At 46.6% G+C, this 72,089-nt stretch overlaps 1 protein-coding gene across 1 annotated transcript; it reads left to right on the top strand.

The window, feature by feature from the left end:
- The first annotated feature begins 20,087 nt into the window (after positions 1 to 20,087).
- BARX2 (BARX homeobox 2) lies at positions 20,088 to 58,661 on the top strand. The gene is made up of 4 exons (XM_077249396.1): positions 20,088 to 20,470; positions 52,443 to 52,749; positions 54,148 to 54,232; positions 56,338 to 58,661. The coding sequence occupies exons 1-4, from the start codon at positions 20,287 to 20,289 to the stop codon at positions 56,611 to 56,613; spliced, it is 852 nt and encodes a 283-aa protein (XP_077105511.1). The 5' UTR covers positions 20,088 to 20,286; the 3' UTR covers positions 56,614 to 58,661.
- The last annotated feature ends 13,428 nt before the right edge of the window (positions 58,662 to 72,089 follow it).

Here is a 72,089-nt window from a genome sequence, read left to right as displayed (position 1 = left end):
GATGGTTTGGGTTCCCTCTGGTATTGGCGCCCTGGACACGCATAACCCCAGACGCACAGCTCTCTTCTTTACTTTGGGCCACCGTTTCCACCAGGATTTGACGAAACGTAAGAGCCGGATCTGCCCGGACCCGTTCTGACAGTGCTCGCCTCAAGGATGTGCTGTGCGGTCCCAGAATGAATTGCTCCCGGAGTTTCCAGTCTTTAGAGCCCATGCCGCCAAATCCATCTGCCTCCTTTCTCTGCACCTCCGGTAACACTTCTTGCAGTGCTGTTGCATACTGAGAAATTCCTTCTTCTTCCCGCTGTGGCCTAGAGAAAAATTTGGCGCGAAGGTGTCTGGCGCAGTCTCGCCGTAGATCTGTTCCAGGAACTTCACTAGCTCCTTCAGGGTACTGCGGGTGAGTTCTGGTTGTAGGCAGACGTTTCTACGGGCTTCTCCCTCTAGGGAGGTTAAAGCAATGTCCGCTTCAAGGTCTGGGCTGATGTTATAAATCTTCAGGATGCTTTGCAGCCGGGACACCCCGTCGGACAGTGGCATATTATTGCCGTCAAACTTTGGTAGCACACTAAATATAGTGCCCATAGGGAGTGTCCTTGCAGGGGTTCCACCAATGCCCACAGCATCTCCATTAACATTAGCATTCCCGCCGTTGCTGTCTGCTGCCTCCATCTTGGTGACAGTACCCTGCTCGCAGAGCCACTTGAAGCGATGGCCGGAGGACCACCACGGTGCAGGAAGACTACCGTACACAAGATGAGGTGCAAACAACAAAGGGTAGATTTATTGGAAGGCAAGGAATGAAGTGGATGAGGAAGGTGCAAACAGGGGTATGCAATGGCAAAAAATAATTTACAAGAGTTATATTCTTTAGCTTGTCCGCAAAATAGCACGGTGCTCCAACTATTACAGAATCAACATACGTCACGCAAGTAAGTGCAAACAATAAACAAATAATGATGCTACTCTACGTATAACCTCCCAGGCCGTTACTAAGCAGGCCACACGGCTCCCGTGTACTGACTATTGAAGCCAACACTAGGCCCTAACATGTGCACAAAACAGGAACAAACTCACGGTGATGTTGGGGAATCAGATCCAGTCCCGCGAGGCCCCCAAGAGTCTAGTACGGTGGTGGGCACGGCTTTCTGCCAGCTCCATGAAACGTGGTCTTCTCCTTGCTTCTGGGTCCTGGAGGTGCTCCTGAAACCTGAAAACTGTATCTTCGTGGCTTCTCAAACTCACACAGGACAGCCACTCTTGCTGCACCCGGAAAAGTCTGTCAAATTTCACAAGTCCACTCCGTTACAGGCTGTGGGTCCTCTCTTGCAGAAAACAGCACAAAGTTCTCTCTGCGGCAGCTTCAGCTCACACAGGCTGTTCAGTCTCCACCCCTGCCATCTGCACAGTCCAGCTCATTCACACAATCTATTGCAGGGGAGAAACAGAACATTCCATCACACCAGACAAGGGGGTGCAGTCTCATAAAGTGACAGCATGTTCCTTACTGTCCATAACCGCACCACCCTCTTACACCTTCATCAGTGGATGCACACCTAGTAGGCCACATCGCCGCTATCGCCCCTTACACCATCACTAACACTGGGCCGTGTGGGGCAGATAGGGGGCACATGCTTCCTACATCAGCGGACGCACACCTAGGAGGCCACATTGCCGCTAACACTGGGAATGCCGAGTTACTCTCTTATTTCTTTGGGGTCTTGGTAGCTGGAGACTTTTGTACAATCCAACCTGACGACTGTGCACAGTGGCTCGTACTCTTCTCCCATAAGCTTCTCCTCAGCCTGATATGGCGGCATTATATGCACACACGGTAATGGATAATGCGGTGCACATAATTCGGGGGTGTGCAGGTCAGGAATGCAATGTCACACGGGTGATGCGGCCTCTATGGACTCGTTCACATTTGGTTAGTTGAAGCTCTTGTTGTGTTTAGCTCGGAATCTCATGTGAGCCACAATCTGGCGGATTTACATGGTGTGCTCCACCTGATACTTTGTATTCTCCCATTAGGATCAGGATTCTGCCCGACTGACAAAACCACTGCCAAGTGTGCATTACCGGAGAGCAGAGTTACAGCATGAGCCCCTCTAAGCACAGAGCCCCCTGGCACCTGGAGGAGAGAGTCTGTAGAAGAACATTACCCCACTGTGAAGTCTTCTCACATCCTTAACATGCCTTCTCCTGTGGCCGGGCCTCAGGCAGGAATATCTGCACGCTCCCAGTGAGCGCCCATGTGCTGAGGAGATGATTCCTGCTGCAGCCATCAGCGCACAAGAGGTGATCCCGACTCACCTGCTGCACAACATCCATCATCAGATCAACGGACAATGCAGACAGGCCTGGGAATCTGCGCAACACAGCATCGATATAGGACTGCAAATTATTATTATTATTTATTTATATAGCACCATTAATTCCATGGTGCTGTACATGAGAAAGGGTTACATACAGAGTTACAGATATAGTTTATAGTAAACACGTTTACAGTGACACACTGGTACAGAGGGGAGAGGACCCTGTCCTTGCAGACTTACATTCTATGGGATAGTGGGGAAGAGACAGAAGGTAGGGGGCGAGGCGAATCTAGAAGAAACCACAATGCACTTACATGGGGCTGCAAATCTAGCAGAAACCACAATGCACGTACATGGGGCTGCAAATCCAAACTAAACCACAATGCACTTACATGGGGCTGCAAATCTAGATGAAACCACAATGCAGTTACATGAGGCTGCAAATCTAGAAGAAACCACAACGCACTTACATGGGGCTGCAAATCCAAACTAAACCACAATACACTTACATGGGGCTGCAAATCTAGAAGAAACCACAATGCACTTACAATGGGGGAAATAAGTATTGGAGCCCGTGCTGATTTTGTAAGTTTGCCCACTGACAAAGACATGGACAGTCTATAATTTTAAGGGTAGGTAAATTTTAACATTGAGAGGTGGAATATCAAAAAGAAAATCACATTGTATAAATTATATACTTTTATTTGCATTTTGCAGTGAGAAATAAGTATTTGATCCCCTACCAACCATTAAGAGTTCTGGCTCCTTCAGACTAGTTAGAGGCGCCTAATCAACTTGTTACCTGCATTAGACTGCTGTCTTACATAGTCACCTTTATAAAAGACTCCTGTCCACAGACTCAATCCGTCAGGCTCTAACCTCTACAACATGGGCAAGACCAAAGAGCTTTATAAGGATGTCAGGGACAAGATCATAGACCTGTACAAAGCTGGAATGGGCTACAAATCCATAAGTAAGACGCTGGGTGTCGCAGGTCCGGCGCCTCCCATCTTCATGCGATGACTTCCTCTTCCTTGCTTCCTGTCGCGGCTCCGGCGCAGGCATTCTTCTCTGTCCTGTTGAGGGCAGAGTAAAGTACTGCAGTGCGCAGGTTCTGGGTGTTATGATCCTGGTGGTAGGATCTCAAACTGACCTGACAAATATACCCTGAGTATATAGGACAAGTTCTGGGGATGTGGGAGCTATACTGACCGCAATCCTGATCCTATCCAAACACACTAAAGGCAGCCGTGGAACGTTACCTGAAAACCTAGACGTCTCGTCACAGCCTGAGAAACTGACTACCCCTAGAGAGAAAGCGAAGACCTCACTTGCCTCAGAGAAATGTACCCCAAAGTTTTAGATAGCCCCCCACAAATAATAACGGTGAGTCAAGGGGAAAACACAAACGTAGAGATGAAACAGATTTAGCAAATGAGGCCCGCTAATACTAGATAGGCAGAAAATAGATAGGTGTCTGTGTGGTCAGTACAAAAACTATCAAAAGTAAACCACGCAGAGAATACAAGAACCCCCACACCGACTCACGATGTGAGGGGCGCACTCTGCACCCCAGAACTAACCAGCAAGCAAAAAATCACATAAAAGCAAGCTGGGCAGAACTCATAATATAATGAGAAACGTTTTCAAGGAAATAATGAGAAACTGAACAAGCAAACTTAGCTTCTCATAGCAGGAGACTGGTCACAAGGAATATTCAGGAGAGCACAGGATCAGGACTGAATACACCGACAGCAGGCGACAAGTAAAGGTCCAGGTGAGTTAAATAGGCCCAGCCTAGCAGGAGATGAAACAGCTGAGCCCAGCCAAGACCAGCCATATCGCTAAAGGCCACCAGAGGGAGCCCAAGACCAAACTCACACAGTACCACTCATGACCACAGAAGAGAGCCCGAGAACGGAATTCACAACATCTGGGCCTCTCTGACCTTTCCCGGCGTCTGCGCACTGCAGTACTTTGCTGTGCCCTCAACAGGACAGAGAATTACGCCTGCGCCGGAGCCACGCGACGGCCTCAAAATCTTCATAATTTAGAGATGATCTGCAAAGAGAAGTGGAGCAAAATTCCTCCTGACGTGCACAAACCTCATCATCAACTATAAAAAAAGTCTGACTGCTGAGCTTGCCAACAAGGGTTTTACCACCAAGTATTAAGTCTTGTTTGCCAGATGGATCAAAAACTTATTTCTCACAGCAAAATGCAAATACATTTATATAATTTATACAATGTGATTTTCTGGATTTTATTTTTGATATTCTATCTCTCAATGTTAAAACTAAACCTACCCTTAAAATTATAGACTGTTCATGTCTTTGTCAGTGGGCAAACTTTCAAAATCAGCAAGAGATCAAATACTTATTTCCCCCACTGTACATGAAGCTGCAAATCTAAAATAAACCATAATCATACTGCACAGCCCTTTACAGACATCATTACGGTCCACATCGGGGCTCACAATCTACATCTCCTGTCAGTCTTTGGAGAGTGGAAGGAAACCGGAGGAAAAAAACATGCAAACACATGGAGAACATACAAACACCTTGTAGATGTTGTCCTTGGTGGGATTTCAACCCAGGACCCCAGAGCTGCAAGACTGTAGTGCTAACCACTGAGCCACCATACAGAGCTAACCACTGAGCCACCATACAGAGCTAACCACTAAACCACCATACAGAGCTAACCACTAAACCACCATACAGAGCTAACCACTGAGCCACCATACAGAGCTAATCACTTAGCCACCATACAGAGCTAACCACTGAGCCACCGTACAGTCCTAACCACTGAGCCACCATATAGTACTAACCACTGAGCCACCGTACAGAGCTAACCACTGAGGCACCATACAGCGCTAACCACTGAGCCACCGTAGAGTGCTAACCACTGAGCCACCATACAGTGCTAACCACTGAGCCACCGTACAGAGCTAACCACTGAGCCACCGTACAGAGCTAACCACTGAGCCACCATACAGAGCTAACCACTGAGCCACCATACAGTGCTAACCACTGAGTCACCGTACAGTGCTAACAACTGAGCCACCGTGCAGAGCTAGCCACTGAGTCACCGTACAGTGCTAACCACTGAGCCACCATACAGAGATAACCACTGAGCCATCGTACAGAGCTAATCACTGAGCCACTGTACAGAGCTAATCACTGAGCCACCGTACAGCGCTAACCACTGAGCCACCATACACAGCTAACCACTGAGCCACCATACAGTGCTAACCACTGAGTCACCATGCAGAGCTAATCACTGAGCCAACGTACAGAGCTAACCACTGAGCTACTGTACAGAGCTAACCACTGAGCCACGATACAGAGCTAATCACTGAGCCACCGTACAGAGCTAATCACTGAGCCATCGTACAGAGCTAACCACTGAGCTACCGTACAGAGCTAATCACTGAGCCACCGTACAGAGCTAACCACTGAGCCACCGTACAGAGCTAACCACTGAGCCACCATACAGTGCTAACCACTGAGTCACCATACAGTGAACAGCAGCCTGGGAACTTTTTCCCACGCTCCAGGTCATATGAGGACAACCAGCAGGGGGCGCATCACCGCGACTGAAGGTAACTATAGGTCATTGACCTACATTTCCTTCATTCCCCGGGGCTTACAAGCACGAGCACAGCTGCATTAGCAGGGCTCCTGCTTGTAAAATATTTTAACCCCTTCAGATGGATTACCTCGTGGGACGTGACAGGTCATCTGAAGGTATGTATATTGTTGGTTTATTATTTTTCCAAGCGAGGGTCTTCACATGGATTGAGAGAGCAATAAAATATTAAAACAACCTGTGTGTTTATTTCATTAAAATACTTTGTAATAATGTGTGTGTGTTTCTTTAACCCTTTCATACAATTGGATTAATAATAGATAGGTGACATAATTGACGCCTCTCCATTATTAATCTGGCTTAATGTCACCTTACAATAGCAAGGTGACATTAACCCTTCATTACCCCATATCCCACCGCTACACGGGAGTGGGAAGAGAGTGTCCAAGTGCCAGAATAGGCGCATCTTCCAGATGTGCCTTTTCTGGGATGGCTGGGGGCAGATGTTTTTAGCCACGGGGGGGCCAAAAACCATGGACCCTCTTCTGGCTATTAATATCTGCCCTCAGTCACTGGCTTTACCACTCTGGCGGAGAAAATTGCGCGGGAGCCCACGCCAATTTTTTCCGCGATTTAACCCTTAAATTTAATAGCTACAGCGCCGAAATTTTGCACATACACACTACTAACATTAGTATTGTGGAATATGCAAAAAAAGGGGATATGAGATGGTTTACTGTATGTAAACCATGTCTCATATCATGTCGGGTTTGGGAAGGAGAAATGAAAAGCCGGCAATTGAATTAGCGGCTTTAATGCTATCTAGCGCTGCATTAAATATAAATATACATATACCACATATCACTGACATATATATATGTATATATACCTATTCTATGTGTATATATCTACTCTATTCTAACCTGTCAGTGTGATTTTACTGTACACCGCGCTGAATTACCTGCTTTTCAAAGGACACCGGTGCGTAAAAATCGGACAGAACTCGCATGGTGCGAGTGCTGTGCGATTTTTTTCTCGCACCCATTGACTTGCATTGGCGAGTCTCGTCCGAGAATCGCAGCAATACGCAGCATGCTGCGATTTTTTTCTCAGCCGATCCAGATTTTTCTCAGTCCGATTTCGGCTGAGAAAAAAATCGCAAATGAAAAGACACCTATTGAATAACATTGGTCCGAGTGCAATCTGATTTTTTATCGGATTGCACTCGTCCGTTTTCCTCACAAGTGGAAATGAGCCCTTAAACCAATGTCTGGTGCCCGGTTTATTAGTTCCTAGAAAGTGGTGAAGATTTGTGCAATAATTTGCCAGAATTATAAATGTTAAATAAATATGTATAAATATAATCACATCTATATATATAATTGTCTAAGGGTTTTTCTGTCTGTCTGTCTGTCCTGGAAATCCCGCGTCTCTGATTGGTCGAGGCCGCCAGGCCTCGACCAATCAGCGACAGGCACAGCATGGCGACGATGATGTAATAAAGGTTGCCTCGACCAATCAGAGACGGGCACAGTCTGCCGCGAATTCGCCTCGACCAATCAGCGACGGGCACAGTATCGACGTAGATGTCATAATGGTTGCCATGGCGACGATGATGTCATAAAGGTTGCCTCGACCAATCAGCGATGGGCACAGTCTGCCGCGAATTCTGGAATCATCATTGTCCATATACTACGGGGACATGCATATTCTAGAATACCCGATGCATTAGAATCGGGCCACAGTCTAGTAAATATATAAATACTAGACTGTGGCCCGATCAGAGACACGGGATTTCCAGGACAGACAGACAGACAGACAGAAAAACCCTTAGACAATTATATATATAGATGTATAAATATATCACATAAATATATAAATATGTATAAATAATCACATAAATATATAAATATGTATAAATAAATGGATACATGTTTTATCCATTGGTAAGAAGTCCCAGGTTATCACCACCTACTTTCATCACCACTTTTAAAAAGTGACAAAACGCAAGAAAAGTGTCAGGATTCCTCTGCTCGGAGTGTCTGGGACTCGGTGCTGGACGGCTCTGTCACCCTATCCTGTGCTGGGACGTGATGAGCTGTCGGTGCTTTGATTGACAGCTCGGTTGACCCTAGAGACAGGAAGGAACAGAGATTTCCACAGGTGCTCCCTGTTCTTGGTAATTGCCCTGCTATTTAGGTGAGCTGTCTGGCCCAGATCACTGCCAGGCAAAAGCTTGTACTAAGCTTGTGCTCCCTGGTGTGTGTTCGCCTGATCCCTGTGCTGTAGGTTCTGATCTGCTGATGCTGACATTTGGACCGTATTCTGACTACCCGCTTGTTATTGCCCCTTTGCTTATCTGCTATTTCTCTGGTATTCTGACCCTGACATGTGACCTGACTTACGATTTTGTATCTTCCCTCGGTTTACTACGTGCTCTTTTGCTACTGATCCCAGAATGTCTATCTTTGCTGACTCACGGCCTGTCCATAGGTTGTTACTAGTGTCACAAAAAGTCTCAAATTTTAGTGCAAATGAAATTTCCAATAATATGACTTTTTAGACTACAACAGTGGCACATATTCCTTAAAGGGGATGTCCGCCTTACGAGTCACGACCTCGTATCAGACTGGTGGGGGATTGACCTATATTTTCAGCTCCAGGGATCGGTGACAACACAGCGCCATACACTGCGCAGTGGCTGCTGCTGAGAACTGCACCTCAGCTCTGTATGTAAGAGCGCAGCTGGTTTTACCCCACATGTCCCTTTCCAGTTAGTGTAGTCAGTCTGTGGGACGCTCGAGCACTAGCGGCAGTAATGGCCGGCTCTGTACCCGCGTGTATGGATGGCCGGGGGCTCCTCACCACAAATGGGACTGTGGCTAATAAATGCTCCAGTGAGAGAGACTGTACGACTGGTGGAGAAAAGAAGAACTTGACAGAGCAGAGACTTTTTTTCAACCTTTATAACTATGTTTTTAGCCTTTTCTTGGCTCCATCAGTTTTCTGACAGTTGGGTGACAAGTAATATGGTGGCCACCAGAGCAGGCACAGAGCCTGGCAGACGTATCGCCGCCCAATCATCAGTGTATCGTCCTGGCAATGCTGGTGTCGGGCACAGATGGCGCCGTACCCTGCTGCCCGTGGAGAGGACACAGACTCTGGGCCGGGCAGAGCTGGACCCGCACACGTCAGTGATTATACAAGCCTGTGATTATACATCATCCTGTGCACTGTATGCCGTCATTATGAGGTCATGGTGGGTAATTAATGCCGGCATTTCCCTTCTCTGTTGTTACATTACTTTTTAGATGTGACAAATGGTAAATCACCATGTTGGATAAGTAGAGAGCTGCGGTGCCGTGTGAACATGACCCTGGCACAGGCGCCATAGAACCCTGGGGCTGACCTAGAACCGAACCGTCCATGTCAGGTCCGAGCCGGAGAGAGAAATCCGCTGCCAGCGCCCGAGGGCTGAACTCTCCACCAGCCATTCTCCAATGCCTCCCTACACGGGGGGAAGATGTTACTGCGCTGCCGATTTTACAAGTTTTCCCCCCTACAAAGAATGGAGAGGTCTGTAATGTTATCGTAGGCACACTTCACCTGTGAGAGACAGAATCTAACAGTAAAATCACATTGTAGGATTGTTACATCATTAGTGTTTTATTACATGAAATATTTGATCACCGACCAACCAGCGAGAATTCTGCCTCTCACAGACCTGTCAGCTTTTCTTTAGAAGCCTCCTACTCTGCACTCATTACCTGGATTAATTGCTTCTGTGTGAACTCGTTACCTGTATAAAGGACACCTGTCCTCACACTCAATCACACTCCAACCTCTCCACCATGGCCAAGGCCAAAGATCTGCCTAAGGACACCAGGGACATAATTCTAGATCTGCAAAATCAGCAATGTATCAAATACTTATTTACCCCAGTGTACATGCACGCTCAGTATGGCAGAGCGTGCATGTGTTTTCAGTGGTGAAGATCAAGTATGCCATTATCAGACCCGTCTGCTGACCGCTTATGTGTCACACCAAACATTGTGGCTAAAGTTTGGCCCATCCAATCCTTCACCTGACATCATCTATCGGGTCCTTGTGGACATTAATGGATGAGGCCGTTCTTACAAGTGACAGGCAGCGGCCAGAGATCATGAAAGAGAACGGTGGCCGTCCATTCATTGTCACAATATTTTCTGACTGCCGACCGATGGCGCTTTATATGATAGGTCTGCCATGCACGGCCGGTCATTTTAGTGGCTGGTTATTATAGTGGCAGAAGTGGCCGGTCATTATAGTGGCAGAAGTGGCCGGTCATTATAGTGGCAGAAGTGGCCGGTCGTTATAGTGGCACTGTGGCAGAAGTAGCCGGTCATTATAGTGGCACTGTGGCAGAAGTGGCAGGTCGTTATAGTGGCAGAAGTGGACTGTCGTTATAGTGGCACTGTGGCAGAAGTGGCCGGTCGTTATAGTGGCAGTAGTGGCCACTCGCAGCAGATCAGACCGCGGCCATTGTTTTATTACTTGCCATACTGGGCCGTGGTGATAAATGCACCGACCATCACTGGTCCGGCGCCGTGAATGGAGCAGGTCTCCGTCATGTACAGGAGGATTTCCCGGTGATTTGGGATCAGATCGGGGGTTCTGGATAAATCGCCAGTGCCCCCTAATAAATCTGTAATAAGCTGCGGTCATGACGCTGGTAATGAGGGGCGAGGGCCGCCGTGAGGTAATCCGCGTACACCGGCTCTAATTAGGCTGCCGTCACACGATCAGGATTCGGTCAGTATTTTACATCAGTATTTGTAGCCAAAACCAGGAGTAGAACAATTAGAGGAAAAGTATAATAGAAACATATGCACCACTTCTGCATTTATCACCCACTCCTGGATTTGGCTTACAAATACTGAAGTAAAATACTGACCAAATACTGAGAGTGTGACAGCAGCCTTACAAATACTGAGGTAAAATACTGACCAAATACTGAGCGTGTGACGGCAGCCTTACAAATACTGAGGTAAAATACTGACCAAATACTGAGCGTGTGACGGCAGCCTTATACAGAGACACCGGGATCATCCAGAGATGTCGCTCTCGGTGCAGATCACTGTTCTTACATCCAGATGAGAAAAAAATGAAGTTTCCGACCAGAATTGATTATTTCTTCTAATGAAGTCGTTTGTAGAAGGGTATGTGTCCACGTTCAGGATTGCATCAGGATTTGGTCAGGATTTTTCATCAGTATTTGTAAGCCAAAACCAGGAGTGGAACAATTAGAGGAAAAGTATAATAGAAACATATGCTCCACTTCTGCATTTATCACCCACTCCTGGTTTTGGCTTACAAATACTGATGAGAAAATCCTGACCAAATCCTGATACAATCCTGAACGTGGACACATACCCGAAGAGGCCGAATCCCCGACAACGCTGCTTGTACCGGAGAACAGGGCGATGACGGCCGCGTCCTCACTGCTTTGGGCTTCATCGTCTCCGCAGTTCATGACACAGTGATGGGGCTGTGAGGCCGGGAGCAGCGGCCCCGCGTGGCGGCATGTTACACCCGACTTCAGGGCCTCTGATGTGTGTCCATGAACCAGCGGCCTCCAGTTCTCATCCAGTCTCCGCTACACCCGCAGCCTCCTCACACACAACCTGCAGTCCCCGGGGGCGGATTGTTTACTGACTGACACATGTGTTTCACCCGGAGGTTAAGAGACCCCACAGATAGAGCAGGGCCCCTAATGCCGCCAGCTGCCCACCTCATTCACTGTTCATTAAACCTGTAAAAGCAAACAAGAACTCTCATCTTCCTCCACTCTCCGGGCGCAAACAATGAGACTGACAGATACAATATGTGCTAAGAGCATAAACACAACATGCAAAATACCACTAATGAGAGGTGGTGAGGAGAGCTGGGAGACACCGAGAGCAGGCTGTATGCGCAGAAGAGCGCAGAGCAAACCGAGCGCTGCTCCAGCCCCTACATACGCCATAGCCCCCAACTCCAGCCCCAGCCTGAGAGGGCTCGGCCCCTGAGCACAGCCCCAGCCTGAGAGGGCTCGGCCCCTGAGCACAGCCCCAGCCTGAGAGGGCTCGGCCCAGAAGCTGAATACATTCCCCCAGGCCCTGATTATGGCTGAGCCTTCACAGGCTGGTGCTATAGTCATTAAGCACAGCCCTTATTATGTCACTATAACCCCAGCTCCTGAGCCTGTACTGTCTTACTGCAGGAAGCTTTGGGTTAAACATCACTCTCACTGATTTATTGCTGGTTAGGAAATATTTAAAACATAAAATCACAAATGTGTATAAAATCCTGCTAGAAGCTTTTCTGTCAGCTCTTATTTTTTTTTTAAACTGAAACTGTCTCATTATGTAAAATGTTAATATTTCTAAAACTAAATGACTGTGCTAAATCTGAAGCCGCCCAATCGCAGAAATCCCGTTATAAAACATTGGGAGCTGTATGTAAGTTCCCATATAAGTCATCTGGGAGGAGTCCAAATCAGGAGCAGTCCTGCAATGCGCCAACCCCTCCAACAATGACTGACAGCTCCCTGGTCAGTGTGGGCCACCAGTAACCTCCACCAGAGAGATGTGACTGGTCAGCAGCTTCTCTTACTGGATGGTTACTGCTTTTCTTGCAGTTGGTCTATGGCACTGGATGATGACACCGTAGAGGGGTCTTATGTGGACCCCTGATGACTTCTACTATGGGGTCAGTAGCGCTGTGCGACGCACGTTGTAGATGATGGTGCAGAGCGCCGCTGTGGCTGCAGGTGATGTGATCAGACTCCACTCTGTCGCCTCCGTGATTTCCGAGTCGTTCATCTTTTTCGATTGCTGCGATGATTCTGGAGCGATGATTCTGGAGCGGATCGCCAATGTTCAGCTCCAGTTACATCTCGGTGATAGTAGTACGAACGTCGTGTGCACAGCTAATGTAGTGGTGCCTGGGTAGGTTCCCAAACCATAATGACAATATAAACAAGACCCAGCACTCAACTTAGCGGTGAAGGAATATAAAGGATTTTATTCATCCCAGTGTAAGCCAAACGTTTCGGTCCCTAACCGGGACCTTTATCAATGACTGTAAAAGTATGTACAAACATATACAATAAATAAAAGTCAATAATAAACAATGGGTGACAACAAAACAAAGTATTTACAAAATGTATTCAGCAAAATGTATCTGGTATACGCTAGTAGAAGGATACGGTGGTTTACAAACAAAGGCATACGGACATAATCATAAATAGGAAGATATACTATACTGGGCAAAAAAACCACATGATTAGTGAACATACCATATGTGAGGAGTAGCGTGATGATAGATGGCTGTGTTTAGCCTATGGAGAGGATAGCAGTGATGTTGTTTATGAGAGGCCAGAATAAGAGGCCAACAGAAGGAGTGGAGGAGAAAGCTATAAGAACTGGGACTTACCAAAAGTAAATGCCTCGGGGAGGAATAGAATGAAGACTGGACTAAACCTGTGTGGAAGATACTGCGAGGATTTAGAAAATATCCAGCTTATGGATATAGGCGCTATACCGCAGAGGACTGTGTAGCGCCAGTGGGATGGAAAATGGTAAGGCCGAGATAATGGGGATTTACCTGAGTCCTGATGGCCGCGGCATCCACCGCTGTGCTGGAGGTACGTGGGAATGTGCTCAAGTTTAAATAACAGAGCACAGAGTCTCGGCCGCTGGGTAGTTCCGGTTCCTAGTAAGGGAAACCGGGCGTATTGCGCAGAAGCGGACATGTCGTAAAGGGGCGAGGTTAGGTGATGCGTGTCACCATTGGGACAAAAACAATATGGATGTGCGTTCCACCCGGTATGGTGGAAAAATGAGGCATGCGCAGTAATGTGGAGGGGGCTATGTGGGTATGTGTGAATGACAGGGCAGTATGGAGTGTGCTCTCTAGCTGCAGGGGGATGAGAGGCACGGGCAGAGGTGGTTTTAGGAATCTGTAAAGAAGACATGGTACTTAGCTCTGGATGAAAAGGAAAATAGTGCAAAATAATAAGGTGTGCATATCCGGTAGGTTATGGTGCGATGATATAGGTGAAGCACTAGGAGACTCAGAAGATGTGCAGCACGTGCTGGTCTATATTCGTGCTTAGCGGTGTCCAAAGATCAGTAGAGACGACTCTAAGGGATGAGAGAAATGGTGTTAATAGATGGAAACAACAAAAGCGTATACATTAAATAAATGCCATTAAATCATAGTCCTTATTGAGACCCCTGGGTGAGAGGGTATCTAGTGTGTGGATCCAGAACGCCTCTCTTTTCTTTAACAGTATGGACCTATTACCGCTTCTCCTTGGGGGGGGGACTGAGTCGATAACTTGAAACCTGAGTTGAGAGACCGAGTGTCCATGTGTATGGAAATGATGAGGAATCGGTAATAATAGGTTTTTACATCGGATAGTGGATTTATGTTTTGAAATCCTATCTCGGACCGGCTGGGTGGTTTCACCGATATAAAGGAGGCCACAAGGGCATTTAATCATATAAACCACAAAAGATGAATCGCAGGTGAAAAAATCCCTGATTTGGAAGGTTTTGCCGGACCGGGGATGCTGGAATGTGCCTCCCTTCTGTACATTATTGCACTGAGCACAGTGCAAGCAAGGGAAGGTACCAGTTTTAGGTTTGGATAGGAAGCGCTGTTTTTGTGGTAAATTATGGCCCATATCGGCCCTAATGAGGCGGTCTCTGAGGTTGGGCGGTCTCTTAAAGCAGGGTAAGAAAGGTTCCCTAAACTCTGGTACCTCAGGATGTGCTGTAGACAGGAGGTGCCAGTGTTTTCTAATAGATTTATGTAAAATGTATGAGGCCGGGTGGAACAAGTGAACAAAGGGGATCCGTTTACCCTTGTTCACTGTGGGGGAACCAGGAGGGGGGTCTCTGGAATGGTCAAGTACTGACGGGGGATATCCCCTTCTCCTAAATTTAGATTCCATCTCTAGGAGGCGCTGTTCCCTCAGTGGGCCAGCAGGGACTATACGTTTAACCCTCTGAAATTGAGATTTGGGAATCGAGTGCTTCACCGGAGGAGGGTGAAAACTCTCATAGTGAAGGATGCTGTTCCTGTCTGTGGGCTTGACATAGATGTCCGTGCTGAGAGTGCCATTTGCATCCTTGAGTACCATGGTATCCAGGAAGTTGATGGCATGAGGATCATAATTCATAGTAAATTTTATTCCAGGCCAAGCCTCATTGAGAAATAAAAAGAACTCTTGTAGGGACTCCAATGGGCCCCCCCAAATGCAGAAAATATCATCAATATAACGTTTCCAGAGGGAAACGTTATTGATGAATAGATGGTGTTTATAGATGATGGAAGACTCAAAGTCAGACATATAGGTATTTGCATAGGGGGGCGCTACATTGGAGCCCATAGCGGTCCCCCGCGTCTGTAGGTAAAAGGTGTTCTGAAAAAGAAAGAAATTGTTAAATAAGACAGTAGTCAGCAGATCCACACAGAGATTAATTTGTTCAGAACTAAAACCGGCTGTGGTAAGTGAGTGATGGACAGAATTAATGCCACTGATATGAGGGATGGACGTATACAAATCCTTGACGTCCAGGGTGACCAACAGGGACTCAGCCGGTACTTTGTTAATTGTTGTAACACAGTGAAGGAATCCTCCCGTATCTAGGAGAAAGGAAGGGGATGATTGGGTAATGGGAGTAAGAATTTTTTCAAGGTAGATAGATAATGGAGAGAGAATTGAATCAGTGGAGGCCACTATGGGCCTACCTGGGGGTTTCTGAAGGTTCTTGTGGATCTTAGGTAATGTGTAAAACACCGGTATGATGGGGTTATCCTTTCTAAGAAAGTCATAGGTTTTGGTGTCAAGAATGCCTTTAGAAAGGTATTTAGTGAGAATAGACTCAATTTTAGTTCGGATCTCAGGGGTGGGATCCTTAGTGAGTTTACTGTAAATGGTAGTATCACAAAGTTGTCTATTGATTTCAGTCACATACTGTGTTTTGTCCATAACGACTAAGGCACCGCCTTTATCGGCTGGTTTTATGACTAAACTGTCATCTTTCTGTAAAGAGGCGAGTGCGTGGTGTTCAGTGGAGGATAAATTGGAAGGAAAGAACAGCCGTTTCTTTTCAATGTGATCACGTATATTAAGGAAGGAGTCCTGTATGAAACCAATAAAGGTTTCAACTGCATGAGAGCCCTGAGGCGGGCGAAATGAACTTTTATTGCGGAGACCAAGGTTCAGGATAGACATAGGATTGGTGGAAGGTAGGGAAGTAGTAGAGGGAATGGGTGAAGAAGAGAAATAAGTCTTGAGTCTAAGGAGGCGGAAAAACCGTTGAAGGTCCATTTCAAGTTCAAAGGTTTTGCACTGATAGGAGGGGCAGAACGATAAACCTTTCTGTAGCACTTCTAATTCGGAAATGCCCAGTGACCGAGAGGAAATATTGACAACTATAGAGTCTGTACCTTGGATCTCGTGGTTCTCATTTGATCTGAGGTATTTCTTCTTTCCATAGCCACGTCTAGTTTTTTTCGTTGGGGGCGCCGACGAGGTCCTAAAAAAGGAACCGAGGTAGAAGGGGAAGGATTTATGTCCGGCTCCGAGCCTGAAGTGGAGTAGTCCGTGTAGGCCCTTGGGTTGCGAGTAGACTGTCTTGCTGATGAGAAGCCGTCCTGCCATCGATATACTCTGTTAGTTTCGTAGTCAATGTTGTCCCTGGCAAACTTGTTGCGTTTGCGGGTCTCAATGTCTCGTTTATGGAGGTTGACGCGGTCCTGGATCTGGGTCCTGAGCGCTTGTAGTTCGTCTGGTGTTCCAGCAGAGGCCAGTTGAGACTCAATGTTCTTAATCTGTGCTGCGTTGGTCTCGATGGCTTTATGCAGGTGTTCTAGGGTGAGTGTTATTAAGTCAAAAGAACACTTGTTGAGTATTTGTTCAAACTTAGTACGGAAATCAAGACAATCGTGAAAGAGGGTGGGACGCAGTGGAACCCTCAACCCTCTTGGAATTCTCTTAACCCGGAGATATTCGGAAAGTGTGGCGCAGTGGAGTTCGATGTTGACCTGGTGCCTCAACGCCCGGTGATAGTCAGGATTCGGAGGTTGTTAGTTTCCTATAATGAACTGTGTAGCATCGGCTGCAGAGACCAGAGAGGATGCAAAGGAAGAGAAAACAGGAACAAAGCGCTGGTCTACGTTATGGAGCCATTCCTGCATGTTGCAGTAAAAATGCCCGAGTCCAGTGTAACGGAGTCCAGTGTAACGGAGTCCACCCGGAGTCCAGTGTAACGGAGTCCAGTGTAACGGAGTCCACCCAGAGGCCAGTGTAACGGAGTCCAGTGTAACGGAGTCCACCCGGAGTCCAGTGTAACGGAGTCCAGTGTAACGGAGTCCACCCGGAGTCCAGTGTAACGGAGTCCACCCGGAGTCCAGTGTAACGGAGTCCACCCGGAGTCCAGTGTAACGGAGTCCACCCGGAGTCCAGTGTAATGGAGTCCACCCGGAGTCCAGTGTAACGGAGTCCACCGTAACGGAGTCCACCCAGAGTCCAGTGTAACGGAGTCCACCCGGAGCCCACACATTTCCATCAGGCTTTGTCACCTGTTCTGAACATTTCCTACCTTTATTACAGGAAACAACTTTCATGTTTTTTTTTTTACATCAGTTATAAGAAGTTTTCTGTGTATTGTGAAATTGCCACAAAAATAGTCCACTCAGAACACTGTATCTGAGCTCTGTACAGGTGGGTACACCAGGACTCTGTACCTGTGCTCTGTACAGGTGGGTACACCAGGACTCTGTATCTCAGCTCTGTACAGGTGGGTACACCAGGACTCTGTATCTGAGCTGTATACAGGTGGGTACCCCAGGACTCTGTATCTGAGCTGTGTACAGGTGGATACACCAGGACTCTGTATCTGAGCGCTGTACAGGTGGGTACACCAGGATTCTGTATCTGAGCTGTATACAGGTGGGTACCCCAGGACTCTGTATCTGAGCGCTGTACAGGTGGGTACGCCAGGACTCTGTATCTGAGCTGTATACAGGTGGGTACCCCATGACTCTGTATCTGAGCTGTATACAGGTGGGTACCCCAGGACTCTGTATCTGAGCTGTATACAGGTGGGTACCCCAGGACTCTGTATCTGAGCTGTGTACAGGTGGGTACGCCAGGACTCTGTATCTGAGCTGTATACAGGTGGATACACCAGGACTCTGTATCTGAGCGCTGTACAGGTGGGTACACCAGGACTCTGTATCTCAGCTCTGTACAGGTGGGTACCCCAGGACTCTGTATCTGAGCGCTGTACAGGTGGGTACCCCAGGACTCTGTATCTGAGCTGTATACAGGTGGGTACCCCAGGACTCTGTATCTGAGGTGTATACAGGTGGGTACGCCAGGACTCTGTATCTGAGCTGTATACAGGTGGGTACCCCAGGACTCTGTATCTGAGCTGTATACAGGTGGATACACCAGGACTCTGTATCTGAGCGCTGTACAGGTGGTACACCAGGACTCTGTATCTCAGCTCTGTACAGGTGGGTACCCCAGGACTCTGTATCTGAGCCCTGTACAGGTGGGTACACCAGGACTCTGTATCTCAGCTCTGTACAGGTGGGTACCCCAGGACTCTGTATCTGAGCGCTGTACAGGTGGGTACGCCAGGACTCTGTATCTGAGCTGTATACAGGTGGGTACCCCATGACTCTGTATCTGAGCTGTATACAGGTGGGTACCCCAGGACTCTGTATCTGAGCTGTATACAGGTGGGTACCCCAGGACTCTGTATCTGAGCTGTGTACAGGTGGGTACGCCAGGACTCTGTATCTGAGCTGTATACAGGTGGATACACCAGGACTCTGTATCTGAGCGCTGTACAGGTGGGTACACCAGGACTCTGTATCTCAGCTCTGTACAGGTGGGTACCCCAGGACTCTGTATCTGAGCGCTGTACAGGTGGGTACGCCAGGACTCTGTATCTGAGCTGTATACAGGTGGATGCACCAGGACTCTGTATCTGAGCGCTGTACAGGTGGGTACACCAGGATTCTGTATCTGAGCTGTATACAGGTGGGTACCCCAGGACTCTGTATCTGAGCGCTGTACAGGTGGGTACCCCAGGACTCTGTATCTGAGCTGTATACAGGTGGGTACCCCAGGACTCTGTATCTGAGGTGTATACAGGTGGGTACGCCAGGACTCTGTATCTGAGCTGTATACAGGTGGGTACCCCAGGACTCTGTATCTGAGCTGTATACAGGTGGATACACCAGGACTCTGTATCTGAGCGCTGTACAGGTGGTACACCAGGACTCTGTATCTCAGCTCTGTACAGGTGGGTACCCCAGGACTCTGTATCTGAGCGCTGTACAGGTGGGTACCCCAGGACTCTGTATCTGAGCTGTATACAGGTGGGTACCCCAGGACTCTGTATCTGAGCTGTATACAGGTGGGTACCCCAGGACTCTGTATCTGAGCTGTATACAGGTGGATACACCAGGACTCTGTATCTGAGCGCTGTACAGGTGGGTACACCAGGACTCTGTATCTCAGCTCTGTACAGGTGGGTACCCCAGGACTCTGTATCTGAGCGCTGTACAGGTGGGTACCCCAGGACTCTGTATCTGAGCGCTGTACAGGTGGGTACCCCAGGACTCTGTATCTGAGCGCTGTACAGGTGGATACACCAGGACTCTGTATCTGAACTGTATACAGGTGGGTACCCCAGGACTCTGTATCTGAGCTGTATACAGGTGGGTACCCCAGGACTCTGTATCTGAGCTCTGTACAGGTGGATACACCAGGACTCTCTATCTGAGCTGTATACAGGTGGGTACCCCAGGACTCTGTATCTGAGCTGTATACAGGTGGGTACCCCAGGACTCTGTATCTGAGCTGTATACAGGTGGGTACCCCAGGACTCTGTATCTGAGCTCTGTACAGGTGGATACACCAGGACTCTCTATCTGAGCTGTATACAGGTGGGTACCCCAGGACTCTCTATCTGGGCGCTGTACAGGTGGATACACCAGGACTCTGTATCTGAGCTGTATACAGGTGGGTACCCTGTGTCTTTAGGTGAGGGCCCCTGTGGCCCTATCCCCCGGGTCCTGTCCCTGGTTTGTTTTCACACATGGAGATGGTGAGGAGGATCAGTGACACCCACAGGGGGAGGGCCGCACCACATACACCCGGGAGATCGCAGCAGGAGGGGGTAGTGCTGAGCGGCTCCTGCTGACGGTTTCCTCCTGCTCCCGGCTCCGCGCTCACTGACAGCTGCTCTCCCCGGGAATGACGCTGATGTAACCGGGGAGCAGAGACCCGCACAGCACAGAGGAGCCCCGGAGCCCCCGCCGGCACAACATGCACTGCCAGGCCGAGCTCAGGCCGCCCCCCGCACACAGCAGGGCCGCCCGCCGGCGCTACAAGTCCTTCATGATCGACGAGATCCTCTCCAAGGAGACGTGCGACTACTTCCAGAAGCTGTCGCTGTACTCGGTGTGTCCGTCCCTGCTGGTGCGACCCAAAGCCGTGCACTCCTGCCCCGGTAAGAGCCCGTGCACCGCGGTATCCGGGGTCCGACCTGCCGCTCTCATCATCTGTGTACGGGGGGCTTATCCGCCTGTCCGGGCAGCGCCGACCCGTCCGCCCTTCTCCGGCACTTATTATTATCTATCTATCTATCTATCTATCTATCTATCTATCTATCTATCATCTATTATCTTATGATCTATGTATCATCTATTTATTATCTCTCAATTGATCTATTATGATCTTTTATCTATTATCTGTTATTATCTCTGTTATCTTTCTATTATCTATCTGTTATATATTATCTATAATCTATTAGCTATGATTTATCTATTTCTTTTTTTTAAATTCCTTTATCTATTATTTATCATTATTAATATTTATTAATTTATGATCTTTCATCTGTTTATTAATCTACTATTTATCAGCTATTATATATTTATCTATTAGTTATCTATTATCTATCATCTATCTTAATATCAATTGATCTATTATGATCTTTTATCTATTTATTATATCTGTTATATATATATATATATATATATATATATATATATATATATATATATATAATACAGATATATATATATATATATATATATATATATAGATATTATCTACCATATATCTCATATCTATCTATTAATCTATATATCTACTTTCTATCTTTTATTATCTATCATCTGTTATATATTATTATTATTTATTATTATAGCGCCATTTATTCCATGGCGCTCTTTACATGTGAGGAGGGGTATACATAATAATTATAATATTATCTACTATATAGCTATTTATTTATCATATCTCTATATATTATCTATCATATATATTATCTATTTATTATTATCTATTATATATTTATTTGCGGTCTATCCATGTATTATCTACCATATATCTCAATATCTATCTATCATCTATCTATTATATATTATCTATCTAGCTATTATCCATTAAATATTATTTACCATCTATCTATTATCTATCTTCTATCATGTATCTATCTATCTATCTATCTATCTATCTATCTATCTATCTATCTATCTATCTATCTATCTATCTATCTATCTTTTATTATCCAACTATTATCTATATATTATATATCTGTCTAAAAATAAATAAGTCCTGACAGCTGAATGTATAAATTAGCTAATGGCAGCAATTCCAATTACAGCCCGTGAGAACGCTGTATGTATTGTATCTGTGCGATATCTTCTGTGTATGTGAATCAGGTGAAGGGGGTCTAACTGCAGGTGATGTGGAGTCGGGGTCTCCCGCTGTCCTTTGCTGCAGTCACTGTGTTGCTTTGCCCATGAGGTGGTACATGTTAGCTGTCAATCACAGGAGCCGCTCAGAGGATATCGTCATCATCGTCGTCGTCATCATCACAACCAATATTTGCTGCCTCTTATGTTATAATTACACAGTAGAGAAATCAGTGTCGGAAGTTAATCCAGGTACATGAGGCATCTCAGCTGGGGGTGCAGCCTCCCCTCACCCTGGAGCTGACACTTCCCCCCGCATCCTCTGCTCGCTCCTGGAGCTGACACTTCTCCCCGCATTCTCTGCTCCCTCCTGGAGCTGACACTTCTCTCTGCATCCTCTGCTTGCTCCTGACCCTTCTCCCCGCATCCTCTGCTCGCTACTGGAGCTGACACTACTCCCCGCATCCTCTGCTCGCTCCTGGAGCTGACACTTCTCCCTGCATCCTCTGCTCGCTCCTGGAGCTGACACTTCTCCCTGCATCCTATGCTCCCTCCTGGAGCTGACACTTCTCCCTGCATCCTCTGCTCCCTCCTGGAGCTGACACTTCTCCCTGCATCCTATGCTCCCTCCTGGAGCTGACACTTCTCCCCGCATCCTCTGCTCCCTCCTGGAGCTGACACTTCTCCCCGCATCCTCTGCTCCCTCCTGGAGCTGACACTTCTCCCCGCATCCTCTGCTCGCTCCTGGAGCTGACCCTTCTCCCCGCATCCTCTGCTCGCTCCTGGAGCTGACCCTTCTCCCCGCATCCTCTGCTCGCTCCTGGAGCTGACCCTTCTCCCCGCATCCTCTGCTCGCTCCTGGAGCTGACCCTTCTCCCCGCATCCTCTGCTCCCTCCTGGAGCTGACCCTTCTCCCCGCATCCTCTGCTCCCTCCTGGAGCTGACCCTTCTCCCCGCATCCTCTGCTCCCTCCTGGAGCTGACCCTTCTCCCCGCATCCTCTGCTCCCTCCTGGAGCTGACACTTCTCTCTGCATCCTCTGCTTGCTCCTGACCCTTCTCCCCGCATCCTCTGCTCGCTCCTGGAGCTGACACTACTCCCCGCATCCTCTGCTCGCTCCTGGAGCTGACACTTCTCCCCGCATCCTCTGCTCCCTCCTGGAGCTGACACTTCTCCCCGCATCCTCTGCTCCCTCCTGGAGCTGACACTTCTCCCCGCATCCTCTGCTCCCTCCTGGAGCTGACACTTCTCCCCGCATCCTCTGCTCCCTCCTGGAGCTGACACTTCTCCCCGCATCCTCTGCTCCCTCCTGGAGCTGACACTTCTCCCCGCATCCTCTGCTCCCTCCTGGAGCTGACACTTCTCCCCGCATCCTCTGCTCCCTCCTGGAGCTGACACTTCTCTCTGCATCCTCTGCTTCCTCCTGACCCTTCTCCCCGCATCCTCTGCTCGCTCCTGGAGCTGACACTACTCCCTGCATCCTCTGCTTGCTCCTGACCCTTCTCCCCGCATCCTCTGCTCGCTCCTGGAGCTGACACTACTCCCCGCATCCTCTGCTCGCCCCTGGAGCTGACACTTCTCCCCACATCCTCTGCTCGCTCCAGGAGCTGACACTTCTTCCCGCATCCTCTGCTCGCCCCTGGTGCTGACACTTCTCCCCGCATCCTCTGCTCGCTCCAGGAGCTGACACTTCTTCCCACATCCTCTGCTCCCTCCTGGAGCTGACACTTCTCCCTGCATCCTCTGCTCGCCCCTGGAGCTGACACTTCTCCCTGCATCCTCTGCTCGCTCCTGGAGCTGACACTTCTCCCCGCATCCTCTGCTCGCTCCAGGAGCTGACACTTTTCTTCCCGCATCCTCTGCTCGCTCCAGGAGCTGACACTTCTTCCCGCATCCTCTGCTCGCTCCTGGAGCTGACACTTCTCCCCGCATCCTCTGCTCGCTCCTGGAGCTGACACTTCTCTCTGCATCCTCTGCTCGCTCCTGGAGCTGACACTTCTCCCCGCATCCTCTGCTCGCTCCAGGAGCTGACACTTCTTCCCGCATCCTCTGCTCGCTCCAAGAGCTGACACTTCTTCCCGCATCCTCTGCTCGCTCCTGGAGCTAACACTTCTCCCCGCATCCTCTGCTCGCTCCTGGAGCTGACACTTCTCCCCGCATCCTCCTCTGGTCACTTCTTGAGCTGACACTTCTGCAGCATTCGCTCATGAACTTGGAGCAGAGGTCACGCATGCGGTGTCAGCAGTGATTGGAGGGGATTTGGAGCTCCTGCTTTGTGTTGAATGAAGAGACTGTTGGCAAATAAAGATGTGAGCTCAACTGAGCTTTTGTGTGAAGAAACAACATTTGTGAGCTGTTACTTGTCTCCTGATCTAATAATGCATCAGCCTGTCAGGGAGAGCCAGGAACTGAGAGCCAACCTGCCATGTGCGCTGGAGCAGGGTCCTCTGTATCTGTCGTGTTATTGCCTTTTGTACTTGTTGCCTCTGCGGTTGTTGCCTCTGTAGTTGTTGTTGCCTCTGTAGTTGTTGTTGCCTCTGTAGTTGTTGTTGCCTCTGTAGTTGTAGGCCTCAGCAGCTGTGCGATTATTTCTGCCGTATTGTGTGTTCTAGACCTGACCATTGTCGTTCGGCGTCGTTTTTCAGTCATTACGCTACGTGCAGTTATATTTTCTAGAGCGATTAGATCGGTTTTGGGTCAGTTTGCAGCTTATAGGAATGAACCTGAGCATCCAGGGGATCACTTACTGTACATTGTTATATAGGATTTGTTTCTAGATCTGCTATGGTACAAGTTGACTTATACAAAGCTGCCACCACCAGGGACGCCTGCAGCTGACTCTCCGCAGACAGGAGCCCATACACTGCCAGGACTGTGCCCGGGACACAATGCCAGCCCCTCACATGGCACTTTTGTCTGGACAGTTTTGCACTCTCCTCATTTCTTCCTTGTCTATAGATAGTTTTGGGAATTATGATTATATTCAGATTTAGGAATCCTGCACAGATCCTATGCTGCCTGGTAGATCCGGGCTGACTTGGCGCTATTCTTCATCTCGTCTTGTGTGATCTACTTTACACAAATATTTTGCCTCTAAACTTCATCACATCAGTATTAAATCTGGTGGAATAAAAATCTTAACAAATCTGTCGCCTCTTTTACAAAGAGTCCAGTAAGGGACCCCATTGTTTCTGGCCCAAATAATTACTAATTGTGTATAAAATGATGTAAGGAGCATTGTTGTGAGCCTAATAGTGGAGTTCTGGCAAAGGTGGTCGCCAATCTGTCCCAGGGACTAGTGATTTTTAAAAATCAAAAAGTGCCTTCAGTTTTGCACCTTTTTAATAGAACTTTTTTCACAATCCTTTTAGTTTTGTATTGTTACGTTTGTACGGACGCCTCCTTAAATGAGATCCACAAGAAGAGATCACACTTCTTCCAATGTGTCCATTTGTTGGTACAGTGTCTGAACACTCCGCGTTTTTAGGATCATTGTTACATTTTATTCAGCAATTGTTCCCAGAGGTTTCTCATTACCACTTTGAAAACAACAGAAAAACAAAAGCAAATTTAGAATTGTAACAAAAAAACAATAAAATATGCTTGAAAATCACGTTTACGCAAATGCAAAAAGGCTGAACATGTGCGGCATAGGCTGCGAGTTACTGCAATGTTATGAGGAGTCAGTCCATTTCAGTAAAACTTCTGCATTTCGGAGTCTGTATTATGGCTCCAACACCCAGAACCAAACCGGGGTCAGTAAAGGCGATTCCCTAATCTTAAATACCTACGAAAAAAAGAAAACCTAAAATGGTGGAAACTGTTGTTATAGAACCCATGATTCTACTTTAGGTCTTGAAACAGATGTAAATATGATATATACAGTATATATAAATGTATTCGATCTCGTATAAATAATTTATTCATGAGTCGTCCAATTTGTATTATCACCCCACAGCTGCCAGTGTGAAGGCGCCAATGTTTGCCATCGTATCTGCATTGTACTAATCTCTGTCCTGTCCAATTACACAGCAAGCACAGAATAAGATCCAGCTCCAAAAATAATAGGAAAAAAAATCAACACTTCATAGAGTTACAGAATGGTTATTGATAATGGGATCCCAAACAAAAAAAGTGGCCAATAAAGCAAAAGCCCATCCATAATATACAATAAATACCCATAGAAAAATGGACATGTGAGCAAATAAGAGGTAAATGTTTTCACAATTTATTAATACATTGTAGGTGTTGTTTGACTATTTTTTTTTGCATTTGCACCTTATATTTGCTCCTATCCTGTGAAATATTGGACAGAGGTTTTTTTATTGATCTTTATGCATAATATTACGCTTTTACTATGTACCATTGAGCTTCAGTATTTTGGGATACATCTTTTTCCCTTCCTTTTTGAGTTTCTATTTATTAATACACATACCAGCCTCTTTGGACGTGACTTCTAGGTGTCGCTGATTCCCTCACTTGTTTTTATTGTCTTATTAATTACTTGCTACTACTTTTTTCATGTATTTTTATGTTTTGAAAATATTTACTCTCATGTCCATTTTTGTTTGGCTATTTATTAATAATGGGGGCCAAACTTGCCCAAATAATAATAATAATATAAAGATACAAATAAAGGAACAATAGGTCGTATAACAGAATTTATAAGTTTACATGACTTCATCTTTACTAGAAAATGTGAGTTTGATGTTTTATCAATAAAATAAATAATTCCCAATAAATAATAGGAAACGATGGGAAAAAACACTGCGTCCGACCTTCATCGCTCATCCACTCGCTCCGCAGCAGTTAATAGTAGAAATTCCCCGGAGCTTCAGGGCGAATTTACCCTTCATTATAATAAATGTAACAAGTCTGTTTTTTAGAAATGATCATTGTATTTTCTTTTTGTTTTGCTTACATTTTCTATAAAGATTTTTATTAAATTGTAGTGGAAAAACCTTGAGTAATCCTTCCTTTACACGACATGAAGAAGCCCTGATTTTATATATACCGTATATATTCACACATTTCTTTTCCTTTATATACTCATTATAAAAACAAATGAAATTATCACACTATTATCAGCAAGTGACAGAATTCACGTTTCTTTGAATTCGTTACGTTGGGAAATATCTTTTATAAATAAAAACAAAACCTTAGACATTTAATAAACCATGTACTATAATAGTAGTAAAAAATTATAGCAAAACTCTTATTTCGTCTCAATTAAAAATACTTTGTTTTATTTCTTTTCCACAAATATAAAAAAACTTGCAACAAAAAAACATTTTGTTGTCTCCAAATACATATACCGTACATATATTAACAAAGTAAGAACCTGCATAAAACCTCCAGGGTTGGGATCGGTGTAAAAGCAATGCAAATAAAAAGCAGGAACGAAAAAGTTTTATTTTTATTTTGATTGTATATTTCTGAGAAGCCTTTGTTACAGCGTTTCCACAGGGTACAAGAAGCTTCGTTATGGGATATTCACGAAGGCAGATATCTCTATGTAACTTAAAGAAGGGGTCAGCGGTTTTACTTGTGGTCATGGCCATATTGTGGTGATTGAGGTCTCCGCGACCTAATGTGTCGCTCTCATCGGACCCGTGTGCAGGGCAGAGGTCAGGGTGTCCCTCCTTGTTATAGTCACTGCTCTCCGCCCGTATGGAAAGGTCTTTGCATCTCATTTGTCCCTTATACTTACAGGCTTACTCACATTATTTTCATAACTGTCATTTTGTTCTTTTTAATTATTACCCTATTGTACCCGGCAGAGTCCACTGTGCACCGAACCGCTGCCTGTACCGCAAGCTACCCACCTATTCACACTAATTATTTATGTCATGGCTCACAAGATAAATAGTAATTATAAGCATTGAACAAGTTCTGTACATAAACCTAACTAAAATACATAAACCATTACCGAAATATATTACACAAACCTGTACGTAAACATCACTAAAATATATAAACCTGAATATAAAGTGACACTGAGTACATAGACCTGTAAACACTGACATAAAATGCATGAATGTTAACAAAACATTACATACACCTGTATGTATACACGGAAATAAAATACATAAATCTGTATATGAAATCAAATCAAATACATAAACCGGAACATAAAGTGAAATAAAATATATAAACTTGTATGTATACACTGAAATAAAATATATAAACCCAAACATAAAGTGAAATAAAATACATAAACCCAAACATAAAGTGAAGTAAAATACATAAACTTGTACGTATACACTGAAATAAAATACATAAACCGGAACAAAGTGAAATAAAATATATAAACTTGTATGTATACACTGAAATAAAATGCATAGACCTGAACATAAAGTGAAATAAAATACATAAACCCAAACATAAAGTGAAATAAAATACATAAACTTGTATGTATACACTGAAATAAAATATATAAACCCAAACATAAAGTAAAATAAAATACATAAACCCAAACATAATGTGAAATAAAATACATAAACTTGTATGTATACACTGAAATAAAATACATAAACCTGAACATAAAGTGAAATAAAATACATAAACCCAAACCTAAAGTGAAATAAAATACATAAACTAGTATGTATACACTGAAATAAAATATATAAACCCAAACATAAAGTAAAATAAAATACATAAACTTGTATGTATACACTGAAATAAAATATATAAACCCAAACATAAAGTGAAATAAAATACATAAACTTGTATGTATACACTGAAATAAAATATATAAACCCAAACATAAAGTAAAATAAAATACATAAACTTGAATGTATACACTGAAATAAAATACATAAATTTGAACATAAAGTGAAATAAAATACATAAACTTGTATGTATACACTGAAATAAAATATATAAACCCAAACATAAAGTGAAATAAAATACATAAACTTGAATGTATACACTGAAATAAAATACATAAATTTGAACATAAAGTGAAATAAAATACATAAACTTGTATGTATACACTGAAATAAAATATATAAACCCAAACATAAAGTAAAATAAAATACATAAACTTGAATGTATACACTGAAATAAAATACATAAATTTGAACATAAAGTGAAATAAAATACATAAACTTGTATGTATACACTGAAATAAAATATATAAACCCAAACATAAAGTAAAATAAAATACATAAACTTGTATGTATACACTGAAATAAAATATATAAACCCAAACATAAAGTGAAATAAAATACATAAACTTGTATGTATACACTGAAATAAAATATATAAACCCAAACATAAAGTAAAATAAAATACATAAACTTGAATGTATACACTGAAATAAAATACATAAATTTGAACATAAAGTGAAATAAAATACATATCCTTGTATGTATACACTGAAATAAAATACATAAATCTGAACATAAAGTGAAATAAAATACATAAACCCGAACATAATGTGAAATAAAATACATAAACTTGTATGTATACACTGAAATAAAATACATAAACCCAAACATAAAGTAAAATAAAATACATAAACCTGAACATAAAGTGAGATACAAGTTGGTGTTTTATGTATACAGTGTAATAAAAGACATAAAGTGAGATCCAATCCATGATCCTGTAGGATGCGGCAGATTTTTCTTTCTTGTGGTTTATTTTTAGATCTTCAGTACGGTAGTTTTCCCTTCACACGGGTGAGGACACGAAGGTTTGGATTTTTTGTCCTGGTGAACTGATTGATAAACTGATCTGCTTCTTAATAATTCTACATTTGGTAGGAACCCATAGGAAACCCCAAATACTTCTTACATGAATGTTTCTTTTTCTTTCATGAATAATCCTCTATCGACAACTGATTCATGCGATAATAATAACATAAATAAATCCAAGTTTCCGGTCTTTTCCAGCCCAGAGTCCTATTAATAATAGTAAATAATATAATATATAATAATAATAAAGTTCCCTGTGTGGTGATAAATGTGGGTCTGATCATTAGGCACAGAGGAGGCCACCTATGTTTTTAGGAGATGGCCGCCCGGGGATGGAGCTTTAGTGTGAAGTCGTTGACATTTCTGGAATGTGGACTTGCTCTGCGCCGGTCAGGGACGTTGGGTCAGCGAGCAGAGGCGGCCATGACACGGGATCAGCAGAACCCTGACCGAGCAGCACAACCTCTGCACATTCGGCGTAGGACATGTTAATTTTAGATCAGCTTGGCATGGGCGTCGTTGTCACCTGCTCCGCTCTCGGGGACACTCCCGTGGGGTGTAGTGTTGTGCGGGCCTCTGGGTCTGACCACACACATCGCATGCACCCGCCGCACAAAGGCCCAGTCACATTTATTCCTCAGATATCTGCAGACATTTCTAAATGCTAATGATGGAGTTCATTGTGGGCCCCTGTGTAGGGGATGCGCGGAGGACGACTCTACCATTTATTGTTCCCGGAGCGCCCATGACCCTCGCTGTATACAGCTTGGCTACTGTGGTCTCCTGACAATCCGGTTACAGCGGCAGGAAACGCCGAGGACGAGGCAGATCTGTGCCCCGATGAGCTCGGAGGATGCTGGATATTGAGTTCCAGCCTCTGTTTCCATTCACTGACAGCAAGCAGAGATCCTGGAAGGGTTGAGGCATGTTAGGCCGGTTCACATTTGTGTATCTGTGTGCAGCGTTGGATCCGCATAGATCTGCATGTGTCCTGCGTACCTATCTTTAACATTGTGTAAGCAGGGACATGTGTTTGCATCAGTTCGCATGCGTCATTTCGCGGTGTGCAGCGGGGTCCGGCGAATGCAACACGTTACATTTTAGAGGCGTCAATTACATGCACTCATTTGCTTGTGGATGTAGTGCATCAGAACAACACATTACTGTGTATGGGAACCAATGCGTTCTTCAGACTTCCATGTCCAGGAACTGTTTTGAGACGCGCCCTCCTGGAAATATCGAACGCATGCGCATAATCAACGCAAACGCAGGCAAAAACGCATACAAACGCATGCACACACATGTGTAAGCTGATGCAGATGATACGATGTGCACAGAGACGCTAATGTGAACCGTGCCGGATCTTGGGGGCGACGCTCCATGTGCTGGAGATCGGTCACCCGCGGCCGCCTCGCTCCGCGCTGTGTCCACATTAGCAGCTTTCTCTCTTTTCTGCGCTCGTCCCTTCTACTGCTGGGTGGTTACAGGACATGGATTAGCTGCCACCTCACACACGGTCCGTAACCCTGCAGGCAGCACAGCATGGCGGAGTCAGGGAGTAACGCTGGGTGTAGTAGTACGTGTAAAGGGATATACACATCCTGCGCCGTATTACTGTGAATCGCCCGCAAACAGAAGTATAAGGGCCGGCAGCCGGGCGAGCTGCAGATACTGCATGTGATGATTAGTCAGAGCTCTCGTGCCCTGGCAGTACGTGGCACGCTGGCACAGGAGCCGGCACACGGGCTAGCTGCAGATACTGCATGTGATGATTAGTCAGAGCTCTCGTGCCCTTGCAGTACGTGGCACGCTGGCACAGGAGCTGACATCAGGGCTCACATTACTCTTCGGCTCATTTTCAGGGTGAGTGCTCCCTCTGATTACATGTGCACCCTTATGTGACAAGTCATAACTCAGCATTTCTATAATTTTTTCAGTTTCATTTGACTCTTACTCTAAGGCCACGTTCACACGGTCAGTATTCGGTCAGTATTTTACACCAGTGTTTGTAGCCCGGAGCGGTGATAACACAGAAGTGGTGACCTGTCTCTGCTTCTATTACTTTTCCTCTGATTGTCCCTCTGGTTTTGTCTTACAAATACTGATGTAAAATACTGACCTAATTCTGAAGTGGTGACCGTGGGCTCAGAGCGCCGTGTGATCCTGGGACCGCGGTCTCGTCTGTATCGGCAGAGCGGACCGGACCCCCCGCTGTTCACACACCGGTCTTTCCATGTGGCGGATCAGACGCGCACACACTGCAGTATATGTCATACATGGCTCCGGCTGACGGCCGGCCCTTGTGGGGTTTCCAGTCCACGTGGAGAACAGACATCTGTCTGAACAGACCCTCGAGGGGAACTAAGAAGGGGAAGTGCTGATCACCTATGAAAGAAATCGATCGTCTCTTCAGATCCCCTCGCACGAAGCAGACTGACGGCTTAGACGACAGTTCGCTGCCCACGTTGTCTCCAGCACATCCTGTTTTTACACGTGGCAATGTGCTGCCGACAACTGTAATCGAATGACCGCATATTTGGTCCAATCAAAGCCCGGTCGATGGTCGATCGGCGACATCTTACAGGGCCGCTAATTGGAAACATGAAGCCCATTCAATGCAGTGATAATCGGCCACGTGGTGGTGAGTCCTTGTAGTGGTTACTGTGTAGTCTTCACCAAAGGACCATTATTACCAGATTTTTATCTCCCAGAGACTAAGTAAAGTGGGTGAAAGTCTGCTGCCCAGGGCGGTCGGCGGTGCTGCGGGAGGGCGATACCGCTGAGACATTGGTCTGGACTCCAACACAATAAACGTCACCCTGCACCGATACACCGATACATTGTAACAATTATGGCAGAAGCGAGGTTCCTGCTGCTGATTGGACCCAGTGCATTTGTAGCAGCTTCTAGATGTCGTGAAGAATGTTAACATCCACTGACAGCAAGCCGAGATGTTGAAATAGTGAGGAAGCGAAAACACAGGCCTGATTCGTTATTTGGGGGATTTTTAGCGTCACCTTTTTTGGTTTTGTGGTATTCGCTGACATTTTTTGCCTAGTTCTGCAATATGCATCTTGAGTTTTGTGCAAAATCAAACCCCGCTCTTCACGTTTGTCGTTAATGCATTTTATGGCTTTTTATGTAAGACACATGTTACAGTAAAGTTACAGCGAGTGACTAGAGCACACATGCATCACAATGTGCGATTCTTGGGAAAGCCACAATTGATGAATCGGGTGAAAACATCTGGAAACCGTGAACTCCGACCACAATGACAAATTAGAAGAATAAAACGACAAACACATGAAATGTGACTTTACAAAGGATCAAATGGAAAGATGGATTGGTGCAAACAAAAAAGGCACAAAAACCGTGAGTGGGTGCAATAATGAATGCGCCCCATCGTGCATAAGAAGCTGCAGTGCTGCGCATGGTAATGATGAGTCAATACTCGGGGGTCTCCAGTGTCCCTGCGCTACAAGCCGTCAGTCTCCCTGATGAGCAGGTATAATTATTTCTGAAGTGCCTTGGACAGGAATATGTGAGGATGCCGCGCTGGAGATGGAGGAGCAGGTGTCCGCACAGCTATATACAGACAATAAAGCCAATGAGAGCACAACTTATCGATGGGGGAGTCAGTGTGAATGTGCAGCTCCCCTCAATGTCAGGATCTCGGCCCCCAGGAACATAAGACGGCGGGTGCAGATACGGCCGAAGACGGCGGCCAAGATTCCTGTATTGTCTCACAATACATCCAGGTGTGATCGATACATCGTCTGCTTCCAGGACTTTACATTCTGCTTCTACATCTGCATCAAATACTCTGCGATCAGTTTCTGGAGGACATTAGTAGGATCAGCTCCACAGCGCTGTGTTGGTTTTCATGTTATTACTACTTGAAGCATTTGTTTTTTTGCAATAAAATCCGCTTCTAAATCCTTGTAAAAACTTCTGTGAATAAACCCTAAGGCTTCTTTTACACTTACCGTGTATTTTGTGGCCCGTTATTGTGGGCTTTTTTACGGGCCGTATTGCCGCAATTGTCAGGGTCTGCCACAATATCAAAAAACTTGTGGATCACCGTTTTTGCAGGTTCCCAATACTATTGCAAAAGTATTGGAAAAAAATGGCGTTCTGCAAAACCGGAAGTCACGGCGCACCGTAAAAACAGCCTTCCGTCCTATTGATTTACAATGGGGGCCGTGTCCATGAGCCGTGAAAAAATATCGCGCAAGCTCAATATTTTTCACGGCCATAAATATGGCCCTTTTGCTGCCCCATAGAAATGCATTGGGGCTGCAAAAACGGGCCGAAATAACACAGGAGCCTACAGCGGACGAGGTGATGAAGGCACACGGCTCTGCAGGACATCATGGGGTTTTGCTGACATTGGAGCTGCAGACACGGCGGCTTTCTGGAGATGATCAGGTGACAAGACCCCATTCTCCTGATGTCGGAGACCTCCGGATCTGTCCACACCGGCACCATTAGTGCCTGCCAGTCCCGGCTCCTCCGCTGTGTGGCTGCCCACATATAGGTAATCCGGCAAGCATTGCTCCATCTATATGGCTGTGGGCCGCATAGAATGGTATTGGGCCCCCCTGGTCCAGACCGTCACCGGCAGCAAGAACCGTACAATGTTTTCTTTTTGTGTGTCTGGTGGTTTATGCAGCTTTTTTCCCAGTGCTCTTTTTTTGGGCAGGTGTTGGCTGGATGTCAGTAGGAGCTTACGAAATACAGGCCACACAGTGCGGTGTCGTAAGGTTGTGCTCTCTGTATGGCACTATTTTAATTAAAGAATGCTTGTGTCCTTGTGATTGCATGAAAAATATTAGACCCTCATAGCCAGCAAACCACATGAATAAATGAAATAAAGAATGGATAAAATAATAAAGACAAAAAATGAGGTGTGAGTGGCTGCCGGACACCAGCATGACCCTCATCCTGAGTGAGGGGCATAAAATCTGCTATGGACGGTGCCATCGTCACTATATGGTCTTCATGGTTCCACAACTTTCTAAAAGGAACTTTGTTCCTCAAGACTCTTGTGCCGTAGGTTACAAGGAAGCTGAGATTGAAGAGTAAATCCAGGGGCAAGACCACACAGATGAGGGGCTCAGGCGGCAGATGCCCCCGTCTGCTCCAGTGTGAACATTTACTGCAGAATATCAGGCAGAAACTCCCAAACGAAAGAACGGATGGCAACATGAGATTACGGATATCACCACAGCAAATAATAGCTGTCATGATCGCCTCCGAGGCAGCAGAGATGCTAATGGCTTTTCTGGGAGTTCCCTGGCACACTTCACTGCCAGGAGAAATAAATGCGAGGCAAATCCAGAGCCAGGAACAGAAGCAGCCTGAGACCTATTCACACTGAGCATGAAATACAGCGACCACAGATGGAAGAGCAGGTGATCGATGCCCCACACGTGCAATGTCCCCGACATGCTATATGCCCCACACGTGCGATGTCCCCAACGTGCTATATGCCCCACACGTGCAATATCCCCGACGTGCGATGTCCCTGATGCATGATGTCCCTGTCATGCGATGTCACAGACGTGCGATGTCCCCGATGCATGATATCCCCGACGTGCGATGTCCCCGATGCATGATATCCCCGACGCATGATATCCCCGACGTGCGATGTCCCCAATGCATGATGTCCCCCCGGCGTGCGATGTCCGTGACGCATGATGTGCCTGTTGTGCGATGTCCCCGAAGTTCAGTGTCCCCCCCGACGTGTGATGTTGCCGATGCATGATGTCCCCCCCGACGTGCGATGTCCCCAACGTATGATGTCCCTGTCGTGCGGTGTCCCCCCGACGTTTGATGTCCCGATGCATGATGTCCCCGATGTGCGACGGCCCCCGACATGTGATGTCCCCGACGTGCGATGTCCCCGACGTGCGATGTCCCCGACGTGCGATGTCCCCCCGTCGTGCGATATCCCCGATGCATGATGTTCCCCCGACGTGCGACGTCCCCCGCTCCTGCCATAATTTATTACATCAGTGACCATCACTCCATCGTTGATGCTGTATTTAGATCTCCGAGGATCATCGATACCAACAGACTGTAACAAATTGCTGCTGTGCGACCCGGACTGAGTCAGGACTGATCTTCATAGTGGTTTCGGTCACTGACAGTAAAACACAGTCTATTAATAGTTACAGAACTTTTCTTTCTGTAATGACCTGATCCCCATTCCCCATGACACATTTGCTCCCTGGGATTCTTCTCTCATCAGATCTAGGACGGATTATATCACATTAGATAAAACTGGTGGGGTCTCCAAGCAATCTGGGGCGATTATGGCCACCTGACATGTACAAACCACACAACAGATAACTCCTCCAAACTCCTTTATAACCACCAAAAACCTCTCCTCCAAGGCATGCAGAATAAGCTACAGTAGCTCTGACAATGTGTTTGAGTCAGGACCCAGCTTATATAGGGGATAGGAATGGCTAAGCAAGCGCAGCCGACAGCTCAGACTCCCAGAGATCCGAACATGGCCAACTAACCCTTGTTTTGCCGAAATAAATTAACACCATTTAAAAAGAAGGTGATGGGCTTCTTTTCAGGGCATTAGTAGGAGCAATCAGGAGCTGCGGTCTGGCTCCTCTGTGTTGTGGTAACCATGTGACAGAATGTGAGCTTCTTGGTCAGGAATGATGAAAATGATACATTATGTGTAACTGATGGGGAGGTAAGATTGTGAGTTCCCAGGGCAGGGATGATGGGAGTGATATACCGGGTAACCAGGGCTGTGGAGTCAGTAAGCCATACCTCCAATTCTTCAATTCCTCGGGCTCCCTCATACATGGCTCATGTTTAAGTGGCAAATAGATCAATGGCTGCACTCAACTGTACTAAAGCAAGGAAATGTGCGATACATGAAATGTGAATAGCATAATGGCTTGTGAAATCTATGAAAAAACACATGAGATGCTTAGCACAAAATTTGGCCAAAAAATGTGAGCCCATCCACCATCGTCAAGGCAATCTCATGGATCGGATGGGTCCCTGACCTGTCTACCTAGTGTGAACACTAAATGCAGGCTTTACCATGTTATTAGCCATAGGTAAGTGTTCACACTAGGTAGACAGGTCAGGGACCCATCCGATTCATGAGATTACCTTGACGATGGTGGATGGGCTCACATTTTTTGGCCAAATCTTGTGCCAAGCATCTCATGTTTTTTTTTCATAGATTTCACAAGCCATTATGCTATTCACATTTCATATATCGCACATTTCCTTGCTTTAGTACAGTTGAGTGCAGCCATTGATCTATTTGCTATGTAAGTCTTTTTTGCTTATGCACCAGTTCAGACTAGATCGCTGTTCAATCAGCTTACCTATATTTGTCATGTTTAAGTGGTACATTTACTGTAGTAAAATATATTTATTGGAATACAACTTTAGAACACAAAAAAAAAATAATAAATTGTAACTATGCAATACACTATGAAGTGGGAAAAAACTGTTTTCAACAAAAAGGTACTGAATAACATTTGTGAATTTGTTCTAAGACAAAGTATCACCTCTATCAGATCCCTCATAGATTACCTCAAATCTGATCTAATTAGACTTAGTCTTTATTTGCAAAGACTAAGAACTATTGTTCGAAACACGTCTGCCCACATTACGTTCCTATATGGAGGTTGTGACTTTTTAAGATATGTAACTTTATGATGGATATTTTTCTAATAACGAATAAAAAAAAAATTTAACGGACTTTTCTGAGCTGGATTATACCTTCATTATGTAACAGATACCTCCATATACAGATATACATCCAGACATCCAAACAACCAGAGACTCTCTCTACAGGACAGCAGCCAAGACATCATGGCTCCATCACGAGGGACACAGATTTCTAATTTGACAGAATGCCAGCTTAGGGGGCCACGGCCCCAGCTGAAAGAGTACAGACCATAGTACAGTTATTGACCATGGCTGAACCATGAATACGTTTGGGGTAGCCAAGATTTGGACCCACCAGAGCCCCATGGATACATTTGTGAAAGCCAGGATTAGGACCCATCAGTCACCTGGCTCTATGGAGATGTTCGGAGAAGCCAGGTTGTGACTGTCCGGTCAAATGGCCTTATACCTCAATGGACTGTTACCTTAAGCTTGTCATTACCTCCTCTCTGTGTGCATGCCACAGGTGGGGTAGTTGGCCCTGGAAGCTCGTAAGTCACAGCTGCTCATATCCTGGTGAGTCAGCAGAAGAGGGAGACTCTGTAATTTTGCACCATCTTGGGCATTTTTCTGAGACTGTTCTAAGTGTTATTTTCCTGTTTTGTGGATCAAAAAAGTATTGCCACAATATTTTACCCTCAACCTGTGATGTCTGAGTAGTATTGTGCCAACAGTAAAAGGAGAGTGAGCGTTCGGTGGGATGATGCCTGTTTCATGCCGTTTTGGCTAGTGGACCAGAGCACCCGCTGGCTCCCATGTCTCCACAAACCTCTCTGCACTAACTTGGGATGGTGGCAAAGCGGTGACCACATGGGCAACATCTCTATCAATTTCAAGCTATAAAGGAATTGCCTCATGTACAGTTACTTTTGATGAATGGTTGAACTCTTCTACGTTTTGAGAGCAAGTGAATCCTTGTTGCTGAAATCTGGATAATCTGTTTGCTATGGAAGTGGCTCCTTTTACCTGTGTCAACGCTTTGCCTGCTCCATGTCAACCAAATACTTCTCAATATGAAACTCCTCATCTGATGAGGCTGAAAATATGGTAGCAGTAACAATGGAAGACTCCCGTCCTGCTCTCTGCAGTCCTGTAGGCCACTCACACTGCTACTTCAGTCAGAGATTCTTTTCCTTTAGTAGCTGTTGATAATCCAGCAATATACAATGACTCGGGTCCACATAAACAGCTGCCAGAAGAATGTTATTTTCTAATAGCAGTGTTTCTCTCCACTTCATTGAAGCAGCAATGCCATCTGCGATTAAACCTCCTCTTTGGGACAGGCAAAACAACAAGTTCTTCCACTCCTTTATAAAAATTCCAGGAGTTAAATCCTCAGCTTGTAACTTTTTAGTCACTGTAAATGGGTGATGAAGCAATTCCTTCAATTCAGCCACCTGTGTCCATTGACCTTCATTTAGTGTTACCTGAGGGTCGGCCATATCTACAAGGAAGGGTTTCAGCTCAAGCAATCGCTCAATCATTAAATAGGTGCTGCCCCAGCGAGTGGCTTGATCCACAATTGCCCCTTTTCCAGCACGTCTTCAAGATGGAATAAATTTTGAGGGTTCTGGCAGCAATAAGCAATTTTCTCACTTTGCCAGTCAGACTTCCAGCATGTCCCTCTTTCAGACTATCTCTTACTGCCGACTGCAGCGTGTGCACAACACAGCGCATGTGATGAATATGAGAAAGCTATGAAGCTCCAATAAGATCATCTAATTGTAAAGTATCATTCTCCTATTCTTCCGTAGTAATAAATGTTTGTTCCTCCGTTGCAGGACTGTGGCCTTCCATCTCGCATCCTGAATCTGAAAGTTTTTTCTTCTATCTGCTGTTCACCTTCATTATCCTCATTCATCAGTTTAATTATAGTCAGCATGTGTGAAGCATTGTCACTTACAATAGCAAGAACTTATTCTTCTTTAATCTTGCAGAACTTTTTACACTAAGGCTTGGAGACACTGGCTGGTGTGACGATCTTTAGTATCTTTTACTCCCAGTGTCTTGGGAACAATGTTCTTGTTGTCACAAACAAATCGAACGTTAGTAGCAAAATAGCTCACTCTGTGTGCAGGCATCCATTTTAAGAAATATAACGTCTCTTGAGAGTCTTATTACGATCCTCCTTTTAGTTAAGGGCTTCTTCAATCTTCAATTCTTCTAATTCTTTCTCTTTCCAGAGTAACACCAATATTCAAAGTCATTTCTCCATTAAGAGCTGTAAAAGCTGATCGTGCAAATAATGATAATGGTAACTGTCCTACCTTCACAACAAGCTATATGAGCGGTCTTTTAAAATTTCTGCTGTCATTGTTACAGTAGCTTTCTTACAAAATATCTTGTAACTGATGGTTGAGGCGCTCTTTCCTCCTTTTTATGGTGGGAAGTGCTGGACACTGGTTTCTTGGTGTTGCTGTGATCTTTCTCAGTCTCAGCTTTGAACACTTCTGGGTGTAAGCGTTGTAAATTTTTTTAGATTGAACGCTCTCGTAGGAGCATTTTTATCACTGACTGAGTATGCACTGATATTGAACTCACAGCATTTGTGTTCATCTGTCCTACACTCACACAAAATATTTTTTATCTTTAGTTAATGTGAAATGCTCAAATACATTTGACTTCATAGGAAGCTTCTTAGGCATTTTGCAATTATATAAATTCACTCTCTAAATAATTTTATCATATAAAAAATAAGGTATATTTATAATTACTGCCAGAATAGGGGATCATGTATAATTCTGGATAGAAATAAAACAATCTTTGCATAAATCAATAGTACAGATGATGACCAATAAAATGTTTGTAATATATGTTTTTAGATAGCTTTACTCTGAACATTCAATCTCAGGCATGTCTCACGGTACAGCTTGGTAAATGTTTCACATCATGATGCTTCACAGTCTATGAAGAGGAGAGGAGGGAGCAAGTTTGTGCTGAATCATACCCCAGAAAGAAACTGAAACTGCCAGCACAGCTAATAACATGAAGCGCAACTAACCTCTCCGAACTCAGAGGAAAAGCAAACTAAAACATGAAGCATACAGGGAAAACATATACTGGACTATTGATATATGCAGTTTATTGAAAGTTTAGATTTGTTTTAGGAAGTATTTGCCTTAATCCTGTTCACGCTAGCAGTTCTTGAGATGAGTGCAGTGCTTTTTTGCTCTGATCTGTAGAGGAGGAACTTTACTACTGAGCATGTACATAAAGTGCAGCACAGATTCATCTCAACTTAATGTCGAGATCCTCACATCAGGAATAGAGCAGACATTTCATACCATATGAAAAAATATTCAGCACACACAGAATTTAAATACTGTACACAATTTATTACATAATTTAGGAGTCCATCCAATTTTATACTTCAACTTCACCAAATTGTTTCTTGACTCCACAGTTCTGATGCCAACTATGGATTGTGTACGTTCCTGGGGCAGTAATATAATGTATATAATATTATAACAATAGATTACATGCTCCTGGGGCAGGTATGACGGGTGTGATAAAGTGACAATAGATTGTAAGGATGATGGAAGTAACTACACAATGTACACAGTTATATAAACTGTGGGAAAACTCTGCATTTCGTTGCTCTGTAGGAATCAGATCTGTGCAGTTCGGAAGCAGCGGCCAAAAGTTCACCTGTGCAGCCTCCATGACTCATCATCAGTAACAGTTTTTTTTTCACTGACTTATGACAAGTTTATTATATTCAATCATGAAAATCTAATTATATGTTTATCGTATTTAATTATGAAGATCCAGCTGCGCATGTATTATAATTTAATGATGACAAGCCGCAGGAGAGGATCATTAGCATCGAAGCCACATTTTTCATCTGTACAGAATCGCTTACGCTGCAGGTGCGGACATGTCGCCCAGATCGGCCTGAGAAGGTGGTGAACGCTCCCGATAACACAGCACAGACTAATCAGGAGATATGGAGGAAATTAAGGGACCGGGGTCGCCAGCCTTTCGCAAATTCCTGGACCGTCCGTAAAAATACTGCGCTTTTTGTAATATCTAGAAAAGCAAATTGAGGCTGAAGAAACTTATTTGTATAATTGTGAGTGTAATTATCGATACTTTACATTGAATGTAGCTAATGTCTGATATCAGAATTCTGGGCTGTGGAAGAGGATCACGGTTATGGTTTTCCAATATGTCCATTTAGTCAAGTTGTCATCGGTGGACGGACCGAGGCCTCGCTCATAGACAACGCTGGCCATTCGGCTATCTGCTGATGAGTTATCTGCATTACTGGAATGCCACAGAGAAGCCAAAAATAAGAAAGCCGCCACCACAGGACCCACCGATGCCGCGCCTTATCGGCAGTATAGTTTTTAACACGTTTTGTAACATCTCTGTAGCAACCTGATGGAAAAGAAGAGACCGTAGAAGAGACCGTCAGCTCGAGGATTCCTGGTACATTAGAGGATGAAGAACCACTGATCTCGTCTCTAGTTTGTAATTCCAGACAAACGTAGCGTGATCTCTAAATGCGTCTATGCACCTCGGACGTCTGTCTCTCCAGGCCCCCCATACACATTATTGTGTTCTAAGGAGGGAGATAAGTCAGCCATTGTTCCTGCTCTCCTGTCTTTTTTTTCAGTAAATATATTTATTGAAATTTTAAACAGGAAAAAGAATCATTACAATGTCCAGAGCTATACATTATGTCTCTGAGAACACAGCACAAGTTGAGTTGAACAAGAACTCTGGCACATAAAGGGTACATGGTTCTCATCTTGAGAATCACCTCGGGACATAGACCTTATATACAAAATACAGAACCTGTAAGAAAAGCAATTAAGCAATTGTAGAAATAGGAGAAAGGAAAGAAAGAGAAAAAGAAAAAAAAAAAAGGGTGGGGGGATGGGGGAAAAGGGGAGTAAGGAGGGAGGGGGAGGGGGGGTTAAGGGAGACCCAGCAATGTACACGCCCACGTATTGAGAATTATGAGTATGTACGCAGCCAAGTCAGGAACCCTGTGCTCTCCTTGAAGGATTGCCAGAGGAACCAGGTGCGTCCCTGGTCATATGCAGCATCACCATCACCCGCCACCAGCGACTCCAGACGATGTAATCTATCCATTTCAGCTATCAATTCCTCCGTGGAGGGGACCTCAGTGGACCTCCAATGTCGGGGAATAACTGCCCTGGCAGCTATTAGGCAAAATCTCAGGATCCCCTTTTTAACAGAAGCTATCGAACTGGGTATCAGGGACAGTAGGGCCATTTGGGGGGAGGGCTCGTGGCGGACCCCAGTCATCAAGTGAAAGGCATCGAAAACTGAGTTCCAGAAGGGTTGCAGGGGACCACAGGACCACCAAACATGAAGCATAGAGCCCGTGGCGGAGCCACATCTCCAGCAGGCGTCCGAGATCTCCGGGTTAATCCTGTGGAGAAGGGTGGGACACCTATACCAGCGTGTCATTAATTTATAATTCCTCTCCTGTGCCTGACTGGACATCGTCATCTTATGTGCAAGAGTGAAAATTTTCAGACTATCCGCCTCAGAAAAGGTGATCCCCAGGTCCCTCTCCCAAGCCTCCATAAATCCCAGCTTAGTAGGGGGAAGTGAATTCAAGACCAGGCCATAGAGCACCGAAACGACGTGGGAGGGACCCTCGGTAGGGAGCATCAGGGACTCAAATGGCGTCAGCGCCCCCATCAGCACACTGGAAAGAAAGCTCCGCAATTGCAGAAACCCTAGCCAGGACAGCGGTGTCGTAAGATCAGAACCTCGTAACCCCCGCACGCCGGAGAGCCCCGCAAGCTTATCCTTCACCTGACCCAGTCCCACCCCATCAAGTCGTGACCAACACAGATAACGTAGATCTATTCATTGCTGGGGGAAAAGCCGGATTGTCAAAAAGGGGGCTCAGTCCTCTCAATCGGGAGGTCAGGCGTAATTTCACATAGGATCTATCCCAAAACCTCAAAACAATCTGTGTGAGTGGAGCAAAACTCGACACAGGTGGGCGTCCGGTCCCCCCCAGCCAAGGCAGCCAGTATAAAGAAGAGGGCGATAAAAGTTTCTCCAGAAGCACCCACTGTTTATGAGCATCACCGAACCTCCAGTCGACAATCCTAGAGAGCAAGACTGCCTGGTAATAACGTTTAAAATCAGGAAGGCCAACCCCACCCTTAGTCTTGGGTCTCACTAACACTGAGAATCGAGTCCGCGGCTTCTTAGTTCCCCAAATAAAGCATTTGATGGCCGACTGCAGGCGCCTGAAAAAGCAATCCGGAACCTGCACTGGAGCAGTCTGAAAGAGATAGAGGAATCGGGGTAAAATATCCATTTTGACCACTCCCACCCGTCCGAACCAAGATAGCTGAGGTCTGCCATACCGTTTAAGGTCCAAGATAGTTTTCTGCAAGAGCGGGACGTAGTTCAGAGCATATGTTGCGCTAATATCAGCAGGTATTAAGACTCCTAAATATTTTAAGGCGTCAGTCTTCCACTTAAAAGAAAAGGACGCCTGGAGCTGAGAGACTAGATTATCAGGCAGGAAGATATTGAGCGCCGGTCTTGGAGTAGTTGACTTTAAAGTTTGAAACCTCCCCGAACCTACGGAACTCTCGGAGAAGTACAGGAAAAGCCACGGTCGGGTTGGTAATGTACAGCAATAAATCATCCGCATACAGGGATATCCAGGGACTCATGTTGGCCAATCCGCAGACCCTCAATATCAGGTGTCTTCCGTAATGCCACTGCCAGATGCTCCATCGCAAGGATATAAAGTAAGGGGGAAAGGGGGCAACCCTGACGGGTCCCGTTTCTTATGTCAATGGGCGGGGAAAGGGTGCCGTTCACTCGAAGACGGGCCGTAGGCCTATGATACAGAGCAAAAATCCTCTCCAACATGTTAGGTCCCACTCCCAGTTGTTTCAGGGAGGCACGTAGAAAGGTCCAGCCTAGGCGATCAAACGCCTTCTCAGCGTCAATAGATAATAAGCATGCCGGTACCTTTCCTGTGCGCATGTACGAGGTCAGAAGCAAGTTCTTCACCGTGTTATCCTTGGCCTCCCTGTGCGGCACAAAGCCCACCTGATCACTATGGATGGACCCAGGGAGAATAGGGTTCAGTCTACCAGCTAACACTTTCGCGAACACCTTCACATCCACATTAATGAGAGATATGGGCCTATAGCTTGCACATAATAGGGGATCCCGGTTTAGGAATCACGGTGATTGTGGCCATCAGCGTTTGGGGGGCAAAGGGGCAGCTGGCCGAGATGGAGTTAAACAGTTTGGTCATGAAGGGGACCAGGGAATTCGCATATAACTTATAGAAGGCGGCGGAGAATCCGTCAGGACCAGGGCTTTTACCATTAGCCAAAGATTTTATCGTGTCTAAAACCTCCTGTTCCGAGAGAGGACTCTCCCGGGCCTCAGACTCCTCCACCAACATAGGCGGGAGCTCAGTTTCCCGGATGTAGTCGTCCACCCGTGCTTGAAACTCGGAAGGAGACATATCAGACAACGGGCCGCTTAAATTGTAGAGAGAGTCATAATATGCTCTGAATGAGTCCACAATCTCCTCAGGAAAATGGACCAGTTCACCCGTAGCAGACCTCATGGTATGGATATAAGTGGTGGGAGCACGGGGGTGCAAAAACCTCGCTAGAGCTCTCCCAGGTTTATCAGAGTACTTGTACAGAAATTTATGAAAGCGGTCCCTCTGTCGTGCTAACGTCGTGTCCAACAAGGCACTCAACTCACAGCGTGCCCGGAGGAGATCAGCCAGCACCCCACCATCTCTAGTCCGTCTATGATCCAACTCTAGAGTTTGGATACGAGTCAACAAACCCACCATGTTAGTCTCCCTCTCTCTCTTCAGTCGGGCCCCCTGTTGTATAAATACTCCCCGTATAACTCCTTTCAAAGCCTCCCATTGGTATGGGATGGCCGTGGGGTCATGCTTGTGAAAATCTAGAAAGTCCGAGATTGCTGTTCGCACGGCCGCCTGACACGTTAGATCTCCGAGGAGACCAGGGTTTAAGGACCAGGTCCATCCTGCTCTCCTTTCCATACAATTCTGATCTCCTCCACCAGACTCTTCTGTCCCCCTCTTCTATACTTTCACTCACACTCCTCTGTCGCCATCCTCCATCTCCCGCCTGACTCCTCTGCCCTCCTCAATACATCTCTGTCCCCATTCAGACTCCTATATTCTCCTCCAGACTCCTCTGTCCTCCTTTAGACTCCTCTGTCGTCCTCCAGACTCCTCTGTCGTCCTCCAGACTCCTCTGTCGTCCTCCAGACTCCTCTGTCCTCCCCAGACTCCTCTGTCCTCCATTAGACTCCTCTGTCCTCCTTTAGACTCCTCTGTCCTCCTTTAGACTCCTCTGCCCTCCTCCAGACTCCTCTGTCCTCCTCCAGACTCCTCTGCCCTCCTTTAGACTCCTCTGTCCTCCTCAATGCATCTCTGTCCCCAGACTCCTATATTCTCCTCCAGACTCCTCTGTCCTCCTCCAGACTCCTCTGTCGTCCTCCAGACTCCTCTGTCCTCCCCAGACTCCTCTCTCCTCCATTAGACTCCTCTGTCCTCCTTTAGACTCCTCTGCCCTCCTCAATGCATCTGTGTCCCCAGACTCCTATATTCTCCTCCAGACTCCTATATTCTCCTCCAGACTCCTCTGTCCTCCTCCAGACTCCTCTGTCCTCCTCCAGACTCCTCTGTCCTCCTCCAGACTCCTTTGTCGTCCTCCAGACTCCTCTGTCCTCCTCAATACATCTGTCCCCATTCAGACTCCTATATTCTCCTCCAGACTCCTCTGTCCTCCTCCAGACTCCTCTGTCCTCCTCTATACATTTCTGTCCCCATTCAGACTCCTCTGTCCTTCTCCAGACTCCTCTGTCCTCCTCCAGACTCCTTTGTCCTCCTTTAGACTCCTCTGTCCTCCTCAATACATCTCTGTCCCCATTCAGACTCCTATATTCTCCTCCAGACTCCTTTGTCCTCCTTTAGACCCCTCAGTCCTCCTCCAGACTCTTCTGTCCTCCTTTAGACTCCTCTGTCCTCCTTTAGACTCCTCTGTCCTCCTTTAGACTCCTCTGTCCTCCTTTAGACTCCTCTGTCCTCATCCAGACTCCTCTGTCCTCCTCCAGGCTCCTCTGTCCTCCATTAGACTCCTCTGTCGTCCTCCAGACTCCTCTGTCGTCCTCCAGACTCCTCTGTCCTCCTCCAGACTCCTCGGTCCTCCTCCAGACTCCTCTGTCCTCCTTTAGACTCCTCTGTCCTCATCCAGACTCCTCTGTCCTCATCCAGACTCCTCTGTCCTCATCCAGACTCCTCTGTCCTCCTCCAGACTCCTCTGTCCTCCTCCAGACTCCTCTCCTCCTTTAGACTCATCTGTCGTCCTCCAGACTCCTCTGTCGTCCTTTAGAATCCTCTGTCCTCCTCCAGACTCCTCTGTCCTCCTCCAGACTCCTCTGTCCTCCTCAATGCATCTCTGTCCCCATTCAGACTCCTCTATTCTCCTCAAGACTCCTCTGTCCTCCTCCAGACTCCTCTGTCTTCCTTTAGACTCCTCTGTCCTCCTCAATACATCTCTGTCCCCATTCAGACTCCTATATTCTCCTCTGTCCTCCTCCAGACTCCTCTGTCCTCCTCCAGACTCCTTTGTCGTCCTCCAGACTCCTCTGTCCTCCTCAATACATCTGTCCCCATTCAGACTCCTATATTCTCCTCCAGACTCCTCTGTCCTCCTCCAGACTCCTCTGTCCTCCTCAATACATTTCTGTCCCCATTCAGACTCCTCTGTCCTCCTCCAGACTCCTCTGTCCTCCTCCAGACTCCTTTGTCCTCCTCCAGACTCCTCTGTCCTCCTTTAGACTCCTCTGTCCTCCTATAGACTCCTCTGTCCTCCTCAATACATCTCTGTCCCCATTCAGACTCCTATATTCTCCTCCAGACTCCTCGGTCCTCCTCCAGACTCCTCTGTCCTCCTCCAGACTCCTCTGTACTCCTCCAGACTCCTCTGTCCTCCTTTAGACTCCTCTGTCCTCATCCAGACTCCTCTGTCCTCCTTTAGACTCCTCTGTCGTCCTCCCGACTCATCTGTCGTTTTCCAGACTCCTATGTCATCCTTTAGACTCCTCTGTCCTCCTCCAGACTCCTCTGTCGTCCTCCAGACTCCTCGGTCCTCCTCCAGACTCCTCTGTCCTCCTCCAGACTCCTCTGTCCTCCTTTAGACTCCTCTGTCCTCCTTTAGACTCCTCTGTCCTCATCCAGACTCCTCTGTCCTCCTCCAGACTCCTCTGTCCTCCTTTAGACTTCTTTCCTCCTTTAGACTCCTCTGTCGTCCTCCAGACTCCTCTGTCGTCCTTTAGACTCCTCTGTCCTCCTCAATGCATCTCTGTCCCAATTCAGACTCCTCTATTCTCCTCAAGACTCCTCTGTCCTCCTCCAGACTCCTCTGTCCTCCTCCAGACTCCTCTGTCTTCCTTTAGACTCCTCTGTCCTCCTCAATACATCTGTCCCCATTCAGACTCCTATATTCTCCTCCAGACTCCTCTGTCCTCCTCCAGACTCCTCTGTCCTCCTCCAGACTCCTCTGTCCTCCTCCAGACTCTTTTGTCGTCCTCCAGACTCCTCTGTCCTCCTCCACACTCCTCTGTCTTCCTTTAGACTCCTCTGTCCTCCTCAATACATCTGTCCCCATTCAGACTCCTATATTCTCCTCCAGACTTCTCTGTCCTCCTCCAGACTCCTCTGTCCCCATTCAGACTCCTCTGTCCTCCTCCAGACTCCTCTGTCCTCCTCCAGACTCCTCTGTCCTCCTTTAGACTCCTCTGTCCTCCTCCAGACTCCTCTGTCCTCCTCCAGACTCCTCTGTCTTCCTTTAGACTCCTCTGTCTTCCTTTAGACTCCTCTGGCCTCCTTTAGACTCCTCTGGCCTCCTTTAGACTCCTCTGGCCTCCTTTAGACTCCTCTGGCCTCCTTTAGACTCGTCTGCCCTCATTTAGACTCCTCTGTCCTCCTTTAGACTCCTCTGTCCTCCTCAATACATCTCTGCATCTCTGTCCCCATTCAGACTCCTATATTCTCCTCCAGACTCCTCTGTCCTCCTTTAGACTCCTCTGTCCTCCTTTAGACTCCTCTGTCCTCCTCCAGACTCCTCTGTCCTCCCCAGACTCCTCTGTCCTCCATTAGACTCCTCTGTCCTCCTTTAGACTCCTCTGTCCTCCTTTAGACTCCTCTGCCCTCCTCCAGACTCCTCTGTCCTCCTCCAGACTCCTCTGCCCTCCTTTAGACTCCTCTGTCCTCCTCAATGCATCTCTGTCCCCAGACTCCTATATTCTCCTCCAGACTCCTCTGTCCTCCTCCAGACTCCTCTGTCCTCCTCCAGACTCCTCTGTCCTCCTCCAGACTCCTCTGTCCTCCTCCAGACTCCTTTGTCGTCCTCCAGACTCCTCTGTCCTCCTCAATACATCTGTCCCCATTCAGACTCCTATATTCTCCTCCAGACTCCTCTGTCCTCCTCCAGACTCCTCTGTCCTCCTCTATACATTTCTGTCCCCATTCAGACTCCTCTGTCCTTCTCCAGACTCCTCTGTCCTCCTCCAGACTCCTTTGTCCTCCTTTAGACTCCTCTGTCCTCCTCAATACATCTCTGTCCCCATTCAGACTCCTATATTCTCCTCCAGACTCCTTTGTCCTCCTTTAGACCCCTCAGTCCTCCTCCAGACTCTTCTGTCCTCCTTTAGACTCCTCTGTCCTCCTTTAGACTCCTCTGTCCTCATCCAGACTCCTCTGTCCTCCTCCAGGCTCCTCTGTCCTCCATTAGACTCCTCTGTCGTCCTCCAGACTCCTCTGTCGTCCTCCAGACTCCTCTGTCCTCCTCCAGACTCCTCGGTCCTCCTCCAGACTCCTCTGTCCTCCTTTAGACTCCTCTGTCCTCATCCAGACTCCTCTGTCCTCATCCAGACTCCTCTGTCCTCATCCAGACTCCTCTGTCCTCCTCCAGACTCCTCTGTCCTCCTCCAGACTCCTCTCCTCCTTTAGACTCATCTGTCGTCCTCCAGACTCCTCTGTCGTCCTTTAGAATCCTCTGTCCTCCTCCAGACTCCTCTGTCCTCCTCCAGACTCCTCTGTCCTCCTCAATGCATCTCTGTCCCCATTCAGACTCCTCTATTCTCCTCAAGACTCCTCTGTCCTCCTCCAGACTCCTCTGTCTTCCTTTAGACTCCTCTGTCCTCCTCAATACATCTCTGTCCCCATTCAGACTCCTATATTCTCCTCTGTCCTCCTCCAGACTCCTCTGTCCTCCTCCAGACTCCTTTGTCGTCCTCCAGACTCCTCTGTCCTCCTCAATACATCTGTCCCCATTCAGACTCCTATATTCTCCTCCAGACTCCTCTGTCCTCCTCCAGACTCCTCTGTCCTCCTCAATACATTTCTGTCCCCATTCAGACTCCTCTGTCCTCCTCCAGACTCCTCTGTCCTCCTCCAGACTCCTTTGTCCTCCTCCAGACTCCTCTGTCCTCCTTTAGACTCCTCTGTCCTCCTATAGACTCCTCTGTCCTCCTCAATACATCTCTGTCCCCATTCAGACTCCTATATTCTCCTCCAGACTCCTCGGTCCTCCTCCAGACTCCTCTGTCCTCCTCCAGACTCCTCTGTACTCCTCCAGACTCCTCTGTCCTCCTTTAGACTCCTCTGTCCTCATCCAGACTCCTCTGTCCTCCTTTAGACTCCTCTGTCGTCCTCCCGACTCATCTGTCGTTTTCCAGACTCCTATGTCATCCTTTAGACTCCTCTGTCCTCCTCCAGACTCCTCTGTCGTCCTCCAGACTCCTCGGTCCTCCTCCAGACTCCTCTGTCCTCCTCCAGACTCCTCTGTCCTCCTTTAGACTCCTCTGTCCTCCTTTAGACTCCTCTGTCCTCATCCAGACTCCTCTGTCCTCCTCCAGACTCCTCTGTCCTCCTTTAGACTTCTTTCCTCCTTTAGACTCCTCTGTCGTCCTCCAGACTCCTCTGTCGTCCTCCAGACTCCTCTGTCGTCCTTTAGACTCCTCTGTCCTCCTCAATGCATCTCTGTCCCAATTCAGACTCCTCTATTCTCCTCAAGACTCCTCTGTCCTCCTCCAGACTCCTCTGTCCTCCTCCAGACTCCTCTGTCTTCCTTTAGACTCCTCTGTCCTCCTCAATACATCTGTCCCCATTCAGACTCCTATATTCTCCTCCAGACTCCTCTGTCCTCCTCCAGACTCCTCTGTCCTCCTCCAGACTCCTCTGTCCTCCTCCAGACTCTTTTGTCGTCCTCCAGACTCCTCTGTCCTCCTCCACACTCCTCTGTCTTCCTTTAGACTCCTCTGTCCTCCTCAATACATCTGTCCCCATTCAGACTCCTATATTCTCCTCCAGACTTCTCTGTCCTCCTCCAGACTCCTCTGTCCCCATTCAGACTCCTCTGTCCTCCTCCAGACTCCTCTGTCCTCCTCCAGACTCCTCTGTCCTCCTTTAGACTCCTCTGTCCTCCTCCAGACTCCTCTGTCCTCCTCCAGACTCCTCTGTCTTCCTTTAGACTCCTCTGTCTTCCTTTAGACTCCTCTGGCCTCCTTTAGACTCCTCTGGCCTCCTTTAGACTCCTCTGGCCTCCTTTAGACTCCTCTGGCCTCCTTTAGACTCCTCTGGCCTCCTTTAGACTCCTCTGGCCTCCTTTAGACTCGTCTGCCCTCATTTAGACTCCTCTGTCCTCCTTTAGACTCCTCTGTCCTCCTCAATACATCTCTGCATCTCTGTCCCCATTCAGACTCCTATATTCTCCTCCAGACTCCTCTGTCCTCCTTTAGACTCCTCTGTCCTCCTTTAGACTCCTCTGTCCTCCTTTAGACTCCTCTGTCCTCCTCCAGACTCCTCTGTCCTCCTCCAGACTCCTCTGTCCTCCTCCAGACTCCTCTGTCCTCCTTCAGACTCCTCTGTCCTCCTCCAGACTCCTCTGTCCTCCTCCAGACTCCTCTGTCCTTCTCCAGACTCCTCTGTCCTCCTCCAGTCTCCTCTGTCCTTCTCCAGACGCCTCTGTCCTCCTCCAGTCTCCTCTGTCCTCCCCCAGACTCCTCAGTCCTCCTTTACACTGCTCTTGGGTCTTCTTACCTCAGGCATTGCAATCCGCCATGCTCAATCATTTGTCCCCTGATGATCACGGGGCCTGGCACACATTACATGGTTGGACAGTTACTTTTTCTACTTTTAAGTTGTAGACACAGCCATTTATTCTTAGATTTATCAGCAGCGCCACAAACCTTTCTCTAGACTAACAGCCTTTATCTCCACTGACTTATGGGCCATTTGCTCTGGGTGACTTCACGGGGCGATGTATTGTCAGCAGAGATGATTTCTGATTGTTTTGCGCATTCACGGTTCTTGGACCCTTATACAATGTATCACAGACCATCCCCACTGGTGACCACACATGTAGTGCTCTGTCCATGTAGAAGTGCACAGGTGGCAGATGAGGCAAAGTTGTATTTCCATTTACCCAATAAACATTCCCATCATCTCAATTATTTCACAGCAGTTACCTATATGAAGAGTTTTATATTGACAATATTAAAGGGAATCTGGCAAAGGGTTTTTGCTATTTAATATGAGAGCAGGATAATGTAGGGGCTGAGACACTAATTCCAGTGATGTCACTTACTGGGCTGTGTGCTGTAATTTCAATACAATCAGTGTTTTATCAGCAGGAGTTTATCACTGCTGGACAAGGTTTCACTTTCAGCCCAGTCCAGCTAATCTGTATAACCCCGCCTCATCAGTGATTGGCAGTTTACTAATAATGTACAGTGTACACAGGAAGCTGCCAATTAGTGGTGTGGGTGGGGTTATACACAGGAAGCTGTCACAGTGGTGTGGAGCGGGGTTATGCACAGGAAGCTGCCGAAACCTGGGGAGTGGGCGGGGTTATACACAGCTGAGCATTCTGAGCACTGCTACATCTACAGCAGAGAACATGGAATTCTGTGCCCCAACATGTCCGGTTATCCACCACACTTGGATTCTTCAAACAGAACCTGAAAACCCACCTCTTCAAGAAAGCTTACAACCTGTAATGACCAGACGGCCACCTCAACACCATCGGAGCTCCTGCACCTTTCGACCTACTGTCTCCTTCCCCACCATCCTGTAGAATGTAAGCCCGCAAGGGCAGGGTCCTCTTCCCTCTGTATCAGTCTGTCATTGTTAGTTTGTTTACTGTAAGTGATATTTGTATTTTGATGTAACCCCTTCTCATGTACAGCACCATGGAATCAATGGTGCTATATAAATAATAATAATAATAAGCTGTTGTGTGATGTTGTTTTCGCAGGACACAATTAACGCTCCCATTGTGTGTTCCCATTGACAGGCTCATCACCGCTCCGGACATACCCTCTTCTCTCCGTCATCAGCCGCCAGCCCGGGGTCCTCAGCCACATTGTCCCCTCAACGTCCTCCTCACCCATTCAGGTCTTGTCTCCCACACATCTCTCTCCACCATGTGTGCGCTCAGAGACGCCGGCCAGCGAAGCCCCACTAAGCAGTGAATCTGAACTTGAGCAGGCGGCCCCTCGTCTGAAGAAGCCGCGGCGCAGCAGAACCATCTTCACCGAGATTCAGCTCATGGGGCTGGAAAAGAAATTCCAGAAGCAAAAGTATCTGTCCACTCCGGACCGGTGAGTACATGTGAGGCTCCTGGCCTGTGTGCTGGTCCGTACCAGGGCCCCAAATCCTATTCTAGGGCTCCACATCCTATTCTAGGGCTCCACATCCTATTATAGGGCCAACATTCCTATTATAGGACCCCACATCATATTGTCCCACATCATAGTCTAGGGCTCCACATCCTATTATAGGGCCCCACATCCTATTCTAGGGCTCCACATTCAATTATAGGGCCCCACACCCTATTGTAGGCAATGGCTCTAGCCTGAATCTCTGCTCCTAAAGCAGTGAAGGCTTTTTCTGGACAGTAGAATAATTCACTTATCTGACTTCCGTCACTGCCTCCGTGTTATTTCTCTCTTTCTTGGGGCGCAGGCTCCTCGAGAAGCCTCACCTGCACCCCGCCGGCTTCTGGTCTGAACTCATGTGCTCCGAGGCCATAGTGTTTGCATTACAGCATTCTGAAAACTAGGGCCATAAAACATGTTCTCATTGTCCGGGGACCCAACAACAATCCACAATGCAGAGGTTTGTAGCGGGCTCCTGGCAGTTTCATCAGCCTGAATATCCGGCAGTCCCTGTCCTCCCCGAGCAGCCTCAATATCCGGCGGTCCCTGTCCTCCCCCAAGAAGCCTGGAAATCCGGCGGTCCCTGTCCTCCCTGAGCAGCCTGAATATCTGGCGGTCCCTGTCCTCCCCGAGCAGCCTGAATATCCGGCGGTCCCTGTCCTCCCCCGAGCAGCCTGAATATCCGGCGGTCCCTGTCCTCCCCCGAGCAGCCTGAATATCCGGCGGTCCCTGTCCTCCCCCGAGCAGCCTGAATATCCGGCGGTCCCTGTCCTCCCCCGAGCAGCCTGAATATCCGGCGGTCCCTGTCCTCCCCCGAGCAGCCTGAATATCCGGCGGTCCCTGTCCTCCCCCGAGCAGCCTGAATATCCGGCGGTCCCTGTCCTCCCCCGAGCAGCCTGAATATCCGGCGGTCCCTGTCCTCCCCCGAGCAGCCTGAATATCCGGCGATCCCTGTCCTCCCCCGAGCAGCCTGAATATCCAGCGGTCCCTGTCCTCCCCTGAGCAGCAGCCCCCTGTGACCATAAATGATTCTCTTCAGTTTTATGTCAGACGGTTGTAATGAACACAATCTCTTTGGTCTGTCCCGTTCGCTCCAGCTGTTTGGTCTTACGGTCCCAGCTGCAGGATGACGTCAGGCCAAATCCCGTCTCCAGCTCTGGCATCTGTGCTGGCACTGGGCACGGAGGGGCACGGTCTGCCTGTTACCCAGATGCCTGAGATCAGACGCATTCCCACAAACACGAGCGCCTGTTCACATCTATGCTAACAGCAGGCCCGCTCCGAGGACTGCTGACGCCTGCAGTAATGATTTTTCTCCATCTGCCTTTTGGTCATTTCCAGGCTGGACCTCGCTCAGGCATTGGGACTGACGCAGCTCCAGGTCAAGACGTGGTATCAGAATCGGAGAATGAAGTGGAAGAAAATTGTAAGTTGATGGTGATTAATCCATAGGTGACGATCCTTCCTATGATTCCACCAGTAATTGTCGCACCGCAGGTCAGATATGGATGAACCTGTCAGTCCCTGAGAATTCATCCTAAACAATACTGAAGTCCTGACCTTTCCCTGCTGGCCGTGTCACGTATTATCACACAGGTCGTGGATTAGTTGTGAAATAGCTGTAACCGGCTCCCGGGCACATCGAGCGCCTCCTATGTCAAGGCGCCGGAAGGGCTCGCTGCACTTGTCGATAAATCGGACAAATATAATCTGATAAAGAATTGGATTGCATTTGGACCAGTGTCCTGCGATTGCATGCCAAATTCAGATGGCATGCACCCATATACCTCTATGGGTACGTGTGAAAAATCGCACTGCACTCAGATGGCACCCAAGTGCAGTGCGATTCCCGACGACGCCGGCAGCAGAGGAGATGGAGATATTAATTTCTCCGTCTCCTCGCCACCAGTACCACCATTCTCTGATGTAAGATAACGGAGCACAGAGTAACAACACTTGGATCACATCGCAGCAGAGCCGGTGCCGAGGGTCACTAGCATCCGACGTGACTCCGGCCTAAGAGACCCTTCAGCAGTCACTGAGCGCTGCAGTCTCAGGCGTGACTTCTGGGTAATCACCTCCTCATTCAAGAGCAGTCCTACCTCTTAGGCCGGCGTCACACTCAGCATATGTAAATACGGTCCGTTTATTACGGCCGTAATGCGCAGAAATGTTCCCAAAATAGTGGTCCGTATGTCATCCGTAGGCAGGGTGTGTCAGCGTATTTTGCGCATGGCATCCTCCGTATGTAATCCGTATGGCATCCGTACTGCGATATTTTCTCGCAGGCTTGCAAAACCGACATTTAATGGATTTATGTGCTCAAATGTTCGTTAAAACATATATACAGTGTGTGTGTGTGTGTGTGTGTGTGTGTGTGTATATATATGTATATATATATATATATATATATATATATATATATATATATATATATATATATATATATATATATATATATATATATATATAATGTCATTGAGACACATATATATATATATATTCTGTATTTATATTTAATTCAGCGCGATATATGTGAAAAGCCGGTAATTCAATTGCCGGCTTTTTCTTTCTCCTTCCCAAACCCGAAAGGATGTGAGACATGGTTTACATACAGTAAACCATCTCATATCCCTTTTTTTTTTTTGCATATTCCACACTACTAATGTTAGTAGTGTGTATGTGCAAAATGTGGGCACCTAGCTTGTAAAATAAGGGTTAAATCGCGGAAAAAATTGGCGTGGGCTCCCGTGCAATTTTCTCCGCCAGAGTGGTAAAGCCAGTGACTGAGGGCAGATATTAATAGCCTAGAGAGGGTCCATGGTTATTGGCCCCCCCCCCGGCTAAAAACATCTGCCCCCAGCCACCCCAGAAAAGGCACATCTGGAAGATGCGCCTACTCTGGCACTTGGCCACTCTCTTCCCACTCCCGTGTAGCGGTGGGATATGGGGTTATGAAGGGTTAATGTCACCTTGCTATTGTAAGGTGACATTAAGCCAGATTAATAATGGAGAGGCGTCAATTATGACACCTATCCATTATTAATCCAATAGTACGAAATGGTTAATAAAACACACACACATTATTTAAAAGTATTTTAATGAAATAAAGACACAGGTTGTTGTAATATTTTATTATACTGGTAATCCACCGGAAGACCCTCGTTCTGTAACAAAGGAAAAATAAAAAAACAACAATATCTCATACCTTCCGACGCTCAGGTCAAGTCCCACAAAGTAAATCCATCTGAAGGGGTTAAATCATTTTACAGCCAGGAGCTGTGCTAAAGCAGTGCTCGTGGCTGTAAAACCCCCGGGAATTAATGGATTGCAGGGGAATGACCTGTAGTTACCTTGAGTTGCGGTGAGGCGCCCTCTGCTGGATGTCCTCATGAACTGGAGAATGGTAAAAGCTCCCACGCTCGAGTTCATATGAGGACATCCAGAAAAGACGACCGGTGGGATCCAATGTGCTGTCGGGTTGTAAGCAAAAGCCCAATACCTTATTAATTCTCATACTCTCCTCCATAGGTCCTCAAGGGTGGACAGGAGGCGCCCACCAAGCCGAAAGGACGTCCAAAGAAAAATTCTATCCCAACGTCAGAGGAAATCGAGGCAGAGGAGAAACTGCAAAAACAGACCCAAGATGCGAAATCAGAGGAGGAGCAAGAAAACGAAGAAGGTCAGGAGGAGCAAACCCTGAAGGAAAATGAAGATGATGAGAAGGAACTGGATTCAGGGTCTCCTCCGGCCACGGCTGCACCACAGCCCAATATCCCAACAAACGGCACGGGATCCTCCAGTTAAAACTAAAAGGACTCGAGGAGTTTGTCATGAACGTGGCCAGGCTGCCCCCGTAGGCTCGGGGCCACCCGATGTGTGCAGACCCCGACCACAAGGGAATGTCACCGCCAAGTCCTTTATCTGGAAGGAAAAGGGTAAAGCCACATGGAGGAGGGAAGAGAACGGAGGATCTCTGTGACTAATGGTGTCTGTGCAGACAGGACTGGGACACTTTGCTGTGTTTGGAAACAATTGAACAGTGTGTATATAGTGTTCTTTATTATTGTGCCAAAAGCTGCAGTGGAAAGGGTAAAGAAAGCCAAAGACCGGGGAAGGAGCCGTCCCCAATGAGAAGGCTTTCACATTTAGTGCCTTTTTGCATGTGAAATCTTGTTTTGTGTTAATTCATGACTGCAGTCATTTAATGTGTTCTTTATTCAGGACTGGTCCCCCATAGAATGGGCAGTAAGGGGGTCCGTCAGTCAGTAACAGCAGTCCTCAGGCTCCGTGACGATGTCCCAGGAGGTTACACTGTATCTTCTCCCAGGACAGAGGACACTTGTGTCACTGATAGAAATCGTAGCAGACTATTCAGTGATCCTGCACCATCATCCAAAGACTATGGGAGGCTGGAAAACCATGTAATCGTATTGTCTAACGCACAGGACACACAGGAAATGGCACCACTTGTCTACAAGGAAAACACAAATGTCATAAAGTTCTGAAAGTTTTGAATGAACTTTCTGTTGAATCTCTTCACTACGCCCAAGATGCTTGCTGTCCGTGAATGGGATATCATTCCTCTTTACATTGCAAGGTTGATATTCCGCACAGACCTGCTAATTCTCACAGCTGAGGGTTTGTTGCATTGTGTCTAGTCTAGACACATCTGACCACCAGCCTGGGCAGAAGTTTAATGTACACAGATCAGTTATGAGAAGAGTCCCAATGGCTACAGATCTCTGAATATAAAGTACAAGGATCCCCAATCACTGACAGCAAGCCGACATTGTGAAAGTGGGCTGAAAACGTTCCCCAAAGACAGAGACATATTGTGACTGGTGTTTTATAGACAAGACTTAAACCATGTTGCCTTGTAAGAAATCCGATATGTCTTCGGCTGTCCTAAAATAGGACACAAAACTGTCTGTCTGGTATAAGCTGATGTGATGTAATTTGTAAGACTAAAGGCGCAGTCAGACGGCCGTATAAATGGGAACGAGAGGAGAGCGCGGTGCACGGACTGGTCACAGCTTCCCAAGCCGAGCGAGACCGTGCATAGAAAGAAATGAAGCTGTCACACCCGGGTCAGGAGAGCCGCGCCGGTCTGTGCACCGTGTTCTCATCTCGTTCCCTTTTAAGCCGCATCCAGGTCAGGAGAGCCGCGCCGGTCCGTGCACCGCGTTCTCAACTCGTTCCCATTTATGATACGTCCGGGTCAGGAGAGCCACTCCGGTCCGTGCATCACGTCTCATCTTGTTCCCATTTATGCCGTGTCTGGGTCAGGAGAGCCGCGCCGGTCCGTGCACCGCGTTCTCATCTCGTTCCCATTTATGCTGCACCCGGGTCAGGAGAGCCGCGCCGGTCCGTGCACCACGTTCTCATCTCGTTCCCATTTATGCCGCACCCGGGTCAGGAGAGCCGCGCCGGTCCGTGCACCGCGTCTCCTCTCGTTCCCATTTATGCTGTGTCCTTTGTGTTTTACTAATCTAAGATCTGTTAGGCCTCATTCAGATGTCCGCGTTTATTCACAAATGCAAACAAATGGTACGAGTGTAACGGAGTCTGGTCAGTGTCTGGATAAATTAATGATTTACAGCGTCTCCTATCACCATGTTAATTGCGGACAGCGCACCGATCACTGATGCCATGTGTGTGCTGACCGTAAGGTTAATGGACCCATAGATTGGTGCTTGTCATCCATGACATTGGTAAAAAATAGACGTGTCTCTGTGATACTGTGTGAACAGCGCAGGGAGTGAGGAGCGATGCTCTACAGCATGTGACTGTACACTATGCCTTACTACTAGTGATGAGCGAATATACTCATTACTCGAGATTTCCCAACATGCTCGGGGGTCCTCCGAGTATTTTTTAGTGCTCGGAGATTTAGTTTTCATCCCGGCAGCTGAATGATTTACAGCTATTAGCCAGCATAAGTACATGTAATTTCACGTGGAGATTCCCTAGCAACCAAGCAACCCCTGCTTGGTTGCTAGGGAATCTCCACGTGAAATTAAGCTGGCTAATAGCTGTAAATCATTCAGAAGCTGCGGCAATAAAAACTAAATCTCCGAGCACTAAAAAATACTCGGAGGACCCCCGAGCATGCTGGGAAATCTCGAGTAACGAGTATATTCCCTCATCACTACTTACTACCCCACCAGGAGAAGGAGCTTCCACACAAATCCTGCGGCTGACAAGAGAGGCTTGGAGACATATAGTCGGCAATGTCATATGACAAGGCTCAATAAAGGGTCGGTATTGACCTCCACAAGGTGGCCCTAGAGGTCCAGTCCTCCTCCTCTCTGAAGGTAAAGCCCCCCATGGCTCCAGCGGAGTGACCCCTCCACCTCCGTTATCTTTTCTCAGGGTTCACAGTTACCTTTTACCACTCAGGCATCTTTAGGTTCCGTCTTCAGGGCTGATTCTTTTATATTTCTATAGCAGTCAGTCCTGTGCTTGCGCTCCATATCTCTGCACATACACAATACAAAGAATAAAGTGTGGCTGATAACATAGAACAACAGCTGGATTCCAGGCTAAACACCTCAGCAGGGCCTGTATTATCTGTCACAGGGGGCAATAATGACTACGACTGGGAGGCAACCGGAATCCAACATTTCGGGCAACGATGATCTCCTGTCTATGGCAGCTTTACAATCAATTCATCCACTGGCAAAAAAGTGCCGGATCCAAGGATGTGATCAGTTATCAGACCTCATAAATGTCATCTCTTAACCAACGTTCTACATTTTCTCATCATTGTGAAATTGCATTACAAGAAAAAAGACAATTAAGAGAAGTGTCTGACTGGAGCGCAGGTCTGATTGTGATGTCGTATGTGCAACACTGACGAATAAGATTTATAATAAAATATCTATTTTTAAACACGATTCAGAAGTGAAATGAAAAGATTTGTTCTGGTCACTTATGCCGTGGATCCAGTCACATTAGGATTTCCACTTATTAAAGGGTTAGTAATTTGTCCTGTGTACATACGTTACTTTAGAGAAGGAAAAGATTCCGCACCCCAACCTGTATGATAACATTCAAGAACTTTATTCCGACTTATCAAGCCATAATAAAAACATGGAAGAACACCGGACGCGTTTCTGGTGCGTTAGAAGCACCCTTACTCACAGGTATAATAATAACAAATGAACAAAGTTTAAAGAAGATCCAAATACATCAGATAATCAAATTACAAATGCAACAAAAAAACAAGAAAACATAAATATAAAATAAATCATCCCTCGAATTCATGCCTTTTGGATATTTAGTATCTAATTTTACAATCCAGAATGCTTCACATGGGGTGAATAATTTTTGTTTAACATTGACGTTCTTCACAAGGAGAAGTCAGAAACTGCAACTATAGATAATGATGATGACTGCACAGCTCCTGCAATCCAATTTTAAAGTAGGAGGTGACTGTTCAGCCTCCTGACTGCTATAATGCTTACAATATATTTGCTTATTAATAAGAATACATAGAAATGGTAATCAGTGCCCGTAAAGCAGGCAGGGATTATACAGGCTCTAGCTAGTCATGCGATGCTATACCTATGCATCATAGGAATTATATCAGAGCATAAAAGAATAAAATGCAGACTCGGGACTAGTAATGAAAATGGAGTTTGAAGGAAATATACCATGAGGCTGAAGTACATGGACATTAGTGCACTGTACTGTATTCATAAAAGAAGGGCACAGAGAGTGACAAGCAATCAGGAGAGGCTGCGGTTATAGAGAGACGGTAGCCCCAAATATGTATCTGCCTGATTGTGTCAATAGAGCTCATGTACGATAGCTATGGCTTGGTATCAATTTCTCTTACAATTTAAGCCAATTTCTGCTGTAAATTGTGGTAAAAGTGTTGGGCCGCAGGTCCATTACCTTCATCTAACCCATACGCACATTTAGGCCCCAGGTCCATCCCCTTCATCTAACCCATACACACATTTAGGCTCCAGATCCATCCCCTTCATCTAACCCATACAAACATTTAGGCTTCAGGTCCATCCCCTTCATCTAACCTATATGCACATTTAGGCTCCAGGTCCATCCCCTTCATCTAACCCATATGCATATTTAGGCTCCAGGTCCATCCCCTTCATCTAACTCATATGCATATTTAGGCTCCAGGTCCATCCCCTTCATCTAACCCATATGCACATTTAGGCTTCAGGTCCATCCCCTTCATCTAACCCATATGCACATTTAGGCTCCAGGTCCATCCCCTTCATCTAACCCATACGCACATTTAGGCTCCAGGTCCATCCCCTTCATCTAACCCATACGCACATGTAGGCTCCAGATCCATCCCCTTCATCTAACCCATACGCACATTTAGGCTTCAGGTCCATCCCCTTCATCTAACCCATACGCACATGTAGCGTTCAGGCGCGTCACCTTCATCTAACCCATACGTACATTTAGGCACCAGGTCCATCCCCTTCATCTAACCCATACGTACATTTAGGCTCCAGGCCCGTCCCCTTCATCTAACCCATACATACATTTAGCCTTCAGGCGCGTCCCCTTCATCTAACTCATACGCACATTTAGGCTCCAGATCCATCCCCTTCATCTAACCCATACGCACATTTAGGCTTCAGGTCCATCCCCTTCATCTAACCCATACGCACATTTAGCCTTCAGGCACGTCCCCTTCATCTAACCCATATGCACATTTAGGCTTCAGGTCCATCCCCTTCATCTAACCTATATGCACATTTAGGCTCCAGGTCCATCCCCTTCATCTAACCTATATGCACATTTAGGCTCCAGGTCCATCCCCTTCATCTAACCCATATGCACTTTTGGGCCCCAGGTCCATCCTCTTCATCTAACCCATATGTACATTTAGGCCCCAGGTCCATCCCCTTCATCTAACACATACGTACATTCAGGCTCCAGGTCCATCCCCTTCATCTAACCCATAGCACATTTAGGCCCCAGGTCCATCCCCTTCATCTAACCCATACGCACATTTAGGCTTCAGGTCCATCCCCTTTATCTAACCCATACGTACATTTAGGCTCCAGGTCCATCCCCTTCATCTAACCCATACGTACATTTAGGCTCCAGGGCCATCCCCTTCATCTAACCCATATGTACATTTAGGCCCCAGATCCATCCCCTTCATCTAACACATACGTACATTCAGGCTCCAGGTCCATCCCCTTCATCTAACCCATAGCACATTTAGGCCCCAGGTCCATCCCCTTCATCTAACCCATACGTACATTTAGGCTTCAGGTCCATCCCCTTCATTTAACCCATATGTACATTTATGCTCAAGGTCCATCCCCTTCATCTAACCCATACGCACATTTAGGCTTCAGGTCCATCCCCTTTATCTAACCCATACGTACATTTAGGCTCCAGGTCCATCCCCTTCATCTAACCCATACGTACATTTAGGCCCCAGGTCCATCCCCTTCATCTAACACATACGTACATTTAGGCTTCAGGTCCATCCCCTTCATTTAACCCATATGTACATTTAGGCTCCAGGTCCATCCCCTTCATCTAACCCATACGCACATTTAGGCTTCAGGTCCATCCCCTTTATCTAACCCATACGTACATTTAGGCTTCAGGTCCATCCCCTTCATCTAACCCACATGTACATTTAGGCTCCAGGTCTATCCCCTTTATCTAACCCATACGCACATTTAGGCTTCAGGTCCATCCCCTTCATCTAACCCATACGCACATTTAGACTTCAGGTCCATCCCCTTCATCTAACCCACATGTACATTTAGGCTCCAGGTCTATCCCCTTCATCTAACCCATACGCACATTTAGGCTTCAGGTCCATCCCCTTCATCTAACCCATACGTACATTCAGGCTCCAGGTCCATCCCCTTCATCTAACCCATATGTACATTTAGGCTTCAGGTCCATCCCCTTCATCTAACCCATACGCACATTTAGGCTTCAGGTCCATCCCCTTCATCTAACCCACATGTACATTTAGGCTCCAGGTCTATCCCCTTCATCTAACCCATATGCACGTTTAGGCTTCAGGTCCATCCCCTTCATCTAACCCATACGTACATTCAGGCTCCAGGTCCATCCCCTTCATCTAACCCATATGTACATTTAGGCTTCAGGTCCATCCCCTTCATTTAACCCATACGCACATTTAGGCTTCAGGTCCATCCCCTTCATTTAACCCATATGTATATTTAGACTCCAGGTCCATCCCCTTCATCTAACCCATACGCACATTTAGGCTTCAGGTCCATCCCCTTCATTTAACCCATATGTACATTTAGGCTCCAGGTCCATCCCCTTCATCTAACCCATATGCACATTTAGGCTTCAGGTCCATCCCCTTCATCCAACTCATATGTACATTTAGGCTCCAGGTCCATCCCCTTCATCTAACCCATACGCACATTTAGGCTTCAGGTCCATCCCCTTCATCTAACCCATACGCACATTAAGGCCCCAGATCCATCCCCGTCATCTAACCCATACGTACATTTAGTCTCCAGGCCCATCCCCTTCATCTAACCCATACGCACATTTAGGCTTCAGGTCCATCCCCTTCATTTAACCCATATGTACATTTGGGCTCCAGGTCCATCCCCTTCATCTAACCCATATGCACATTTAGGCTTCAGGTCCATCACCTTCATCTAACCCACATGTACATTTAGGCTCCAGGTCTATCCCCTTCATCTAACCAATATGTACATTTAGGCTCCAGGTCCATCCCCTTCATCTAAGTTATATGCACATTTAGGCTCCAGGTCCATCCCCTTCATCTAACCCATATGTACATTTAGGCTTCAGGTCCATCCCCTTCGTCTAACCCAAACGCACATTTAGGCTTCAGGTCCATCCCTTTCATCTAACCAATATGTACATTTAGGCTCCAGGTCCATCCCCTTCATCTAAGCTATATGCACATTTAGGCTCCAGGTCCATCCCCTTCATCTAACCCATACGCACATTTAGGCTCCAGGTCCATCCCCTCCTTCATCTAACCGATATGTACTTTTGAGCCCCAGGTCCATCCCCTCCTTCATCTAACCCACATGTACATTTAGGCTCCAGGTCCATCCCCTTCATCTAACCCATACGCACATTTAGGCTTCAGGTCCATCCCCTTCATCTAACCCATACGCACATTTATGCTTCAGGTCCATCCCCTTCATCTAACCCATACGTACATTTAGGCTCCAGGTCCATCCCCTTCATCTAACCCATATGTACATTTAGGTTTCAGGTCCATCCCCTTCATTTAACCCATACGCACATTTAGGCTTCAGGTCCATCCCCTTCATTTAACCCATATGTATATTTAGGCTCCTGGTCCATCCCCTTCATCTAACCCATACGCACATTTAGGCTTCAGGTCCATCCCCTTCATTTAACCCATATGTACATTTAGGCTCCAGGTCCATCCCCTTCATCTAACCCATATGCACATTTAGGCTCCAGGTCCATCCCCTTCATCTAACCCATACGCACATTTAGGCTTCAGGTCCATCCCCTTCATCTAACCCTTACGCACATTAAGGCCCCAGATCCATCCCCGTCATCTAACCCATACGTACATTTAGTCTCCAGGCCCATCCCCTTCATCTAACCCATACGTACATTTAGGCTCCAGGTCCATCCCCTTCCTCTAACCCAAACGCACATTTAGGCTTCAGGTCCATCCCCTTCATCTAACCCATATGCACATTTAGGCTTCAGGTCCATCCCCTGCATCTAACCCATATGTACATTTAGGCTTCAGGTCCATCCCCTTCATCTAACCCAAATGCACATTTAGGCTTCAGGTCCATCCCTTTCATCTAACCAATATGTACATTTAGGCTCCAGGTCCATCCCCTTCATCTAAGCTATATGCACATTTAGGCTCCAGGTCCATCCCCTTCATCTAACCCATACGCACATTTAGGCTCCAGGTCCATCCCCTCCTTCATCTAACCGATATGCACTTTTGAGCCCCAGGTCCATCCCCTCCTTCATCTAACCGATATGCACTTTTGGGCCCCAGGTCTATCCTCTTCATCTAACCCATATGCACTTTTGGGCCCCAGGTCCATCCTCTTCATCTAACCCATATGCACATTTAGGCTTCAGGTCCATTCCCTTCATCTAACCCATATGAACATTTAGACTCCAGGTCCATCCCCTTCATCTAACCCATGCGCACATTTAGGCTCCAGGTCCATCCCCTTCATCTAACCCATACGCACATTTAGGCTCCAGGTCCATCCCCTCCTTCATCTAACCGATATGCACTTTTGAGCCCCAGGTACATCCCCTTCATCTAACCCATATGCACATTTAGGCTCCAGGTCCATGCCCTTCATCTGACCGATATGCACTTTTAGGTTGCACACCCATCCCCTTTATTCAAACCATACTCACTGTTGGGCCTTAAGCCTTTTCCCCTTCATTTAAGCCATGCGCACTTTTGGGCTGCAGGCCGGTCCCCTTTATTTAAGCCATACGCACTTTTGGGTTGCGCACCCATCCCCTTTATTTAAGCCATATGCACTTTTGGGCTGCAGGCCTGTCCCCTTTACTTAAGCCATACGCACTTTTGGGCTGCAGGCCCGTCCCCTTTATTTAAGCCATACGCACTTTTGGGCTGCAGGCCCGTCCCCTTCAGCTAAGCCATATGCACGTTTGGGCTGCAGGCCCGTCCCCTTTATTTAAGCCATACGCACTTTTGGGCTGCAAGCCCGTCCCCTTCATTTAAGCTATATATACGCACTTTTGGGCCCCAGGCCCATTCACTTTTTTAACCCTCCCTTTGAAAATAGATCAGAGTAGCGTAGAAACAAAAAATAAACACTTTTCAGGGAAAAAAAAAACATTTTCATCAAAATTTGCAACTTTTCTGACAGAATTCTGCCGGAATGTTTCATCAGTGTCATGAGGTTTTCTGCGATGGTTGAGGGGTGGCCTCTGGACTTCATGCACTAATTTCACCGTGACCACGTATCGTCCTATCCTAGCCTGTATATACTCACAGTCGTATTCCGTTCTCGCTGCGTCATTCGTTGCTCAAGGTGTACGCTTATTCTACCAATATTACTGAGGCTTCCTCGCCCTTACTGGAAGCTCACATGATTTATGGATGTACTGTGGGCAAAAGGGTTAAACAAACATGGCACTGATATTTATGGTGTTACTTGGGCAGGGCGTGATTGAAGGAGAGGACCAGCCTTACATATAATACCAGGCCTCACCTCGCCGCTCTGTTAAAACTTGTGTGTGATGCTCCGGGATAACACAGACTCCATTGTGCTCCTGCGAGAGGAGTGACATAAGACGGGCAAAGAACGCCCATCTACAAAAAGAGAGCAGAACATCAGAGGGAATCATTGTTATTCTTGGTGGGTCAATTAAACTTATCAAAATGTGACCTGGCACCCAGAATGATGATCATGAAATGTATTTATGGCAAAGCAGCTGCCAAATTCAAGGATATAAAAATACAAGAACTAACAGCAGGCGCTGCTCCAGTTTTACAGGGTATGTCAGTGGGGAAGTGTCAGCCTCCCTGAGAAAAGCCCAGGCCCAAGGAGGACTGTGCAAATCATCACCCAATTGTCCTCCCCGCACTGGAATAAACCTTATTATCATGTTCAGTGTAGTTGATGAGATCCATCACTAAGTCCAGGAGAGAACAGTGCCCAGCTATCCCTGGCAGACCCATCAAGACTGAGTCCATCGTGCGCTTGCCCACTCCATTCAACCGCAGGGACAAGGTGGCCTAGACTGACAACCTTCTGAGCGGGCAGACCCCACCAACCTAGGACTGGTCACCTTGCCAGCTGCCACGCTTTAGCTGGAGGTGGATCTCAACCAACGTGGGCAGGGTGTGGTTTGGTTGCACCACTGCCCAGCGAGCCTGTGCCCCACTGTACCCCACTCCTTATTGTTCACGTAGATGAGAAGAATGAGAGGTGGATACATGGATGAAGCCTACAAGAAGAGTTTGTATGTTCCATAAGGATTATAACTGTACACAGGACACCATGAATGACCGGAGGGAAGGGTCGAGACTTTAAGGCCTTAGCCCCGGATAAGGTCAGAAATACTGAAGATATAATTACTGAATCACAACTATTTGTGAGATTTTACTAACAGCAGAAGACATGCCAATTGTGCATGTCCTACCCTGCGAGGTGGGAACGCCACGATAGAGTCACGGTAAAGACGATTTAACAAGATAAAATGTTACACATTAATTTTATAATCCTATAAACTCCGTGCACTTGAAAGGAACAACTGGATAAATCGCATTTTATTACATTTATATGCCCAGAGTAATGTGAGGACTATGTCGCAGCCGAGGGAGAAGTCATCCTCTTCTATTAACTCTTACGCTGCTGACTCACAAGCCTACATCTGTAGAAGAGAAGATTTATGGCAATAAGGTACCACAATACCAGCTAAGTTGTGCACCCGGTCCTCATGCCTGTACACTGAGGATTTCTGGGCAATAAAAAAGAGTTTAAAGGGATTCTCAAACTAAACAATATAAAAGCACCTGCAAATGTAAATGAGTTTCCATCCCCGATCCCTGTCACACTCCGCACTCCGTGATGAGCACAAGACAAAAGTGGAGCTGCCGAGGTCAGGGCCAAATATCTTCATGGTAGGACACATTCGAAAATTAACCTACATACAGTGGGTACAGAAAGTATTCAGACCCTTTACATTTTTCACTCTGTTTCATTGCAGCCATTTGATAAATTCAAGAAAGTTCATTAATGTGCACTCTGCACCCCTCCTTGACTGAAAAAAAAAAGAAATGTAGAAATTTTTGCAAATGTAAGCAAAAAAAATTGAAATATCACATGGTCCTAAGTAATCAGCCCCTTTGCTCAGACTCTCATATGTAAAGGTACCTTCACACTCAGCAACTTTACAACGAGAACGAGAACGATCCGTGACGTTGCAGCGTCCTGGATAGCGATCTCGTTGTGTTTGACACGCAGCAGCGATCTGGATCCCGCTGTGATATCGCTGGTCGGTGCTAGAAGTCCAGAACTTTATTTGGTCGTCAGGTCGGCGTGTATCGTCATGTTTGACAGCAAAAGCAACGATGTCAGCAATGTTTTACATGGAGCTAACGACCTGTGAGAACGATAAGTGAGTCACCGTTACGTCACAGGATCGCTCCTGCATCGTTGTGGTGCTGCTGTGTTTGACGTCTCTACAGCGACCTAAACAGCGACGCTGCAGCGATCTGCTCGTTGTCTATATCGCTGCAGCGTCGCTGAGTGTGACGGTACCTTAAGTCACATGCTGTCCATTTCCTTGTGATCCTCCTTGAGATGGTTCTACTCCTTCATTGGAGTCCAGCTGTGTGTAATTAAACTGATAGGACTTGATTTGGAAAGGCGCACACCTGTCTATATAAGACCTCACAGCTCACAGTGCATGTCAGACCAAATGAGATTCATGAGGTCAAAGGAACTGGCCAAGGAGCTCAGAGACAGAATTGTGGCACGGCACAGATCTGGCCAAGGTTACAACAGAATTTCTGCAGTACTCAAGGTTCCTAAGAGCACAGTGGCCTCCATAATCCTTCAATGGAAGAAGTTTTGGACCACCAGAAGTCTTCCTAGACCTGGCCGTCCAGCCAAACTGACCAATCGCGGGAGAAGAGCCTTGGTGAAAGAGGTAAAGAAGAACCCCAAGATCACTGTGGCTGAGCTCCAGAGATGCAGTAGGGAGATGAGAGAAAGTTCCACAAAGTCAACTATCACTGCAGCCCTCCACCAGTCGGGCTTTATGACAGAGTGTCCCGACAGAAGCCTCTCCTGCAAGACATATGAAAGCCGCATAGAGTTTACTAAAAAATGCATGAAGGACTCCCAGACTATGAGAAATAAAAATCGGAGGCACCGATTCAGGATCCTGTTGTGGAGACCTTCTGTAAATTGGTAAAGGCTGATGTAGCCAGATTGAAGCATGGGGGGAGGAGATTAAGTCGTTCAAATCTAACATATGCAGAACGTAAAGAGATTGGGATTTTGAAAAATAACAAATCCATCACCATCAAGGCAGCCGATAAAAGCGGAGCCTTGGTGGTGATGGATACTGCCCAATATATGGGGGAGATAAGGTCACAGCTTTCAGACACAGAGGTCTATGAGAGACTACAGGTGAACACAACCCAGAGGTTCAAATTGGAATTGGATACGATAATTGAGGAGGCATTGAATAGTAGTCTGATTGATGACAAATTAGCCAAATATCTTAAAGTCGAACATCCAGTGGTTCCCGTCCTATACACCCTCCCAAAGATTCACAAGGACCTTCAGAGACCCCCTGGCCGCCCTATTGTGTCGGGCAGGGGATCTCTTTGTAATAAGGTAGCTATTTTTTTAGACCATCTATTGAGGAGATTTGCGATTGCTGCACCATCCTATGTAAAGGATACGAGTGATTTTATTAGGTCCTTGGAGGGTGTGCAGGTCGAGGAATCCACATGGCTGGTGTCTTTTGATGTTACATCATTATACACATCCATTGAGCATGTCAGGGGGTTGTCTGCTGTTGGTGTGGCGCTGGCCGGCTCCGACATGGCTCCTGATTGTGCACGGTACGCCCTGGCGCTGCTGGAGTTCATCCTGGGGAGGAATTTTTTCCTCTTTGGTGATGATTACTTCTTGCAGCGCCGTGGGACAGCCATGGGGTCCAATGTGGCCCCTACGTATGCTAACATCTATATGGCTGTCCTGGAGGGCGAGTATGTGTACAAGTCACAGTTTTGGGGCCATGTTAGGGGCTGGCGGCGCTACATCGACGACATCTTCCTGATTTGGGATGGTGACCACAATGAGCTTTTGCATTTCCATCTGTTTTTGAATAATACTTACCCTGGGTTGGGGTTCACTATGGAGTGCTCTCAGACCAAAATGCAATTTTTAGATACATGTGTCTATAAGAGTGAAGGGTTTTTACATACTGATTTGTTTGTCAAGCAGACAGACAGAAATAATATTTTACATTTTTCCAGTGAACACCCACGGAGAATGGTAGAATCCCTTCCATGGAGCCAACTGTTGAGAGTCAGGAGGATTGTCTCTAATGATTCTCTTATAGATACGAGGCTTAATGAGATGTGTCAAAAGTTTCTTATGAGAGGATACCCTGAGAGGGATTTGGAAAAATTTAAAACTAAAGTATTGACTAAAGGTAGAGACGAGCTCCTGACTCCTAGATTGGCTATTGAATTCAAAAAGAGGGTACCATTCGTGACAGCATTCAATGGTTTGAGTGGCAAGATTTCAGATATAATTCGGAGACATTGGTCGGTGTTGAGTAGGGGACATGTTAATGTGAGTGAGTTCCAATCGCCCCCGTTGTTCTCATATAGGAGGAATAGAAGTTTGAAAGACGAGCTGGTGGTATCTGATGTGGGCAGCTCAAGGAGGGACCTACAAACTACTTTGAGCCGTCCAAGCCTGGGTAATTTCCCCTGTCTCGGATGTGCGTGTTGTAATAACCTAATCAAAGGGGCGTTGTTCTATCATCCCCATACCGGGAAAGAGTATATGATACGGAAACGTTATACATGTAAAAGTAGTTTTGTGGTCTATGTCCTTAGCTGCCCCTGTGGGCTCTACTATGTGGGGGAGACCACGATGGAAGTCAAAGCGAGGATCTCGAAGCACAAAAGTACTATTAGAACAAAGCTTATTGATCTTCCAGTACCCAGGCACTTTCGTGAGTTATGACATTCGGTTAATCAACTTAGATATCGTGTCATAGATGATGTACCTATGTTAAGACGGGGAGGTGATCGTGTCTCTCTTCTTAAGAAAAAACAGTTAAAATGGATATATGAGCTTGACACCCTTTTTCCAAGGGGTTTAAATATTGATTATCCACAGAGCTGTCTCTTATAGTGTCTTATAGATCCATTGTACTTTCTCATCGGTATGATTTTGTTTTTAACCTTGTTATATACTATCTTTTATTGTTGTTTCAATAAGGGTGGTAATAATAACAGCCTTCCTAATATGTAATTTGTCTGAAATATACATATGTAAAAAAAATTTCTGATGTTTTTTAACATGGGGCTCATGTAATTTGATTGTCTTGATTTATTGCAAGTATGGCAGCTAGTATGAACATGCTGTTTCCTTATACCCATCCATTGGTGTTAGGAGGGAGATGTGGTCCTTTTCTATATTATGAGATATTGTTATCTTTCTATCCCTTTGTATAGAGATATGCACTTTGCTTATGAGTATATAAACTATTACTGTTGAAATAATGATGTGTTTGATATATATATATCCTTATGGATTGGGTGTATTATATCGGGATGGTTGTTTCCCCTTGTATGTGTTATTTCTCATTGCAGGTCCATATAGAAAGGCCTAGATATGGCAGGTAAAAAAGTGGCTGTCCAAGTCTTGGAATATTGCTTGGCGGATAGAGCCATGACTAAGGATATACATCTTCATTAAGAGGTGCGTTATATTTTATCGCATGATATGGACCTGGAATGAAGAAACTCTATGGGGACTCTTTGTTTATGCAGGCCGATTGCTGTTTGCGCGCTGATGTCATCTGGAGTGAAGAAGTGTTTGGAGAACCCTTTTGTCATGTGCGTCTGTGATGCAGCAAGTCCGGCATGCTGAGATTGCCAGAGTCCGGAATTAAGACATGCGCATAGGAGTTCTGGAGAATGGTGACATCATGGACATGCGCGGTATAATGATACTATTAGACAGGAGTGAGTGTGCCTGTTTGGAACTGACGTATTGGGGAATCAGCCTATGAACGAGCGTACTGGTGAGCGCTGCATGCTGGATATACGGCGATCACATGATATGGGAGCTCTATGAACGGATTGGACTGCTCCCACTGCGAACACGCCCATGATGTCATGACAACTGCTGATGCCTCGTTTAGATTGGTGCGATCGGTGTTGTTTACAACATGGACATCGGGGATGTTTTTGTGGATTTATGGGTATAATTTAGTAGTGGGGAGCGATCAGAGATAGCTGAACTATGTTAGCGGTCAGTATATACGGAGGGCTGATTATGTGGAATTGTTTTTATTTGTGTATATGTATGTTGCACTATTGTAGCGCCCCCACTGCCGCAGGGCCGAGGGGTACCCGGTACCGGGCCTCTGGGTCTCTGCTCTGGGGTTGTCACGGTGGCTAGGCCCCGGTCCGTGACCCTGCCAAGGGGCGCACAGTGAATGAAGTGGATAGATGAATGATATTAGTGATGCTGTAGTGGTGCGGTGCAGGTCGC

Source organism: Ranitomeya variabilis, chromosome 4 (genome assembly GCF_051348905.1).
Source record: "Ranitomeya variabilis isolate aRanVar5 chromosome 4, aRanVar5.hap1, whole genome shotgun sequence".
Taxonomy (NCBI): Eukaryota; Metazoa; Chordata; class Amphibia; order Anura; family Dendrobatidae; genus Ranitomeya; species Ranitomeya variabilis.
Note: the sequence above shows the minus strand (reverse complement) of the source record. Positions and strands in the feature narration are given on the sequence as shown.

Excerpts from the sequence above, each read along its gene's own strand:
- BARX2 (XM_077249396.1), top strand. The coding sequence starts at position 20,287 with ATGCACTGCCAGGCCGAGCTCAGGCCGCCCCCCGCACACAGCAGGGCC. Across the intron at positions 52,750-54,147 it reads TATCTGTCCACTCCGGACCG|GCTGGACCTCGCTCAGGCAT; the intron begins GTGAGTACATGT and ends GGTCATTTCCAG. Across the intron at positions 54,233-56,337 it reads GAATGAAGTGGAAGAAAATT|GTCCTCAAGGGTGGACAGGA; the intron begins GTAAGTTGATGG and ends TCTCCTCCATAG.